Source organism: Dunckerocampus dactyliophorus, chromosome 9 (assembly GCF_027744805.1).
Source record: "Dunckerocampus dactyliophorus isolate RoL2022-P2 chromosome 9, RoL_Ddac_1.1, whole genome shotgun sequence".
In the NCBI taxonomy this organism is placed as follows: domain Eukaryota; kingdom Metazoa; phylum Chordata; class Actinopteri; order Syngnathiformes; family Syngnathidae; genus Dunckerocampus; species Dunckerocampus dactyliophorus.
The window spans coordinates 27,575,342-27,637,678 of record NC_072827.1 but is presented as its reverse complement, the minus strand read 5'-3'; the positions used below and the strand labels follow the sequence as shown (position 1 = coordinate 27,637,678).

The following is a 62,337-nucleotide window of genomic DNA, read 5'->3' as shown; positions in this document are numbered from 1 at the left end:
ACTCCGGCTCTCCCAAAGAACTATTCTCTCTGTTAAAATGTTATTTATTGGCAAGTATGGGAGGATGCCCATTTAGGTTGGAACAGGAAGAAGGTGATTTGTTTTTTCCTTAATGTGGAAGATGGCACAATGGGGGTAAGGCGTTCCCAAGGGACAATCCCAGTTATTTCTCTCCTTCAAATGAGTTCTGGTCATTCAGCTAATAGGAAACAACACGGGGCCTGAGAGATAGCGGCAATCACAGGAACAGAACTCAAAACGCTCTTTTCATTTTCCGCTCCTTGCGCTTTTTGGGAGCAGTTTGTTGACTTTACTTAAATGGCGCCTGGCTTACAGAGACACGCTTTGCTGCTTTTTATAGTCACTGTCCTTACGTGAGTGGCGAGCAGGGAGGGAAACGACACTATAATAACTACTGTGATGAATTCCAGCTCTCAGCAATTACATCCCAGACAGCGCTTGGCCAGCCACAATGACATTTAGACTGCTCTTCTTGTCCTCTCCCTCAAAGACTGAGGGGCACAGCCATCACAACTGATCAGGAAAACAAAGAACTTCTTTGGATCTTCTTAATGAGAACTGAATACTGTGCATTTGGAGAATTTCCTGATGGAGATAAACCGATATTCATGTTCAAGGTCGGTCACAGTCTAATGAGACAGAAACACTTTAACGTCTTTAGCTCGAAACTTTCAGTGTACTTTCTCCCGTCTCCAAAGTCAGACACATTCTCAGACTTTTCTGGAGGAAATAATGAATGTACTTAGAAATCATCTCTGCCAGATTCAAACTGTGGCTAGCATAAAACCTTAGTTAACTGTACAGGCAATGTTTGAAGTAACATTTTAACATTTGATTCAGTTCTGCAAGCGTAAAAAGAAGTTACCGTACAGGTATAAGGTGTTAAAAGGAACGACAGTTTGTCCTATATTCGGTGTTTAGATATTTATACAGTGGAAACTCAGCTAGCATTAGAGATCGAACGATGTGATTTTTTCACCACTACCAAGTTTTAGTAGTCGCCGTTAACCAATATTTGGAGCCGATAATCATTTGCAGTAAAAGTGGAAAATATTGGCGATAAAATGTTTCATATTAGGTGTAAAAAGTTTTATATAATTACATATATAAATACATATATAAATACAGATAAAAGGAAATAATTAATAACACAAATTATCATGGATTCCATATTACTATAGGTGAAAAAATAGTGCAATAATGTTCGTGTTTATGGTTAAGGAAGACTTAGTCCACCAATGCAATTCCAATTTGGAAGATATTTTTCATGACGCCCTTATTTTGTTTACCGTACACAATTAAGACAGTCTTGTTTGTACTATTCTGTCTGTAGCAAAGTCATCTCCTACAAACTTTGATTCTACAGTGGAGTGAAAAAGTGTTTGCCCCCTTCCTGATTTCTTTGTTGTCACACTTAAATGTTTCAGATCATCAAACAAATTTAAATATTAGTCAACGGCAACACAACTGAACACAAAATGCAGTTTTTAAATCAAACTTTTTATTATTATGAGAGAAAGAAATGATAAGTGTTTGTGATAACTTGCAATGAGTCTCTTACAGCGCTGTGGAGGAATTTTGGCCCGCTCATCTTTGCAGAATTGTTGTAATTCAGCCACATTGGAGGGTTTTCCAGCATGAAGCGCCTTTTTAAGGTCATTCCACAGCATCTCAATAGGTTTCAGGTCTGGACTTTGACTAGGCCACTCCAAAGGCTTCATTTTTTTCTTCTTCAGCCATTCAGAGGTGGACTTGCTGGTGTGTTTTGGATCGTTGTCGGGCCGGACGTTCTCCTTCAGGATTTTTTGGTAGACAGCAGAATTCATGGTTCCATTTATCACAGCAAGTCTTCCAGGTCCTGAAGCAGCAAAACAACCCCAGAACATCGCACTACCACCACCATATTTCACTGTTGGCATGATGTTCTTTTTCTCAAATGCGATGTTACTTTTACGCCAGATGTAATGGGACACACATTTTTCAAAAAGTTCAGCTTTTGTCTCATCAGACCACAGAGTATTTTCCCAAAGGTCTTGGGGATCATCAAGATGTTTTCTGGCAAAATTGAGATGAGCCTTAATGTTAATTTAGTTCAGCAGAGGTTTTCGTCTTGGAACTCTGCCATGCAGGCCGTTTTTGCCCAATGTCTTTCTTATGGTGGTGTCATAAACACTGACCTTAAGTGAGGCCTGCAGGTCTTTGGATGTTGTTGTGGGGTCTTTTGTGACCTCATGCATGAGTCTTTGCTGCGCTCTTGGGGTAATTTTGGTTTGCTGTTGCATGTTTTTTGCCATTTGTGCATAATGGCTGTCACTGTGGTTTGCTGCTTTAGAAGCTTTAGAAATGGCTTTACTATAACTGGAGAAATTTACTTCAGGTAACCCGGAGAAAACCCACACCCGCATGGGGAGTATATGCAGACTCCACACAAGCGGAGATTCGAGTCCAGGTCTTCCCAATCTCCTGACTCTGTGTGGCCAACATGCTAAACACTCAGCCACTGTGCGACCAGTTGTGTTGTCGTTGACTAGTATTTAAATTAGTTTGGTTGTCTGAAACATTTAAGTGTGACAAACGTGCAGAAATCAGGAAATCAAACACTTTTCCACACCACTCTATCTATTCATCATTTGTGAGGGAATTTCAGGTTTCCGATCCTGTTGTGTGTCAGTCATCCGTAAATTTGCTGCTCTTGCAAAGGAGAGTCTGTAAACAAGGCCTGTGTGGTGTGTTCAGGTGCTCCATTCACCTTAATGAGGACGCTTCATTGAGGCCTCAGTGGGCTTCATTAAGGACAAGCCTCTTCCGCGGCATCATTTGCACGGATATAAAGTATACCGTATTGTTACGTGTGCAGTCGTGGAGTGGTTTAATGACAAAATGAATCATTCCACTGTTATTGCTGTTGTTTTGCAGCGGAATATCCGCTGTACACGCCGCTATTGGTAGGGCAGGAGTGACATTCAAGGAACAGCATGCAAGGAGGGAGACGGGGAAAAAGAAATTCTGTTTGAAAGCATCCCACTGGGTGTCACACAGCGCAGGTGTGTGAATTAAACAGCCACTGAGTCCTTCCTACCTATTCTCAGCTCCGCAGAGTTCCATCTGTGGGACGCTCCACATCATTTATTGTCAAGATGAAAAGGGAAGTGTTGCGTGACTCACCATGAGGACGTCAACACTGCGGCCCATGTCCCTGCATGTCTGCAGTCTGCAGCCTTTCCCACCAGGAGATGTGGTCATCCATGTGGATGGCCGAGGTGCTGGTTGGCGTCACACAAACAAATTAAGCTTTAAATGACTTTTTTCTTATTTATTATATGCGATATTGACTGTATCTACCTGGGTTATGGTAGTGTTAGGGTGGGTTTATGGGGCAGAAGTGGAAAAAGAACACCATTTTGAAGTTTATTTGACATCACATGTTTATAGTTGCACAATTGAACATTATGTAATTAATTTCAGCAACTATTGACAGTCCGTTCATTTCCTGCGTTACAGAATGTGTAATAGTCAAGTGAATAGAGTTTGTAGATAGCTTATTCAGTCAATTAAGAACTAAATAAGGGCGTAAAAAAGGGGCCTAACGGTGATCTGGTGGTTAGCATGTTGGCTGCACAGACAGAAGATCCAGAAGATCTGGAAGTTCCAATCGCTGTCGGGCATTTCTGTGTGGGGTTTGCATGTTCTCCCCGTACGTGCGTGGGTTTTCTCCGGGTACTCCGGTTTCCTCCCACATTCCAAAAATACGCATGTTAGGTTAATTGGCGACTCCAGATTGTCCGAAGCTTTGAATATGAGTGTGAATGGTTGTTTGTCTATATGTGCCCTGCGATTGGCTGGCAACCAGTCCAGGGTGTACCCCGCCTCTCGCTCAAAGCCCCCTGTGATAGGCTCCAGCATACCCCCGAGACCCTAGTGAGAATAGAAAATGGATGGATATTTGGGAGTAAAAATTGACATTTACTCACATTACTGTAATGGCTGTTGTGTATTTTTACTTTTTTAAGCCGTTTGTTTTATTTGTACTTGTGCTTTTACTGAAAGGGACTGTTTGCAACCGTTAAGCGGTTGCCTCAAGGGCACTGACTTTCAAAGGTACTGCTAGACAAAACTAGAAGCTAACCTACGATCAAACTAAGCTATTTATTGTGTTTTTAAGGGCCAAATGTTGCTCTGCAAAAATTAAAGGTATCTTCTGGAAGTATAGGTAGGCAAACCAAATAAAGAGCATCGACAGACACTTATTTCATGCATTTTATTTTAATATATGATCATGAAAAGGAACAATTATTGTTTGATTTGGTAAAAAAGCACACACAGTGCAATAGAAAGTATGCACGTTAAGATAGTGAAAGTAATATTTATACTGTATTGTTTTGGCATTGTTGTCTTGACAGTGACTTGCAACACTGAATGGCAACATTGCAACACAAAAAAGCCTAATAATACCCCCCAGAAATGTATAATGAGCTCATGGTATAATATACATTTATGCATTTATGCTTTAGGTAAAAATGATATAATTCACATTTTAATTTGTATTTATTCTCATTAAATCTAGTGGAAAGTGGTAAACTCAGAATAATCTACAACTGACCAAATTCATTATGAAAAAGTGATGATTAGAAAGTCCCTATTAGTTTAGTAAATGACCGTTAACCGGTTCCTGGATCAATGAATAAGACAGCAGTACGCATGCGCACAGGAGCCACCTCCCTTCCCGACGCCAGCTCAGCTGACCACAGTAGGCAGCAGGCAACAGCAACAACTGATGATGATGGCAGACTCTGGAAGTCATGAAGAAGTGGCAGTAATCGGCAACACCGACATTACGCCCACAGAATCAGAGAACAACATCATCAACACGGTAGTAAAAGCGTTTATGTTCATTTCTGTGGCGCACATTTCAATTGCACTGCAATCAACTTAAAGCCCGTTAGCCCGTATAAGCTAGCAGTAAGCGGCTAAGCCAAAGATATATTTGCTGACACATTTTTAATGGCGAAACGGCTGTGTGCATTTGACGACACTTTTATAGTTATGGTTGTAAGCTATGAAGAACATGTTGCATTTGGCGGCGGCGACGCTCTATACTGTTGTAAACTTCAGTCGCCGTGCTAGCTTGTTAGCTAGCTTACACACTGAGCGGTTATTTACTGGAAATTCTCACGGCTCAACTGGATTGCAGTGATCTGTAGTATAAAATGATTTCTTCTGACTACATTTCTTTTTGGCAGAAATCGCGGATAAAGAGGAAGGGTTCTCGAGTCTTGTGACTTACCTATGCTTGACACAACTCTGTGAATAGACGATCTCTGTTAGCAGCTGCCTTTGCATCGTCTGTAACCCCTCATGGTCATACCTTATCATTTTATGTTTTCACTCATACGCTAAGTATGTATTGTCCTTGCAGATGGTGGAAAAGGGGACCTCGCTGTTGAAAAAAATAGAGATAAATGTAGCAGAGGCTGAGAAGAGAACCGGCAAGAACACAGTCAACATGCAGGAAACCTATACAGTCTACCTCATAGAAACACGGTAGGTCTTAGATAAGCAACATTGTTCAGCCGATCATATCTCAACAGTGACATTCTTGCTGTGTTGTGTGTTCAGAAGGGCCGCAATGTGTTCATGTTGTTGTCTGCAGGCCAGCTGAAACAGTGGCAGACGCGTCATCGCCCACCACACCTGACTGTCTGTGGAGAAGATACAGTGAGTTTGAGCTGCTCAGAACATACCTCCTGGTCACCTACCCTTACGTCATCATCCCTCCGCTACCGGAGAAAAGGGTGAGTGATACGCAGGTGGAAGGAGAAATGCTCATTAAATAAAATGTAGAGGTGTTATGATTGACTCAGTTGACGAGACGAGACGATACACGGTATTGGGTATTTTAACGTTACTGTTTTAACATTAATGTGCAGTTCCAATCTTGGCTTGTGCATTGCCACTTCCGTATTGCGTGTATTAGCATTCACGGTACCGATGCCGTAGTTCGCAGTCTGATAGACTTCTGGCTGTTCCCGGCTGCGAGACAGCATTTCGCTAAACGAGAAATATCGTCACGTTTTAGTCGTGAGATCTCATGACACCCCTAGTGAAATGACATTGTTTCAATATATGAGCGTGGGATACATTTGTAGGCGGAGTTTGTGTGGCACAAGCTGTCGGCAGACAACCTGGACCCGGACTTCGTCGAGCGGCGGCGAGTTGGCCTGGAAAACTTCCTGCTGCGTGTGATGTCACATCCTGTCCTTTGCAAAGACAAGATATTTTTTCTCTTTCTCACAGAGGTTTGTATCAGCGTGAAATGCTCAGCTCGCACCTTTTCATAGAAGCACATAGAAGCAAAGTCAAACTAGACAAAGTCTTTTATTACCTTACCTCGCACTAAAGCACACACGCTCATTCCACCTTTCAGTCACGGATGGTGTAGAGCTCAGGTATTCACTTTCAATTCTAAGCGGTCCAGAGACACAAAATCCTCCAATCTGATCAATCTGTACCTGGTCTGGTCTGGACTGGGACTGCGGTCCATCGGTTAGTGATCCCTGGTGTAGACTTCCTTTGCAGGCAGCGCAGGTTCAGTTCCACTCAGACAAAATGTCCTGAGACAATGGTTGTTGTTTGTTTACAACAACCATTTGCATACAGGCTCGTTATGAACAAGTTCGACTGTAATTTAAGTTGGTTTATTGTGTGAGTCGGAACTTTAAGTTGGTTTATTGTGTGAGTCGGAACTGATCTCGAAATAATACCTAAATTAACTACCAAGTAGACAGAACCCAAGAAGGACTTCTAAAATACGGTAATAAAAAGATTACATACAGTGGTACCACGTCAGTTTTTACGTATTCATTTGTTTTCAAAGTTCAGATGAAAGCTAAAAAGTATGAAAACCAAAGCAAATTTTCCCATAGGAAATTATGTAAATCCAATTAATCTGGTCTAGACACACAAAATATTAAAAAAAAAGATACATTTTGTAGAGAATAATTATGATTTTACATGCAGAAAGCAATACAGAATAATTATAAATGATGAATTAAATGGGTAAATGAACACTTATACCTCCTATTGAAGACTCTTGTTGGTGAAGATAGTGAGAGGGGAGGGGGTAGGGGAGAGCCTTTACGCCTTTACCCCTTTCATCCTGTTGTCATCATCGCAGCTCCGAATCCATATTTATCTGTTAGATATAGTAGATATATTAAAATATTAAACAACACAACACAATGAACAAAATACATCACCAGAGATGCTGATTATTTATAGACAAAATCCATCCTCCTTTCCAGATCACTACAGACTATTAGTGCAACAGTTTTGCACTAATCAACTAATCAAAGGATGGAAAACCTGTAAAGATACAAATCTGTAATCTGATTGGTTAAAGAAATAGCGCCGCTATGAACAGCACTCCTGATTCTGATGGCCCTGGGCAGATTAGATTGATATGGAAACACATAGAAGCTGGGCAAAAAAACTTACTGGAGGCTGTGCAGCCAAGAAACCTGCCAAGGAACAACGATGTTAGACTGTTGGGAATAAATTCATGCAATTTCATGGAACAAATGCTAGAATTTAAGTTGTAAATGTAGGTCAGTGCTTCTCGTAGTGTTTAAGCCAGCAGAGAAAGCATTGCTGGTCCTGATAGCCCACCACCTATATATTATAAGCCTGCATGAACATCCTGTTACCAATATAACCCCTTGTGGTTGTTTGTAGTATTGCAAATGCTTCTGTTTTTATCTGTCAATCAATTTTCCTTCAGGAGAAAGGATGGAGGGATGCAGTTTTGGAGACAGGTTTCCAAGACAAGGTACTACTGTGCTGTTCTGGAAACCTTAGTAAAGTTACTGCAAAGTGAAACTTTCTGTTTGTAAAAGTATCTGTCCTCCTCGTTAGGCTGATTCCAGGTTGAAGTCCCTGAGTGCCATGTTTAGAGTCAAGAACCCCGATAAGTAGGTGTACCTTCTTATCTTCCTCACTGCATTTTTAAAAAAATATACAAGGATACGTGTGTGAATATAGTACCGTGATTAACTTACTGGATTAGCCTTTTAATAAAGACAATTTCCTGGTTAAAAAGTCATTTCAGGTCAGGCGCTATTTATTAGGTGAACTGATCCGTTTTATTTTGAATACATTCGATTAAAATCATTTTTCCACAATCGTAAACTGCTGGCACACATTTTGCTGCATTTTCTAGGCGGTTTACAGCGCTGAAACAATACAGCGATGAACTGAATGCTGTCATCTCTCAGCTTCTCAGGGTGAGAGCGGTGAGTATTGGCCCACACACAAAGTCGAATCTACATGTATGTTAATCGCTCTTATGCAGCATTGCTATTGTTGTGCACTCTGAGGTGTTTGCTTTAGTGCAGAAGAGGTTGCTACAATATAATCTGTTATCAGACATTTACAACTGAGCAAACTCCACTCCTGTGCTCATTTTAGTAGTTGACTGTTTATTCCAGAGAGTCGCAGACAGACTGTATGGGGTCTACAAAGTCCATGGTAACTATGGTCGAGTTTTCAGGTGAGGAAGTCTTTGTGTGTATTTTTAGTTACGGCCACCAGAGGGTGCTACATTGACGCAAATCACATAAAGTACAAAGCTGCACTGGGTTATGTGTTGTGGTCATTTGATTAAACATACTGTAAATAGCAAGTCATATCTTGTGTCTCCAGTGAATGGAGCGCTATAGAAAAAGAGATGGGAGATGGGCTACAGAGTGCTGGTCACCACATGGACACGTAAGTAACGGGCGCCACCATTCTCAACTCAGTTATGGTCGCCTTCGCATGGGAAATAGCAAAAATGTGATACGTTTTGGTGTCTGTGGTCAGCTATGCTGCTTCAATTGATGACATTTTGGAGGAAGAAGAGCACTATGCAGACCAGCTGAAGGAATATCTCTTCTACACTGAAGCTGTCCGGTAAGTTGGTCACAAGATTACAATAAAAAAACAATGTCCTTTGTGTTGTACTTTTTCCTGAATCTACTTCTGATGTGCGCTATCAGCTTTTAAAACCATTATTTGGTGGAAATCATATTCAATGTCGTTTTTCTTCTGGATGACCAGCCCTTTACAGTCGTTAAAGATACCGGCTTTTGTTGGTTAATAAACCCCTTGGAGCCATTGTTTGTACATCTGAGCCGCCACTATTTTTTTAGTGATGTCAGAGTAGTGATGTCATGACATTTGGTAAGGACAAATCTACAGATAGTTTACCAAATCCAGCTTCATTCTTACTTCCAGGTGTGCACAAACTACAGTTAAATCTAAACTTAAAAAAAGAATAGATATAAAAGGTTATCGGTATCAGCTTTGAGATACAGGATGTTAACAGTATCGGTATCAGCTCGGGAAAAAAAATATCGTCCATCCCTACTAATAACTATTTGCATGTCAACTATGGCACAAATCTCAGCAGTAGGCTGTTTTTTCATTGAATATATGCTAATAACTGCTTAGCATATCTTGACCTGCATTGGATGGACTTGTGTGTTTAATAAACAAAAAATGAAGAATATCAAAGTGGCCCCTGCAGAAAAAGTCTGGACACCCGTGTCCTAGGCAAGCGAATTGAAATAGGCTTCATGTAGAAAAAATTAATATTTATTTCTCTAAATTCCAACAACATTCAAACGCATTTAGATTTTCTTACCAAATTCACAAAGCTTGACAAATGTTGAATATGTGATACGACACATGTAAAGTTGGCAGCCCAGCCCCTCAGCCAAACACGCCGTTGCTTGTCTTAAAGAAACATTAAACTAAATTAAAAGTAAAACATTAAACTAACTTAGTTTTCTTGTTAAAATTTGAGAATTGGCTAAGTTATCAGACAACAAAATCATTATAAACTTCAAATAGTATCTAATTCACTTCAGTTAGTTGCTGAGTGACCTGTCAAAACACCTCCGATGTTATTTGAAGTTCTATTTGAGGACTAAATAAACAACTGTGGCCATTTATTTGAAGAAATGTGGTGGAGGATGACCACAATGTGCGTTTTTTTGTCTTTTGTCTTAGGTCAGTGTGTAGGAAACATGAGCTGATCCAGTACGAGTTGGAAGTAGCAGCTCAGGATCTCGCTTATAAGAAGCAGCAGAAAGAGGAGCTGGCCACTGGGGTAACACGCCGCTTCATTCTGTTGCTACATTTATACAGCATCAGAATTGGGAGCTACTACTGTTAACTACTTTTGCTTTTGTTTGTGTGCCTCTTTAGATGGTGCGCGTTTTCTCCCTAAAGGGAATGACCAGTAAACTGTTTGGCCAGGAGAGCCAGGAGCAGAGGGAAAGCAGGCTGGCAGCCTTGGAGCAAAGCATCCAGGAAGGAGAGCAAATACTGAAAGAGAAGAACATGGAGTGCCAGTGAGCTTTCACCTCCAGTGTACATTCTTTTTAAAGTCAACAATAGACTTTTGCTTTAACAGGGCTAAGACCTATCATTTATACTGGGTGGTTGTTTATTGTCATACTAACTAGCTCAGGGGTGCGCACTTCTTCAGCCTGCAAGCTACTATTAAAAATATGTGCATACAGTGTTCCCTCATTTAACGCGGGGCTTAGGTTCCAAAAAATACCAGTGTTAACTGAAATCCGTGTAGTAGAAGTTGATTTTTTTTTTTTTCATTTTTAATATGTTTTTTCGTTCATTACATATTTTTTTGTTTATAGGATATGTCTTCGTTTATTATATATGTTTTAAGGCTGTAAAACCCCTCACCACACACTTTATACACTTTTCTCAGACATGAGAAAATACAGTATATAATATATACTATAATACAGTATATGTACATACTGTGTGTGTATATATATATATATATATATATATATATATATATAAGGCCTTAAAAGCGCGGATCACGCCTTGGTCCATGGGCTGAATCAGCGATGTAGTGTTTCCAAAATAAGTCTGTCTCAGCCGTATTAAAAACTTATATCCACCTTCCTGGATGATGGCTTTAAATTTGCTCATGTTTGCCTCTGCCACGGCATCCGCAGAGGTGGCCTCTCCGTGGTCTTGCTGCGGACAGTTAAAGCCCTTTTTGCATCCTTTTGCATCCTCGTATTATGCAAAAAACAATTCAGCCAAAGTCAAGGCAACATATTAAAAAGGTTTCACATTTTCCAATTAATCATGAAAGTTAGTTTAAGAAACGGAAGTGTAGAAAACATGCATTTCTATAGTGGAGTTCAGGATGTGAAGCAAAGCCATCATACAATTGATTTTTTTTCCACATAACTTGCCGCTACAAGTGAACGGGTAACTTTTGTTATAGATATAGGCATCTTACCGCTCAAGTTAGTTCATCCGTAAATGAAGATGAAAGTTGCATCCCTGTGTGTAGCGTGAGACGCCTGTTCACCACTTCATCTTTGCCGCGGGGCAGCAAGAGCGTATCAGAAGGGGGAGGTTAATGTCAGCTGACTGATGTCATTTGACATCTACAACGTGACGTTTATGCGATCAAACCAGACACTACCGTCGCCACTTTGCGATCGACGTAATGGGCACCCCTGAACTAACTTATAAATCAAGCCAAGTTCTTCATTCTGTGTTTGCCTGAACTGTTTCTGTTGATCTCCATCATCTGCTCTTGTCTTCAGAGAGTTTGTACAAACAGCCTGGGAAGATATCGAGCGTTTTAAGGAGCAGAAGGACAGAGATCTGCGTGAGGCACTCATCAGTTATGCCATCATGCAAATTAGCATGTGTAAGAAGGTAGGCGTGGCTGGGAGTGTTAATCAGTAGTTTGTTGCCTAGTCACACAGAGTATTGGCTATATCTACACGACTGCTTGAGATCCAATACAAGAGCTTAATCCGAAAATGTGAATAATAATGCTCGTAAAATGTACGTATTTGGAAAATAAAAACATGGCAATGATAACTACCTTGACTAGGACTAATACCCCCATAGAGATCCAATCAGCAATCACAAGGTCAGTTCATAGATGACATCGTTCATTCACAGATACCAAAGAACTTCACTGGTAGCCAAAACAGCGTAAAATGAATTATAATACTGTATGTCAGTTTGCTGGGATAGGCTGCAGCTCAGATTACCGGTAGAGTGAATTCATTAGTGATGTCCCCATCCTGTATTGATATCTGATGTAAGGCCAATATCAGCAAACAATATTGGATTATATCGTCCTGCATTTCAAATCTCTGATATCAGCACTCAGATACAAGCAGTCGATTCCAGACACTGACCCAGTGTGTCCATCCAGCAGCGACGATCATGACAACAGTGTTTGGTAGCATGCTAACAAAGTAGCAAGGAGCGACAATGATGTCAGCTGTGTGGTAGTAATAAGACGTTGCAGCTGGCCGCAGTACTACAGTATATACAAGAATATGCCCCCCTCCAATTTGAAATACTATTGACAAACTGATAATGTCTATTTATTTATCTCTACTGTACACACTGAACCCGAAACTGAAACCAGCAAAATGCAACAAAATGGAGAGCAGAGAAGCATACAAGCGTATTCAAGAGTCAAACTGCATGCTGAGTATGACAAATTCATACATGTTGGCAGATCTGCGCCAATATTGAACGTCCTCCCTGCCTCTTAGGCCCCCCTATTTGATAATATATAAATATAAATACCGCCCCACTATTTGAAAAGGACTGCACTACATTGTGGATAAAGCTACACCCCACATGCATGAAGAAGCAAGCGTCAAGTTTTATCTTATCTACTGTTGCTGCCTATTGTTCTCTGTTTAGTGATATCACTTGACCAAGCTTTTTCTAAGATTACAAAATAACTAAAAAAAGCATGTGTGAGTTGTGCTTATCTAATATTCCAAACTACAAAATAAATATGATTTGTGTTGATATCAAATCAATGTCGGTATTGATATTCAAGGCTGAAATATTGATATCGGATTGGAAGTGGAAAAGTTGTGTCGGGACACCCCTAGAATTAATTATCAAAATATTTGGGGAAAAGATAAACGTCTTACGCCTGTCCTTGTCTGTAATTGAGTAAACCCTGGGCACTATATGTGGAAATATGCCACCTCTTGTATTGGATCTCATTAGGTTTAGCAGGTGTTCAGTACCTAATGTGACCAGTGTGTGTTCATCTTGTTTTTTTGCTGGTTCCACTGCTTTTCTTCAAATTTCTCTTGTTCTGTCACTGCCTCAGGGAATCCAGGTGTGGTCCAATGCCAAGGAGTGTTTCAACAAAATGTGAGCCACTCTGATGCCAATCACAGGTCCCCCCACTTTCCACTCAAAAAAAAACAAAACAAAAAAAAAACAGACGATGATCCGATGGAATGTTCAGACTGGTTCCAGACTGGTCAGTTTATACATTGCAGCCTTATGGAGGTGGACCGTGACGGCACAAATACTTGGACTTGACTGTGTTTGACATGCTAATTGAAAGCTAATAACGCACAATTTTTGTGAAAGCTTGAATCATTCAATGATTGATCTTCAGTTCTCAATCAAATCTTGTCAGCATGATGCAGAATCACATCCTGCTTGGTTGTACGGCTAACTGCATACGCCCCACATACGGTACTAGTAACATGTGACTCTTCATCCCTCCTGACCCATAAATAACACAATGAATATTTGGAAAGATGAAACAAATGTTCGTTGTAGATAACAGACTGTGGAATGTTATTTTCTTGCACGTGATGCCTCAGAAGTTCCATTTGGGGTTTTCACATAATAAACTGCAGTTGAGTCGAATAAGTAAACACTTGAAAAGAAATACTGATTTTTGTTGCTCAACACCTGTCATTACATTGGCTCAGATAAGAAGGAGTAAAAGTAAAGGACTTTTAATAACATGCAAATAAAAAGCAGTGAGAGAATGTTGGACAATGAAAAAAGTGTCCCATCCATCAAATGCCCAACTGTACAGCACATGGTAACAAATCAAATCTGAAGCAGCAAACCCATTTTGAAGCTCAACGTATTATTTAAAATCGGTTTGTTCAATGGGAGGCATTTTTATGTTGTTGTTATCCTTCTCGTAAAACACTAATAAACATTTTTGCTGAAAACCCCCCCAAAACTAAACACCTCCTTGTGTTCTCCATTCTGAATAATGCACTTGGGTAAGCTGGTAGTTAAAGATCCATAATCTGCAAAATGGTCAGATTTATGGTCTGATACACTGCTGATATTTCCAATCACGTTGGTTTTTGCATCGTAAGATACGTACAGTTGCATTTTACATGCAGTGAATGGAATAAAGGCTTTGAAACCTTGAGTATCTTTGAAGAGGAGTGGACAGACCTCCACCAAAGCCAAACTACCCTAAACATGTTTGTTTGAAAACAAAACAGAAAAATATATGTTTGTAATGGTGCACAATTGCAATCATACTTATTAGTTTATTCATATTTTGTTATTACGATATTGGCGTCAAGTGTTCCCGTCACATCCAGCAGAGGGAACTGTGCTTAAGAAAACAGCTTGCTCTTGGTGTTATCGACGTGATAATGTGAATTACCCCCACCTACAGTACTGGATTGGAACTGCACCATTGGGCGCTACCCAAATTTCCAGTGAAACAAGTACCTGTAATATTAATTTTTCACTGCCGCTTGCCCTCACTAGGGTCGTGGGTATGCTGGAGCCTATCCCAGCTGACTTTGGGCGAGAGGCAGGTTACACCCGGTCGCCAGCCAACCGCAGACAAGTAATATTTAGGATTTTTAAAAATATCTATTGGACCGGGCAGCACGTGTGCAGTGGTTACGCCAGGGGTGTACAAATTGCCGCCCGCAGCTTGTGTTTTATTGGCCGGATGTAAAAAATTAAACCAAAAATGGGAAAAATAAAGCAAGACAACACAAAGCTTTGTCTTTAAAAAAATATATACGTTTTATTTAGCTTTCATACAGAATTTAAAAATAGATTAAAATGTTGAAGTGGAAAAAGTGTGGACACCCCTGGGTTATGCTATCATTAGCGTCATAAATCAGTTGTACTGTAATTTTGTAAAATTTATGGCGAAGTGTTTTTGTTAGGTTTTTTTTTTTTTTTGTAATTCCAACTCTTCAAAAGTCACATTTCTTCTGGGAGTCCTGCTCATGCCTTTCCAGATAGACGTCTCTCAGGTCTGGCGGCTCTGGTAGCCTGGTCAACTTTACCCATGAACCTGCAGCATTTCTCTTATACAGGTTTTGGAATGTGTGCCATTTTTATTTTGCATGGTTGTGCTTATGTGGAAGCGTTTGGTGCCCCCTGTCGGTCAGACGCAGTTAAACACTCCAAAACTGCAGACAAAAGTGTTGAGAAAGGAAAAGGACGACATAATAATTGAGGAAATGGTGCATTTTCTCAGCTACTACTACTATTCTGTTCCTTTTATTCCCATTTTCATACTATAAGGGTTTATTAAAGCAGACTAAACGTTCAGGTAATGTCTTGAGTGCAAAAAAAGCCGGTTCTAGCTGCAGAACCTAGTTCTGTCTCCCTTTCCATGTGTCTGCTTTTTTTAGGGAGGGGAATGAAGGACACGCCCACCTTAATAAAGCCCGGACCTTCTCTTTTCCAAGCCAGACAAAAGAAGGAGAGGACGGCGAGCAGCGTCAGACATCGGAGCACCTTGGAGACCGCGCACACACTCCGAACACAGCCGAACCTTTGCACGCTGCCTTTATTGTCCAGGAGTCAGAAGCCCGGTGCACACGCACGCAGCGTTACAATGATGTCATACCTGTGGATTCTGCTCTTGGGAAGCTTGTTGGCCGGATGTGCAAAAACACAAGGTAATCATTCATTTCCTTCCAAAAAGAATCTATGACATGCCTGCTTCTATGCCCACCCATGACACTGTGTGTGTGTGCCACCCTGTTTACATGTTCACCTTCGCCTAATGTGGTAGACTACTAGCAAGCTCCTCATCTTCTTCAGTGTAATGACAATAATGATGATGGCCCTAATTTTACAAGGGTGCACAATTTTTGGGCCTCAAGGGGTGTGGTGGCCCCTTTGTCTTTAAGCTCATTTCAGTGAAAGTATTTGGACGCCGCTTTGTTATTAATTCTTCTTAACTCCATACATCATCTCAATGCGTTTGATCTACATGGCAAGAATTTAGGAACTGCACCCTTTTTATGCAGACTACCTCAATTTTGGACAAAGTGATATAATTGTAAAAAAAATGTAACCATCAGTGGGAGTCAATGACTGCCTGAAGCCTTGAGCATCTTTCAAAAATCTCTAGACACACACTCACTGGCCAATTCATTAGGTACACTTGAGCTGTCTAATGAGGTCCGATACAGGGGCTGTTTAAATATTCAGCCATTACTTGGATAACAATGTCAGTTTTCATCATTAACGCGTCGCTGAATTGGACATAGAGGCATGTTTGATTTCATTTTCTCAAGCTGCTGCACATTAGCATGGCAGTTTTTAAAAGTTTTCTTTATTGTTCTCAAGCTGCTGTGGCCCCCTCCCCCCGAATTAGTTGGCACCCCTACTGGAGGTGCGCCTAAGCTTAGCAACATACATAACTCATGTAAGCCAGTGGTTCCCAACTGATGTGCCTGCGGGACCCACCATCACCCCTTCAATGACCCACATTTTTCGAGTCAAACTTCTCAAAAGTATTTTATTTCAAGAGAATGTTTGCAACACAACATGAGCTGCAGCGGTGAGACGCCGTCGCTCTCTCTCTTCTCCAGCAGATATCCGCAGCTGTGTGCCGGCCGGACGGCACGTGAAGTCCCCGCTCCACGTCCTTCCCCTCCCGCTCAGGCTTGACAAAGTCGCCCTTAAAGATGGCACGCACTTCGTGGCGGCGTAGCAGGCGAATAGCACACACAAGAACGCGAGGTGCATTCACGGACATCGGGTCATTACATTATTTTTTCTTCGCCCAGGCAAAGACCCGTGACCCACCAGTTGAGAATCACTCATGCAAGCTACTGAGCCTCCTTAGCATCTGTTGGTGCACCATAGCAGGTTTAAAAAGCATGTTTTCTTGATTATTCTCAAGCTGCTGCACCTTCTTTGAATCCCTTGTGTTGCAGGTGTGAAAAAAACGTGTTTTCTTTATTTTTCACAAGCTGCTACATCTCCCTACCACCTCGAACCTCAGACAAAGTGCAACATAGCCTATTAGTTTAATAGCTTAATTGTTTGATGACCGCCGACGGAGGCACGTTTTTGTGTAGCAAGCTTAAAAAAATGCTTTCTTTACTTTTCTTAAGCTGCTGTGACTTCCCTGAATCCTTTAATGCACGGTTTAAAACCATTTTTTTCTTTACTTTTGTCAAGCTGCTGTGCCTTCACTGTAGCATGTTGGAGAAAACAAACCCGCCCTGACTCCCTGGGCGCTCCCCTTTGGAGGCACAACTTAGCGAAACGGATCTAAAAACATCTTAACTTGACTTTTCTCAAGCTGCTGTGCTTCTCCTGAATCCTCTGACACCCTCCACTGGAGGCACACCTTAGTCTTGCAGGTTTAAAAAACAAAAACCCTGTTTTCTTTATTCTTCTCAAGCTGCTGCACCTCCGCTGAATCCTTTGGTGCCCCCTACAGGTGTGCCTTCTTTGCGCTGGCATACTTGATGAATGGCCAGTGATTGTAGGGACTGACGTACTGCAGAGTCAGCATGATTGACAACCAGCTTGGGGGATGGATGTGGGCCAGTGTGGCTCTACTGGTTTCCTTTAGCGTTAACCGACACAACTAGAGGGGAAGTACACAAACACACATACTTTTTTGAAGCAAGAGAAGCGCGTGCGCTTGCTGGTCCGCGTGCACGTGTGTACCTCATTAGTTAGCTTCATACCAGGCTCTGTAAAGTGCGGATAAACGTGACGTTTTTAGGGAGTTTCTCTGTAATCAGAGCTGACCTCCAGCTGTAGACAACAACTTTCTCGACCCTAAGGCCCCATCAGCATCAACATGTGTGTTACGTATGTGTGAGGGGGTGGAGCATGTACAACACATAGGTCATGTACGTGTGCACACGACTTCTTCACAGGGAACGTCTAGCAGAGGCTGATAAATGGCTGTATGATGCGTGCCAGGTGTTTGTGTGTGCGTAGGCTTGTCTGTTTACACATTTCAACCGCCCTCACATTAATCAGCCTTTCCTGCTGGGGCAAACAGCACTTTCTGTCCCACAAACACACAATAGAAATATACCTCACAGAACAATGTCATATCACCTGACAAGTACACACATTATGAGGCATACTGTTACCGGCACGGTGTAGTTTCTGGTTCAGGTACACACACACACACACACACACACACACACACACACACACACCCACACACATATTATTTCCACTAGAGATGTACACATCAGAAACTATTCTTTAAGTAGAATAATACTACAATACACTTACTTTAGTGTGCTGTTGACCAAAAATAGAATCACGGTGGAAGCTAAATTTGAAAAGGTTGTACAAAAAGACAAGATTTGGGGTAAAATAGGCCTCTAGCATAATAATAATGATAAATAATAAAAAAATAAATAATAATAAATAATAAAAAATCTAAAGATTCAGGAACCATTTTGATATTGGTATTGAATTTTGTAAACAGGCTGAAACAAACTCATAGATATTCTCCAAAGTTATCCATCCATCCGTTTTCTATGCCGCTTATCCTCACTAGGGTCGTGGGGGCATGCTGGAGCCTAACCCAGCTGAGTTCAGGCGAGAGGCGGGGTACACCCTGGACTGGTGGCCAGCCAATCGCAGGGCACATATAGACAAACAAGCATTCACACTCACATTCATACCTATGGACAATTTAGAGTCTCCAATTAACCTAACATGTTTTTGGAATGTGGGAGGAAACCGGAGTAAACCCACGCACGCACGGGGAGAACATGCAAACTCCACACAGAAATGAGATTCGAACCCAGGTCTTCCCGATCTTCTGACTGTGTGGCCAACATGCTAACCATTCAGCTACCGTGCGGCCCGCTACAAAGTTATAGTTAAAGAAAAAAATAGCCTCCATGTCAACATCGTCTTAAGATCTAGAATGCTCGTAAACTCTCACAAAGTGTCTTAAATACGATTTTGAAAATAATTTATTTATTTATTTTAAACCCTGAAGCGTATTGAGGTAGTGGGGCGATTTACAATATCGCCAAGCTAATATACGACGAGAGACAACAGAGGCCGAAATCATAGAAAATATGTGAAAATGGTAATAAAACGGGAACCAAAGCATAGAATAAATGATTCATTCTTAAGAACTACGTTTATGATGGGGCAACATTTCGACAGACAAGCGTTTCATGCAGACATCACCTCAAATGAAGTATCAAGTGAAGTATCGATATTTTCATTTGAGAATCCATTCCTGAGCATGAAGAGCTGGTATGGGCAGTATCGGTATTTCAGTATCGAGCCACACATCACTACTCATCACAACACAGTATCAGTGAGTGTTATCATTGTGTTATTGTTGTGAACATGTCACTTTCTCTGCTTTGCTGTGAGGTCACGGCAGCATGTGCTTGAATCTGCTTCCTGGAACGTGTTCAGGTCGTGACATCACAGCCAAGATGGTTCATCGGTTCAGAAAGCTCCTTCACTCCCGTTTCATAGTTGTTTCTTTATCCATGATAGCGGTACGACGCAAATGTTACTCACAACAAAGTGAGTACGTTCGTTTTGCTATCGTTTTTTAGGCCTCATGAGCACTTTAAGGTTCCATTCTTTTGGAAAATAACCACCATGTTCCTTGGGAACCTCATAAGTGATCATGGCAAGATGAAACAGTCCATCAACAATTGGGATATCACAATAGTGGTGCCTGCATCAACAGCAGTGAAGTGTCATGTACGGTACATACACTTTATTCGCCACAAAGCATGTAGAAGTTATGCGTATTCAATGAAATGGAACCATAATAATAACCTGCTTGATCGTATAGAAGATAAGCACAACCAAATGCAAATATGCCGCTAAACAACAAAAAAACCCGTTATTTTTTAAAAATAATGTCAAGAAATGAACATCTGCTCATTTGTCATGGCTCTGTTGTCCACGTACAAGCACAACAACCCAGCTTTTACAAGGAGCAGCCTGAGCAGCTACTGTATAGTGGAAGTCACTTGCTGAAGTCAAGGGTTAACCATTTGGCAGCTTGACACTACATGTGGATTTGGGCTCATAGGCTTGCGTGCGACCACATTGGAACGACACGGATGACTCAGAAGCCTGGAGGGAAAGCTGTGGCAGGGAAACAAGGGAAAGCGAGACAGTGCGAGACAAAGGCAAAGAAAGGGAAGTTGTGCGAGTGAGATGTGCGACAATGTGAGACACAAAGCGGCAGAGTCATGTTTTCATGAATACCGAAATGAAGGAGAACGTGTTAAACCCTTTTCCTTTAAGGCCTGCCCTGTACTTTGGTGTGTATGTTGGCAGCACTCGTGGAGAGGGAAATATAATTGGACCCTTTTTATAGAGGAGCTGGTTAGCAGAGGAAGCGATAAACGCCAACAAAATGTTCGACTAAGTGACGACCCTTTTTACGAGGGAGTGTCACATCATCAAAATCATTAGGCAGTTAATTCACTCTACTTGATCTTGTTATGTTTAATTATGTGCTGTTTTTTCAGAAAATGTTATAAAATGATTCAATCTGTTCCAGAGTCAAACTGTCGCCTTCATCAAACATTTAGTAGCAGGCAGTGTTTTAAGTAACATTTCAATTTAAGTGTAAGAATAAGTTAACCACTGCTGATATTCATTGGTGAAAACAACAACACACTCTTTCAACAACCTCCTCAAATAAATATAATTAGGGATGCGTGATTTTTTTTTTGCCAAGCCGATACCGATACAGATGCGAAATTGTGCTGAAATGTAAAATGAAGGGAGGAAGAGTTTGAGTGACTTAAAGAATACTAGCATTGCTAATGTTAAAATGTAACACCTAGCATAATACTGCTAAGTGTTGATATATGTGTCTAACCATGAGAATAGCAAAAAAATGTTAGTACGCTAACATGCTAGTGTTAGCATATTAGCAATGCTGAGAAATGTGGAAGTAGTAGCTGGTAACTGCTTTTTACAGAAAAAAAAGTGGAATTTGGGGGGAAAATTTTGAATTTTTGTTTAACAGAATGAGTGTGTTTTAGGAAGAATGTCCTGAATGGTTGATTGGTTTGATGTTTGATGACGCTTTGAATGGATTGAGAAGTGTGGAAGTATTTAGGAGTCTTTAGATCAAAGGCATTTTGCCTTCCAGAAAAAAAATGTAGGAATTTTGGTGAAAAGTATGAATTTTGGGAAAAAAATGTAATTTTTGTTCAGTATAGATGTTGAAAGCCTGAATGTCAACATCAGTTTGATGTTGGAATGGCTTGAATCGGTTGAGAAATGTGGCAGTAGTAGCAGGTAACTAGTTTTAGCGAAAAGGATGAATTTGGGGAAATTTGGGAATTTTTGTTCAGTATAAATATTGGGTGTCGAACAGTTTGATGTTGGAATGGCTTGATTCGGTTTGGAAATTGAATCGGCCGTCCATTGGAAGAAGCCCATTGAAACAAAGCAGCATTAGGACAAATTTAAAATTTGCAAAAATGTTGAATTTTTTGTACTGTGGCTCATAGCATGATTGTCCTGACTTTGTTGAATGGTTTGATGTTGGAATGAAGTGAATCGGATGAGAAATGTGGAATTAGTAGCATCTTCATGAAGGTAACGAGAATTTTGCGAAATTTTGATTTTTTTTTAATTTGAAAAATAGAATTTATGTCCTCAACGTGTTGAACAGTTTGATGTTGGAATGGCTTGAATCGGTTGAGAAATGTGGGCAGTGAAACTTTTCTTCAAAAAAGAAAAATTTGGGTTTGGGAAAATTTGGAAAAAGTGGGAATTTTTTGAATGTCTAAAATAATGAATTTTGAAGTGCTTAGTTAGTGGAACGTTTTCATAATTGGATTATTTTGAATTCGCTGAAAAATGTAGGAACTTGAAAATGTTTGAAAAATTGACATTTTTAGAATTTTGGGAAATGCGGAAATTTTAGAAACATGGAGAAAAGAGAGCACACGTTGCGCGAATAAGTGGAAGATTTTTGTGTTGAAATATTTGGAATAAGTTGAAAAATGTGGCCTGCGGAAGCGGCCGAAAAACGAGACGGAATAAAAAGAAGAAGAGGAATTGGTGCAGAATTTTGAAGGCATTCACACAATAAGAACTTAATAAAAATGGTTTGGAATAGAGTTCTTGGGCAGAGGGACAAGTATGGTCAAAAAGACCAAATCCATTCCTCTGACAAATGTGAAAAAAGTTGCCTTTATGCATTGTTTGTTAGTTAGCGAGCTACTCAGATCTTGGAAACAGACAAGCAGGACTAGTCCCAGCAATACAGATGGGTATTTGACTGAATTCCTAAAAATGAACAATCACTGACTGAAATTTTTAGGAAGAAAAATAAATGATTCACTTCCAGAGTCAAACCTGAACATCAACATGAACTGTACAGGCAATGTTTACCTTGAAACAACAAAACGCTGATTGAGGTTGGGATGGCAAATGTAATTATACAAGTGTCAAAATAAGTTCACCTTGGTGATAGTAAGATGTTAAAACAATAAAACAATCCTTAGACACGCTCAATTTTCATGACTTTGGTGTTATAAATGTTGTTTGCAGCATTATGATTGATTTTATTTTAGCGTTTGATGTCGTGCAAGTGTAAAAAGAAGCTAACCACCGTCATATTAAGACATTACAACAATAAACCTTTTGAGGATAGTCGGGATTTTACCCACGTTTGCTTTCTAGCATTTTTAACATATCATTTCATACAAGCCTCAAAATAAGTTAACCACTAATCGAACTAGCAGGTGTTCTTTTGTTCTATTTTTAGATCATTCCGATGATGTTGCGGTGTTGTTTTGCTTTCGTAATGATCGTACGCATATTAAAAGCCTCATGGCGCTTACATAAATGACTTGGCGCTCGTGTTTACGTTAGACTTGGCTCTGTGCCTGCAAGGTGGAACCCAAAACCAGGCTGTTCTTATCACATCTACTCAGCGTCCGTATGTCTCCTATTTGGCGCCGGTGCATTTTCGATGTGTTTGTGCACATTAAGTCGCTTTGTTTATGCAGATTTTTTGTTTCTGTTTGATCCTGGAAGGTATGTTTGTGTGTGTGCGTGTGTGCGTGTGTGTGTGTGTGCGTGAAGCGGGCCAAGTTGTCACGTTGGGAGAATTGATGTTGTGTTCATGGCGTGCTGCCTTCAGGGTTTAACTGATGGCAAACACTGCAGTACGGCACAGCAAAAACAAAACAAAAACGATTGAAGCGTGAGCCAATGCACGTATGTCAATGAAGACAGTAACGGCACTTTGTCATTGTATTCAGTTTGTCCCGTAGTCACACTCTAAAGCAGGGGTGTCCAAACTTTTTCCAGCGAGGGCCACATCCTGAAAAATGAAAGGATGCAGGGGCCACTTTGATATGTTGTAAACCAACACACAGGTATGCTAAGAAGCTACTGTATATGTAGCTCAAGAAAAAAATGCACTTCACCTTTGTAATGTAAGTGAAATGCTACTAAAAATAAAGTTTTTTTTGTAATAATACGAGTTTATTCTTTTAAAAATGCAACTTTTTTTCTTCATTCGATTGTTATTTTTGACTTTATTCCCGTAAAATTACAGCTGTTTTTTTCCATTTCTTCTGGTTTTTTAAAATTTATTTTTCAACGATCTCATTTCAGCTTTCCTCTTGTAAATTTTCTCTTTCTCTCTTTTAACAAGAATTTTTTTTTCAACATTGTTGCTAAAATTATATTTTTCCTCATTTTAGAAGTTTATTCCCATAAAATTGCAACTTTTCCCTCTTTAGAAAACCATTTTTTTTAGTCTTAATATTTTGACTTTACTTTTTGGGATCATTTTCAAAATATTTCAATTTTCTTCTCCTAATATTTTGACTTTATTACCATATTATAAATTTTCATCCAACCGAAGTTTCCAGAAATTACAACTTTATTCATTGTTTTTGACATAAATTAAAAAAAAAACTTTTTTCTTTAATATTTCAACTTCATGCTACTAAAATGACATTTTTGATGACGTTTTTTTCTCTTAAGTTTCCTTGTTACATTGCATTTTTAGACTGTGCTGCGGGTCGATTAAAATCACAGCCGCGGGCCGCAAATGGACCCCGGGCCGCATGTTGGACACCCCTGCTCTAAAGTAACCTTTGTTTGGTACGCCTGCTGTTGCAAACAGGCCCCCCCCCACACCTGCTGGATGCGGACTTTGCCGTCTCAGCTCCTCACATGCAGAAGGGGAATGTCACGGCGCTGTCTCAAAGACGCACGCAAGCACACAAACAAGCACGCGCACTTATCATTTTCTCATTAGTGCAGAGTTGCAATGCCAGCGAGCAAGTCGAGACGTTTTTTTTTCTCCCCCCCCTCCCCTTTTCTGCTGGCTGTCGAGGCAGGTCCGATGTGATTGATGTCATCCCGTTGTTGCTGGAGCGGGAAGTAATTAGGACAGGGTGGAGCGCTATCCGTGTGAGCTTCATCATGCTGGAATACCTTTTAGCTTTAAGGCACACGTTTCTAAATAAGACATGGAGGACAAGTACAAGGTTTAATTACACAAAAACCAACAAGTCTTATTCTTGGGGAGGGGGGAGTTGGAAAATATATACAATGGAAAGTTGTTCGTCCTCGTGGAGATAATGGAAATAAAAATAATCTGTTCTTGGGTCAAACTGTCGCCATCATAAACCTTTACTAACTGGACTGGCAATGTTTCAACTAACGTTGGAAAGTTCTTAGCTGTCATAAGTAAAAATAAGTTGACCACTGTTATAGTGTATATATATTTAAAAACAATAAAACTCACTCAGGCTTTATGTTAATTATGAAAGATCATTATTACATACGTGTATATATCAGTGGTGTCAATGTAAAGCATTAATTGCGATAATTAACTACAGTTATATTTAGTGTGTTATTTTTTTATTGCGTTAGTCTAATTTTTCTGTGAGTTGCCTTTTTATAAAATCAGTTTTTATGCATTGGTCTTCTTGTGCTTGAGTCGTTGGGGTGGAAAACAATGGTCAGTCACACCCTGAAATAGACATTGATTGGCCTTTATTGGCTTGTTTAGCATCAGCTGGTAGGCACCTATTGGAGTTGGGAGGGCAAGGTGATGAGCGGTGAGTAAAGGGGGAGGAGACGTCAAAATAGAGGAGCATGCGAATATGACCCAGTGGCGAGTGCAGCCACAGCTAACATTAGCAGAGAAGCCGTAAGGCAAGTCTGAGCAGAGCAGGCTGACGACAGGCTGACGAACGTTCTTGCCAAGTGGAAAGCAATGAGCTGCAGGCCAGAAGACGAGGGGTTAACAGGGGTGTTGCAAACTGCGTCCAACCACCCATCATACAAGCCACTGCGCTGGATGACAGTGACAACCAAAATCTGTAAATCTGTACTGTACATCGGCGAAAAGAAAAAACAATTTAAGATTACGGTGAAGGATTCGCCCAACTGTGTTGCTGACCTCAGCTGGTTGACTGTTCAATCCTTGTATTGCTCGGAAAGTCGTTCGTACTGTTTTTTTTATGCGTTAACTTCAACGCTGATGTTTTTCACCAGGTTGCTAACGGTGTTCCTAAATGTAGGACCAATAGGATGAGGAATTCTCTGCTGGCCCTTGGGGGTAATAAAGTTTACCTTGACCTTGACCAGATTACAGATGTGTCTCGCGCTTGTCATTTTTGAACATTCTTACTCTCACAGAAGTGTAAAAAGAAGTTATCCATTGTAAAAAACAAGAACTCTCTCAGTCTTAAAAGTAATAAAGAAGACAGAGTCATCAACAGGAACAAGTGTTCCTCATGCATCTCAATTTAGGTCGTTTTTACTTCTCATACAAGTGTAAAACGAAGTTCCCCTCTTTTCAGATGACGAGGCCCCAATGGAGGACGCTACAGCCCCCGCAACCTTAATGCCTGATGGAGAGGTGCAAGGAGAACTAGAGACTGATGGAGCATCAGAGGATACAGCAGAGGTGAGCTGGCTGCCTCCATAAAACACACGAGTACTACGAGTCCCAGAATGCACTGCAGCTTTGTTAAGAGGCTTGCCTTCCTGTGATATAAGACATAGTTCAGTTCATGTCCATCCATCCATTCTTCCTCTATACCGCTTCTTCCTCAGTAGGGTCGCGGGGGCATGCTGGAGCTGCTGATTTCGGGCGACAGGCGGGGTACACCCTGGACTGGTCGCCAGCCAATCGCAGGGCACATATAGACAAACAACCATTCACACTCACATTCATACCTATGGACAATTTAGAGTCGCCAATTAACCTCACCTGCATGTTTTTGGAATGTGGGAGGAAGGGAGGAAGCTGGAGTACCTGGAGAATGTGGAGAATCGAACCCAGGTCTTCCCGATCTCGAGGCTGTTACCGTGTTGGCCAACGTGCTAACCACTAGACCACCGTGCAGCCCTCAGTTCATGTCAATGAAGTTAAATAGGTTATTTCATGATATCGCGTGGAATGCAGGTGTGTTATTATGTCACTGTGTATTATTATTATCGCTTTGTGTTCAAGAAGGTTAGCTTAGACAGGCTAGTTTGATTAGCTAACGTTAGCCTGGCCAGTGTGTCTGCTAGCTCAAATTCATGAGAGTCAAGTGGAAAAGCATATCAGCGCGGGGTTAGAAAGACAAGTCTATATATTATGTACAATGTTTGTTCTCTTTTTGTGTCAAAACTTTAGCTCACACAGGCTAGTTATGTTAGCTTCTGCAGTAGCTCGTTGATGAAAGCTAGCTTGCTTTTCTGCAGGTGAATGCTTTGTAACAAATTCCTCTTGAATTGACTTTGCTTTGATTTAATTTTCAACCCCAAAACAATCCTTAAATATGTTTACATACATTAGCACTCACGTATTACTCTAGTATGTTGTGTTCTGATGTCTCGGGTGAGATCCTTTATTGTAGAAGTATTTCATGAAACTTTCTGCTATATTTGATCCAGAAAACTCTACCTGAGCCGACTGAAGCTGCAGCCCATGAACAAGTGACTCCTGCTGAGGGAGAAGCAGAACCGGAGGCTCCTTCAGAGGCAGACCCAGAGCCAGGGGTTCCTGCTGAGGCGGACCCAGAACTAGAGGCTCCTGCAGAAGGAGAAACCGAACCAGAAGCTGCTGCAGAAGACGAACCAGAATCTCCTGCAGTAAGAGAGGCAGAAACTGCTGCAGAAGGAGAAGGAGAAGCAGCAGCTCCTACAGAAGGAGAAGCAGAAGCTCCTACAGAAGGAGAAGCAGAAGCGCCTGCTGCTGAGTCGGAAGCTGCTACAACAACACAGGGTGAGCGTAGACGTTCACAGATCATTTAATATCAATGTGCCAATCCCTGCCTTGTTCCTTCTTATCAATGGAGGTTAATCAAACCTGCTCCTTCCACGTCTTCTCTCTTGAAGGACCTCCAGCTGATCCAGATGTGAAAGATCCGGAAGCTGAGCCACACGTTCCCAATGTGGATGAGCAGCCTTCTGCCAGTACTGATGCACCACCTGCACACGAGGAGGTCAGTGGAAAGACGTCAGCATAAATTCCACTGAAAATACATTGTGATGTTGTTATTCTGGTTTGATAATTGCACACTTGCGATGGAATGCAAATGACAGAGCCCCACATGGCTTGACATGGATGAGTCCCTATGCTAAATGACACATTGACAGGGTGGATCTGAAGTGGAGGCCACAGCAGGAACGGCTACAGCTGTGCAGCATGAAAAGGATGAGTCGGCTGATGTGGGCCTCGAGGAAGAGGCGGTGGCAAACATTGACACAGAATTAGAGGTCCCTACAGGTAACAATAAGTACACGCTATTCTTCTGTTTACATAGGAATCCAAATCTTTCAGAGTGTTTGGAATTTAGTACGATTTTGCACAAAAAGAAGCACAGTGTACATGAACGTGTATAAATAAGCATAAATAAACACCATACTGTAAACAGACAAGGTGGCTATAATTACCTTCACTATTCCTGTCACAACCATGTGTTGTGAAAGGCGTCTGCAACACAGCGTACACGCAGCCTGCGCAGCAGATGCGGCATCTGTAAGGCTGAAGTTCAAAGAGAAGGTGCTGCTGTTTGCAGGGAAAAGCTACTAAACATTTCAACTTTGACCCAAAAAGAATGACACAGATGTTGATGCACAGCAGCACGCAGCATAGGCAAATTGTATACAGTGGAACCTTGGTTTTTGTTTAAAAAGTAATAATAAATCGCTGAAATTGTTCTCAGTTATTGTTATTGTACGGCCAAATGGTGTCTGTTTGCCCCGGAATCAAGTGACTCAGGCTCGGTGAAGACTGGATAGTGATTATTTTGGAGTATGCTGTAGACTGATTTTTGCCAGGGATTCCATTCATCATCTTTATTGCGTGGGTGGTTCATTTGCTCATAGAATGCGCACAGAACGATGAACAACTTTGTATCTGTCTCCTTTCTTCCTCCTATAAAGTATTGTGTGCCCTGAGCTGATGAGGCGTCCAAGCGCACACTGTTCTGTATGTTTCTGCGTTTTAGGCTTTCAGGCAGTCTGTGCTTTTTCATTGAGCGAGGCTGCAAAATAAGCTACCACGGGGCCAAAAAAACCCTTCTAAGTACCAGAAATTTGATGAAGAAGGTGAGAAACACTGTTGAATTCAAGAAATAACTTGTAGAAAAGTACAAAGGTAGTGTTTTCTGCATAATTATTGCATTATTCTCCATATATTCTCCATTAAATGTGCTCTGTGTTAATATTTTTGAGTGTCTGGGGCGGATTAATTGGATTTACACCAGTTCTTATGGGAAAAAGTATTCGGTTTTCACAAAAACTGAGGTACCACTGTACACAGTAACCATACCAACTTAAAAATACGCCAGTCAGAAAGGTTGCAGTAATGCAAAGTCAAGTCTTACAATATTTTACAAATATGAGTAAAAATATGAACAAATAAAATAGAAATAAATATACATTATAAAGTAGATTTATTTATAATACATGTATATATTTTTTGTAAACGTATTGTTCAGCATCCATGCTATTGTAGCTATAGCAGCTATAAAAAAAGCGCTATATAAATGTGATATATTGTTGTTATTACTATATGTATTATTTTAGTTAATTGTTTATATTCACATGAGGCAACATCATAAATCGTATTTATTAATATGATTATTAAAATTCATATTTGCAAATAAAACATAATACCAATAAATGCCTGGTCCTCTCTCTCGTAAAATACAGTAACAGGCTCCTTTGGTCACCATATGAGGAAATAAAACATTTTTTCAGCCACTAAATCCATCTTTATGAACGTAATGATAATTTCATGTTCATGGAATGTTAAGCTGTTTATATTTTTTTCTTTTTGGAGTCTTTCTATTTGTGGGAAAATGGTCGAGTTCAAACATAATATCGAGCGTTTCGTTGTAGGATTTCCTCGAACTTGATGTTGCCAATATAACTTTCCTGTTTGTTCTTGCCAACAGTTAAAGCGGCACCCCCTGCTCCAGAAGTTCACTCAGGTAAATTTTAATCTGTTTTTAAGAACCTAAAAAAACGCTGACCAGCTTCAAACTAACAATATCTAATGTCTTTTAGAGATATTTCTGAAAGAGGACTTTATACTGCACTACTCCCAGAACGCCATATAGAGTTTGACCTGAGGAATGTCTGAGTGGTATAATCAGTCTTTTTGACAAATGCGCTAGTTTTGTGCAATCTCTTAGCACATATTGGACGGCAACTCCCTGTTTTCTCAGCATATTAATGTGGAACATGTTTTTTTTTTTTGCTGCAACACAAATTACCTTGACGTGTTATGAGAAGGGATTCACTTACTTTACCTTCTTGATCGGGGGTGGTTACGATTTAAGCAAGAAACCTCCCAAATGACCTCAGTGGGATTCAACCACAGTGGAGATATCACCCTGCGTTTTGTCTCATATAGTCTGACTTACTAGGTTTTTTTTTTTAATTCACTCCCTTGATCTCACTTGAGCCATTCATCTGTTAAATATTAGCATGTCAAGCAATGTGCTTTCCAACATCTTTCGTGATGGACATCTTCCTTTTTTGTCGCACAAGAATACAGCGTCCTCCTATTTTCCCGTAGGAATTCACTGAGTGTTTCATCATGCCGTCTTTGTGAAATGTACAAGCACTGTTTGAAGTAACGTTTTAACGTTCTCAACTGTTGTACAAGTGTAAAAGTAAGTGAACCGTTCCTTTCCTCTTTGCTATCAGTGGTAATCTTCTGTGGGGGTGTCACAAAAAAAAACAGCAAAAAAGAACCAAAAATCACACATGGCATTAAATCCAATTTTATTGACATTTTTTAATACAAAACAAAAGAAAACAAACAAAGTGCCAACATGGGGGATGGATTGCAAGTCGCTCAGTTCCAGTGTTCATTATATGTTTTGTCGCTGTTTGGATGTAAACATTGTCCATTTTGTCCATTTGTTATCAAACTGGGTCTCCTGTAGCCGTAGGCGGTGCGTCAGCCTTTCCATCACGTAAATTTCCTTTACTATCGCAGTCCACTGTTGCTGTGTAGGGGTATCCTCCCTTCCCCATTTCCTTGTAATAGCCTTTTTGCCCACTACCAACAGAATCTTCACCAGATATCTGTCCTTCCCCTGTACATTCTCTGCATTTAGATTTCCCAAATATATAATCGTGCAAGGCAAAGGGATCGGATATCCAAGCACTTCCTTTTGTACACCTGCCAACATTTCCCAAATTGCAATATCTTATCACATTTCCAAAAGATATGCGAATGATCTGCATCCACAGATCCACACCCCCTCCAACGAAGCTGATCTATGTAATTGCTTGCCCTTAACACTTGGTGTGACAAAAAAACCTATGATATTCTTCCAGGAGAACTCCATCCAGGTCTGCGAACTGGTGGATGTATAGTGTGTCTTCAACATGCTTAACCACTCTTCTTTGCAGTTTTATAGTTAAATTCTATTTCCCATTTCTTTTTTATATACTCAATGGAGTTCCTATTGGCTGCCAATGCTCTCTATAGTTCAGAAATAAAATTTAAATGATAGTCCCTGAGTTGCAGGTACCTATGAAAGTCAAGCTTATCGAGGTTACACTCTTCTTTTAAGTTTTGGAAACTCTCCAGCTGCCCCCCCTTCAACAGTAAACGCAAGTTATCCCCCTTTTGAATCCTTTATCATATTTAATTGGTTTAAAGCAGGGGTGTCCAAACTTTTTCCAGCGAGGGCCACATCCTGAAAAATGAAAGGATGCAGGGGCCACTTTGATATTTTGTAAACCAACACAGAGATATGCTAAGAAGCTATATGTAGCTCAAGAAAAAAACTGCATTTCACCTTTGTAATATAGGTGAAATGCAACTTCTTCATTCCATTATGAATAATATTTTGACTTTATTCCTGTAAAATTACAGCTGTTTTTTTCCATTTCTGCTGATTTTTTTTACATTTTCTAACTGTTTCATTTCAGCTTTCCTCTTTTTAATGTTCTTCTCGTAATTATAACTTTATATCTTTTAAAACAATACTGTGTTTTTTTTCTTTAGTTCAACATTGTTACTAAAATGATTTTTTCCCTCATTTTGCAAGTTTATTCTCATAAAATTGCAACTTTTTCTCATTAGAAAACTATTTTTTGTCGTAATATTTTGACTTTACGCTGGTAAAATTTCTGTTATTGATTTTTTTTGTATAGCTTACTAAATATTTCAACTTCTTTTCTTCTCCTGATATTTTGACTTTATTCCCATGTTATAAATTTACCCCCTTCTTCCAAAAATAACAACTTTATTAATTGTTTTTGACTTTAAAAAAAATGTAACTTTTTTCTTTAATATTTCAACTTCATGCTACTAAAGACATTTTTTCCTCATACTGTTACTTTATTCTTGTGAAATTATGGCTTTTTTTTCCTTTTGATTGATTTCCCCATTTTTGCTGCTGTTATTTTTTTTGTCAAGTTTCCTTGTTAAATTACATTTGTAGACTGTGCGGCGGGCCGATAAAATCACAGCCGATGGCCGCAAATGGCCCCCGGGCTGCACTTTGGACACCCCTGCTTTAAAACTACTACCGTATGCTATCAAATTTTTCTTTTTTAAGTTTGACGGACTTTAACTCGTGAGACTGGGACTATCATTCTCCAGCTCATATCTATGAAGAAAGATGTTTTACATACAGGTCTGATTTACAATCAGGATTTAAATATATTATAAAGCATAATATATTATAAACCATAAATAATTTGCTGATCCTGCCTTGACCTGCCCTGTGCAACGCTGCAGTCATTGTATAAATCTTTCAGGGTTTTCCCCAAAGAGCACAGAGCTAGCCTATAATGTGTCATTGCTGTCAGATAATATCCGAAAATCCATGTCATCACTGGTTCACATGATCACTGTCAACGCCCTTTGCTGCTATTGTATGAGGTTTGTTATTGACGACAGCCTTGCGAAGCATTGACTTACGGCCATGGGGGAATGACACCAAGATGGGGAGTTACCGTGGAGATGAGACGCCATGTTGCGGGGGGAACATCTGGACAATATCCCACTTGGGCGGAGATGGATGAAAAGTGACCCGCGGGGAGGAATGTTTCTCTCACCAATTTGGCTTGTGTTTTGTCAGATGGAGGATTTAACTTGGAGGATGCTCTGTCCAAAGGCGACGCACAGGACACGCCACGGCAATCAGGGCGGAGCCGCAGTGCGGGATCAGGGGGTTAGTGAGCTAAAACGTTGGGATGAACACAGCACATGTGATGATTTTCGGAAGTGGCATACAGTATGTTGTTTGTGGAACACCAATAACGGGTTTACAGTCGTCCCTCGCTACATCTTGGTTTTAACATCACTCTTTCACTCTCATTTTTGGAAATTAATTAATTAATAAATGACCACTGTTTCGTGGTTGACTATGGACCATTATTAGTCAAAAAATATTGAAAGACAAGTCATATGTTGTATTCTAGTCACTAGGCGTCGGTCATGTTACATTGATGAGACATGACATGACAGTAGATTGGATTACACTGCATGGAAGTAGTTTTTGGCTTCTTACTTTGTCCTTCTTCCTCACTCTGCTTGAAATCCTTTCTTAAGTTTAGAATAAACACATTTGAGGCTAACTAGTTAGCTCGGTAGCATACTATGCTTAAGGAGGCGGCCGTCTCTTGTGTCCCTTCAGCGATCCCGTAGCCTGCATTACAGTTGAGTAATGTGTTGTAAACAAAGTAAAATAATACGAGTGCAATGGTGACTATAGGGGTGTTATTCCATGTCTACAGGGCTCTAATAATGGTAAAAATTGTATTTAGGAAGTCATAAACGGGTTTTCTATGCTCGAACTACAAACATTTAATAAATATTCCATTTATTAATATTGAATCCTGCTTTGCGGAAATTCTGGAACCAATTAACTGCAATAAACGAGGGATGACTGTATTACTGAGTTTCCGGTACAGGTTACACTCTCAGAAAAAGTACACAATTATGCCTCAAACAAGGGCTGCGCAACCTTCAGCATGGGGGCCATTCTAGCCCCAGTTCTTATTGGCCTGTTTTGGATTTACTTTATTTCCTATGCCTCAGTTTTCGTGCCGAGGTACCGCCGTACACTAAGTTCATTGAGAAAAAAATTGAGTATGAAAACTGGCCTGAAGTGAATCTGAAATTATATTGGGCCTCAAAGTTTGTAGCGTGTAAACACCGTGAGTTATTTTTCTTGTATCTAACTAGCTTCCCACACAGAGCGTGTAATTCCCATGCTGGAAAACTTTAATCACGATGTTTTGGACAACATTGTATGAACAAGGGAGCGTTTCCTTTTATTCTCGACCTGAAAGCTGAGTAATTGAGGTCGGTATAATCTTTACAATTGAGCGAAAAGCTCTCCTCCTGTGAACTCTGCTATTTGTGGCTTTGTTGGGCAAGCCGAAGCAGGTACAAGGGAGTCATGATGACACACGTATACACAGGGAGGCAGCTCACAAGATTGTTTACATTTACTTCAAATATAAATGCTTCTCTCACTTGAACTTCAAGCATGATTACTTCAGCCTCCTTTAATCTCTTGCCTTTTTTCCCCTCCGTAGCGCATGTTGCTGAAGCCACAGGAGAAGGTAAGCAAATCGTCATCATATTACTGTGTAAACTAAAGTATTGGGCCACACCTGTCAATCACCAAATCAATATAAACAGAAGCACCTAGCAATGCAGTATATTTTTTGAGCGTTACAAAAAGTCTCCTAGATACAAAGGAACCTTGAAGATCACATTAATAATAATTCACATTTCACAATATGCCGTAGGAAATAATGCAAATACCATTAATCAGTTCCAGGGTCAAGCTGTCACCATTATAAAACCTTTATTAACTACACAGACTGTGTTTTAGGTAACAGTTTAAAACTTTATAACCGTCTTACAAGCGTAAAAAGAAGTAATTGCAAAATCACGACAACGCCTCATCTTAACTTGAATGAAGGAAATCCCGAAGGAGTGACTTTTTAACACTTTGTGACAAGTGTAAAAAGAGGTCAACTATTAGTGAAGGAAAACAAAACAGTCCGTGTTAATTTTAGCGGCAAATTAAGGAAGTGTAATGCTAAGGTGATTTGTGTAACAGATTTTTTTACATGATTCTGAGTGGAGTTTGCATGTTCTTCCTGTGTGTGTTCTACGCGCCCTCCCACATTCCAAAAATATGCATGTTAGGTTAATTGGAGTCTCTAAATTGGCCGTAGGTATGAATGTGACTGTGAATGCTTGATGTGTGTGATGCTACATGTGTCCTGCGATTGGCTGGCAACCAGTCCAGGGTGTACCCCGGCTCTCGTCCAAAGTCAGCTGGAATAGGCTCCAGCATACTCCCATGACCCTGAGGACAAGCGGCATAGAAAATAAATGAATTTTGCATCTTTTTAAATGGCACATAAGTGTAAAAAGAAGTTAGCCACTGTAAAACGTAACAAACAACAAAACACTCCGCCGGTCTTAACTTTCATACCAAGTGATGACAAGCATGGTGGATTCTTACTACTTTTGACAACAAGTTGTCTTCACCTCTTCTCACTGAAAATCTAGAAAAAGCACAAGACGTGTGTAGACGTAGTCCTTTGACGTACACTGACCCATGTTTTCCCAAGGTATGTGGTGCGATTAGTATTCCAAAAACGCATCATGAATAGGGCATCCTAAAAGCTTCTCTCGATGTCATGCACAGTATGTTCTTTCCAGAATGTTTGTCCACACTGAGAAGACAAATGTCCCCCATGAAAAAACACTGCAGACAAAGCAAAGCACTGTAGTTAGAGTGAGGAAGGGGGGAACAGTGGGGAAAACTGGAGACAGGAGAAGGAAGGATTTGGCTGGTGGGAAAAAAGTAAGGAAGTGGCTTGTCTGCAAGGACAGGATGGAGGAAAAGAGGCAAAAGACACGTATAGTTTATACTTAAACACACAGGATATAACGGGCATATCCTCCACAAAGCAAACAGGATACAGGAAGAGGCTTTTTCTCTCTCCCTTAACTTGTTTACCAAATATTAACTTTAATTTACTATACATTTTTGAATGCAACCATTACTGCAAATAACGCTTCTACATCATCATAACATTGGAAAACACTGAAGTATTATATATTTTACATATATTTGTTATATATTATTAATATAATTGCCATAGACTGCTTAAAATGACTCCACTTCCTGTAATGGTAAGTGAAACATCTTAAATTAAAGCGGAACGTTTACACGCCAATGACACATTGTTTTATTTCAAATCCACTGTGATGGTTTCATAAAAACTTTAAATCCTAAAACACGCATGTTCAACTATGTCTCGGCCTAACTGTATATCAGTGGCAGGTGGTGCATTTGGTATCTGGGCCTTCAGTTGGGACTGACCCTGCCAGAATTTAATCGGCAGACATTGTGAGGGCCAGTATTGTTAAAAAAATAAAATAAAATAAAATATTAACAATATACATTCCCGTACTTTGCCCTGGCATCCTGACTGGGATTTGAACCCGGTGCTTACCCACTGCGCCAGCCAGCCGCAAAAATCTAACATACACAGACACGCAATGGAAGCAGTGCAGCCAATGAGGATAATTGACTGTTGGAAAGAAATACATACAATTCCATGTATGTTTCAATTTCATGGAACAGATACTCGATTATAGGTTGTAAATGCAGGTCAGTGATTCTGATAGAGAAGGAATTGCTGGCCCTGACTGCACACCACTGCTGTTTATGCATTTTACCTTAATGCAGCTTAATACTGTTCAGTCAGCGTGTACTTTTTTCCCTATGTTCATGCCATGCCTCTGTCTAAGTCTCTGTTCTTTTTCTCCCCATTTACAGATGCCGAAGGGGAAGGTGAGTTCTCTTTAACTACCTGTGTACTTCCTGTTAGACCTGCAGCACCAACATTTTTAGACAGCATGACATCAGCCTTAAGCAACTTTCCAAATGTGACGTGTCCGTCTAATGTTTAATGTATCGTAATCATCACAAGGCCTAAGTCAAATAACTGACATTAAAAGTGCTCATTTGAAGAAATCATGAATGTATATGATAAATCGTCTAACCTGTGTCTGGTACATAGTGGTATTATCATGCGTCACAACATTAGGTACATCTGCCCAATCAAAACGACAGTACAGAAACTGTGGTGTGGTACACGCATGTACACGTCTGCACCCTCCTCCTCTTTCTTATACTGACTCATCCGGATGAATCATTTCTCTTCTGACTCATCACGTCTCCCATTTTTAAATGGACTTCCTCTCATCCCTTCTTTCATTCACTCCGCTACCCTTTACTCCCTCGCCTGCCCTGTCACAACCCTACATCCTTCCATCTCGCCGTCGGCTATTGTGGCGGCACAACATCCTGCCATTCTGTCTGCATGTCAACTGGACCCGCTGGAAAGGTGAAAAAACAGGGAGGAAGCCAGCATTCAAAATGTTGCATGGTATGAGACAGCATGCAAATTATTCACATCTGTGTTGTTCTAGTAACCAGGTTGCAGGTGCAGACTTTAGTCGCCACTCTGAATGTTTTTATGTCTTATAATTGCTAGTTAACTGAGATAATTAGGGCATGAAGCTGCGATAAAGTCAAGCACACACACACACACACACACACACACATTGTACAGTTTGATGGAACTTTGCTGCCGAGATGACATTTTCACAGCTAGCAGTCACACCGGAATTTTTACACGACAACCTCACTCCGCAATAAACCGAGACATATTAGGCATGTTTTGAATAGTTGGAAAAAGTTGGACACCTCTTTGCAAATAGTGTATTTTAGTGGTTTTTTAAATGGAAAATAACAGACAGAACAGTCTCTGTGTGATATGATACATGTACATATTTGTATCCAAGAAAAGTTGATTACACTGTAGCTCATACATTATATACAGTAAATACTCTGGAGCCTCTAAAGTTGAAGACAGTTATTTGTCATAGACTTCAACATTTCAAAACAAATGTTCCCATATGTGAATTAAGCTCAGCTGTCACATTCATAAAACCTTTATTAACTGTACAAGCAATATTTTAAGTAACATTCTTTATATCATGGAACAAAACTAACTAAGTAAAACTACTCACCCTTCCTATTAGGATGTAATGCAGAAAATAAATGGATGGAGGGCTGCTATTTTGATACATTTTGTACAGGAAGATGCTAAAAACCAATTCAATGTAGTTCAATATTGAAGAAATATCAGTATTATTAGTGTACAGTAATACGGCAATGAGACCTTGAGTTTGCGACTCGGACTCGAGTCCCTCTTAAATAGAACACAGAGAGACTTTAGACTGACTTTGACTCGTCCACAAAAGACTTCACACTCGACTCGGTGTCGTGTTTTGGGACTCGTGAACAATCATTAAGTTTTCTTTATTCCTTTCATTGGGGAAACTCTGAAACTTTTGACGAGCTTAATGTCATTTCCTCCTTTTTGACACAATGCTTTTGACTGGGTGAGGTGTAACATTTTCTATATTTTTTTGTTATTACGATCCGACTGAGTCTGGGGACAAGATATACTGTAACTACAGTATACTGTATGTACTGTACATGTTGGAAGAATACAGTTTCTTATGAAGGAAACAATTCATTATATGTTTTCGTCATATTGCATTGCAGTACCCTGTTTAAATGGATCATATAACAAACAACTAATCGGTACTGATACTTAATGCTAATAGATAAAGGAGGCATAATAATACAATAGATGCCTTTGAATTTCTTAGATACAGCTATGCACTATTTTTAGTAGACCGAATAGCAACGGATGATAGAAGGCTCATTAAAACAAGAAGAGACATGAGAGATTTATTTTTTTAGAGACTTGAGACTTGGCTGAGTCTCACACCACAAAGACTCGAGGCTTACCTTGGAGTCATGACCAAAGACTTGAGACTTAATTTGGATTTGCAAAAAAAAAAAGACTTGTGAACATCTCTGGTGTAACATGTAATAACATATCTTATAAATAATTAATTTCATCTTTAGAATATGCCGTGGGCCAGTAAAAAGTGAGCTGAAGGCTGGAAATGGCACTTTGGACACTGCTGGTGTAGTGGGGAGGGATCAGGAAGGTGTTTGCACAGCAATACTGCCACTTAGTGGTGGTTTACAGGTACTGACGGAGTTAAGTGTGGTGTAGTTGACTGTAAAAATGCCAAAGAAAAACACTTGTGCTCACTGAGCTGAAGCCGACATGTCACGTGATGTCACTTTTGACTTGTTCTCCTGCATGATGAGAAGAAGCTCCAATATTAATTGTTTGCTTGATGCGTTTTTTATTTTTGTATTTTTCTTTAGAAACCAACTCAGGTTCCTTGGCGGCAATCTTGTGTGCACTGGGTGTGGCCATTGTGGGAGCAGCCACTGGATATTATACCTACCAGAAGAAGAAACTGTGCTTCAAGAATATGCAAGGTAAGCGTAACATGGCGACACTGTCCTGTGCTGTAGCATCAGGTAATCATATTTATATACAAGTATAACAGCGGTTTATTTGTTCTCAAAAAATGTTGACAATAATATCTTTGAGCGTCAATTTGTGGGGCAATAAACATTTCAAAATGCACCTGCATTGTTTTGTGACTGGGTTAAAAACCAGGTTTGACTGTCACTGAGATATGGTAAATGTCCCTGGTTGAAATTGGGCAAGACAAATAGAATATCCTCATCTTCAACACGTCTGCATGTGTCAGCTCCACATCAGAAAAGTCAGCTATATAAATTGTCAATACACACACAAACCTTGCATCCTAACACTGTCAATTCAGCACTGTTGTTATTTACAGTCAATAATTCAGGCAGGGGCATAACGTGGGTTCAAGTTGCAAGTCAAATACTTGCTCTGTCCACAGCACCTGTAGCCCTCCACTAGTCCATCACTGAGCCCTTTTTAGTCTTACATAAAGACTGTGTACTAATTATGAAGCGCTTGGTTCACTGAGACATGGTTCCAACACTGTATCTATATTTCATAATAAAATAAAGGTTAATTAAGTAAAATAAAATAAATATGTAAAATGCAATTTTAAAAAATAGGACCATTCCTATTATTTCCTTGACTTGTTTTCTTCTTGATCAAGATTATATTATTAATACATTATATTAATTTTAAAACACTATAATATATTGTGAATTAATTGTAGCATATAATTACTATCTACATATTTTATATATATATGTCAAAACAAAATAAAGATTAATGAAGTAAAATTATTACATAAAAAAAATAGGACCACTGCTACTATTGTCATTATCCCTTTTTGTCCTCATCAATAGTATATTGTTAATACATTATATTTGTTTTAAAATAATACAATATGTTGTGAAATAATGATATTCCATATTATTATTTTCATATTACAATGGTAGGATTGTCAGGCTGTGATTGAACAATACACCTGCCATGTATTGATGAATATGCAAATACTCTACGTGAGTGTATCCTAATGAGAAGGGATCTTATTGACTCAGCATTGTGTGAAATGTGAAGTGACATGACACAATGTCTGGCTCTTCAGAGGAGGATCCAGAGGCCGCACGCAAAGCTGACACAGCGGAGGCTCAATCAGATCCTCAGGGTATGACAAACGTACAGAATGCCTATTTAATATTTATACAATAAATAATACAACTTATATTGTTTTGCAGTCCTTAGCAACCTACTGAACTCCTCATAGAGCGGCCACGATCATGTGACTGGACCTGGACCAAGCACAGTCAAGCAAAGTGGCGATCTCACTGTAGGCTCTATCCACTGTGGAGCTGCATTACTGTGAGGCCCCAAAGTGGGGCTGTGTGTGCGTGTGTGTGCGTGCGTGTGTGTGTGTGGGTGAGGGTAAAGTGAAAAGAAACTTGTGAGGTTAACAACAATCGGCCAGACTTTATACTTTAATTAACAGCAGTTTACCTAAATGTTATTTTAGAAATGAATGAATGATATATTTTGGACTCCCTTCTATTTGTAGGAACTTTTCTTTTTTAACTGTTGTCTTTTTTTATACTTATTCTGCCATTGTATCTATCTATGTGACAGGGTTGATCTATTTCAAACCAGCCACCATATCCACAATCAACTCCACTGATTAAAGCAATGTTAAAAAGCAATGTAGTTAGTTACCAGCTCCCTTAACAAACGTCAATACCAACGCAACCCAAAATACCCAAAACAACGGCATGCAAAGCACACTGCCACAATGCCCAAGTTGACGGGCATCTGTAAAGCACCAACAACTGAGCGGAGCACAATTAGTTAGTAGATGGACAACAGGGTGCCTTTGACAAACTGCAATAGATTAGGATGGGGCTGATTGTAGCGTCCTGTGTCCTAAATACAATCATTTTCAAACCTAACTTGAGCTACCTGTATGTTTAAAAGCAAAATAAATACATTTTTAGTTCCTAGTTTTTGGTCTGCTGGGAGGATCACTCTGCAACATTTTGTAAACCCCTGGGGGGTGTACTGCGAAGCCAGTTTAGTGGGTTCGTGAGGTCTGTTGAGTCTAAAGCCTGACTTGCCTGTACTACGACGGTGTCTCTCTTTTAAAGAGGCTATACCAGCGTGGTAACTTCGGCTAAACTCAACCAGGTTATGTCCAGACTTTCAGCTTTAAATTTGCTACGAAAGCGCCGCTCTTTCACCGTGTAACTCATTCGGAAATGACGCCACCATTTATTGAGAATTCGGTGGACATGGGAGCAAGAATAATTCGGGCAGCACTACAACGGGAGCGGCTACTTCAAGATCATTCGATTTTAAGACGAGGGAATACTCTAGATTTGCTCACTTTTTGAGCCGAGCATTAGGAGTAAACCGCAAAATGAAATATTAATTAGGCCAATGTTAGCAGACGTATATGTCACAGCAGTCCTTGTGCGAGTGCTCAGCCCGTTAGTCTTCTTATATTACAATATATGCTGGTGGAGTAATCACTGCAAGGCATTAATCAACTGTGCAGTAATTCAGTGCAGTAAAATACGAAAACGAGACAGTTGCTGCTCCAGTTTATTTATTTTTTAACTGGATAATGGTTAATATGTCAACGTTGCACAATGTTGAGCGTTCATAAATTAAACCAAGGTATAGTTAGTATAATAATCAGTAATTTGCAGTATAGGCCCCTGGTGTACTTTTATGTTCAGTGGTCCACTAATGTGATGAATGTGTTGTTTTTTATCAGTAAATACAACACATCAGGGTTTTCCAAACCTTTCCAATATTGGAATAATAGGAATTTGGTTCCTCCCCAAGACCCAAACTTACTCAAATAAATAATAAATCAAGAAAATGTACCGTGTTTTGCCACATTAACACATAATCTCCATAACGTCAATGAACACGAACACAAAAAACATCCATTAGTTACAACAAACAAGAATGTAAATGTTGTGCCTTTTTTACGATCAATAAGACAATTTAAAGTATTGTTATTGCCGATAGAAAACATGAATAAAGTTGGAAAACCCTGTTGAACAAAAGTATTGGGACAGAATCCAATTGTATGCTTTCGTTGGTCCGTAAAGCAATGATTGGATAAGATTGGCGTGAACCTTTGGGATGACCTAGAATGACAAACAAAACGTTTCCCAGGAAAGTGGTCACTGTTAAAATTGTAGATGTAGTAGCCTAGTGTCCCAATACTTTTGCTCACATGGTTGTATTTTTATTTTTTTTTTAGATTTTTACTTTTTTTTTTATAGTGCTTTTCAAGTCACCCAAAGCGCTTCATCATGAAGTGAACCCGTTATTCATTCACTCCTCAGTCACACACTGGTAGTGGTAAGCTACATCTGTCTCCACAGCTGCCCTGGGGTAGTCTGACGGTAATGTGGCTGCCAATTATTCACATTCATACACCAGTGTGTGGGAGATAAGTCCAAATAGTGTTTCGGCAATGTGTCACTGTGACATTTTGTAAATAATTTTAATGCAAAGATACAAATATAGTTGTTTCATTTATCTGTATTTTATTTTACTCCTTAAGAACAAGATGTTTCCTGAGATGAGCGCGTGATGAAAGCTCACCCAACGTATTTGACATGTTGTGATATACATCCGTGTCGTTGTGATGCAGCCATTAGTTCATGAGAGTGCCTTTCATTGTCCCAGCCTGGCTTGTCTGATGTAAACACACCACTGAATGTCAACAACATAAAGCCAACAATTATACATAGAAACTAACTAGCCACAGAATTATTGGTGCGCCGGCATCATTTAGTGTCATGCAATGGATTCATCCTTTAGTGCAGCGGTTTTTATTTAAAGCGTGGGACACAGCAGCTTGAGAAAAATGAAGAAACACACTTTTTTTTTTTTTTTTTTTACACCTGTTAAGCTAACTTCAGTTGTTTAAGGAAACATTATTAAAAATAAAATACAATCTGAAAATCATGTTTTAGTTTATTAGGAGAGGAAAAAAAAAAACCTCCAGGAAATACCAACCAGAGAATTAATGAACAAGGGCGCGTATCAACAGGGTTTCAATTTGTCGTATTGAAAGCACCCTTGTTCAGAATGCGCAGCAAAGACTTACACTGGGACCTCCAAAACTCAACGCAATCAAGACGCTGGTTGACTTGCTCTAATTCCCAAACAAATTTGCCCATAGAAAATAATATGAAGTGAATTAATCTGTTCCAGTGTCAAATCCCTGCCACAATAAAATCGTACAGGCAATGTTTTAGGTAACATTTAAAAAACAAGTGAACTACATAAAATGAAACAAAAATAAAGCAGGACTACTCACCCTTTGAAGTAATATCATGAAGAGGGAAGGAGGTTGCAGAGTAATACGGACCCCTAGTTGTGGTTAATAGGTATTGCTGGGATTGGCATGGCATGAATTTGTGTATGAATTGATATCTCGTTAAATCTTTTGCTCATATTGTACTGAGCCTTCCCGATGCCCCTTCCTGTTCGATGATTCACTTATCCTTTTTGCCCTTACTGTTACTTTTCTATAGTGGCATCACACACAAAACATACAAGGAAATATTGCTTGAACCTAAAATTGTCCTACTATTCAAACTAGAGTTAGTGGGGTTTGTTATTTTAGCGTTGAATGCATCTTTTTGCATAACACAGGTGTGGACATAACAGCATACCCACCTCAACAATAGCTGTGAGAGTGTGTGGTGGCTCACACTTTAAAAACCCCTGCTTTGGCAGATGCAGGTGTACCTAATGTTGTGGCCTATGAGAGCACCAATATTGTTCTTGATGATGGTATTGAGTGTACACCTTCAAGTCTTTACAGTCGTCAATGCGTGCCTCTTTATTGGAGCAAGCCAGCTGTTTATTGTCTTTGCTACCGTAATATCACATTAGTCTTTTTTTAAAAAATATGTATACTGTATATATATATGTATGTGTGTGTGTATGTGTGACTCCTGTACATTCTCTGTAATGATTGTCCTTGAATAACTTGTGATTGATATTGTAGGAAAAACTGCCTCAGAAGAGGGCGGATCAACATTTTTTTCCCTGTACTGTAGCACAGAATATTAACATCTGAATGTCTTTTTTTCTGTTGCCTTACACTTGCTGTGTTCCCTTTAAAGCTGCTTCATGGTTACTGAGGGAGTTCATGGAGCGTCTTGTCATTTATTAAGCCGCAAACATGACAGGGGCTGCCGCTCGCAGTCTTGCCGCGATTATCTGCAATGCCGCCTATGAATGAATGAAATCAGATGAACTACATAAGCATGTACAGTTATAGTGCCGCCGCTTGTTCTGAACTCCTGTTTCCGTGCCAGTGTCGTATTGAGCAGATTCATGTTGTGAATGTAGCTCAAGTTCCCATTGGTGGCGTCGTGTTGTATTTCTTTACACAGCCAACGACTTCAGAGTGAATCAGCAGCGCCTCTGCTGGTTGCAGTAGTGCACGCTATTTTTCCTCATTAAGACACAATTAATCAATTATCAACCTAATTCTTAATGATCAGTTCCCATCACATCTCCTCTCTGCCTTCTGGATTATTAATGCAGCAGAAACAAAGATTGTATTTTAGAACAAGCAGATATTTTGCAAATTGAGGGACACATTTGATACATCATTTTATATAGATATGCTGTGTTGTCATGTTTTTTCATGCCATCAGTCACTTCAGTTGTTGTGTTGTCATGTTTTAAGGGATGAATTAAACATGCGGGCTGTCTGTATAAATCACTGCGTGCAGCAGCGTGTGCTTATGTCAGTCACTTTTCTCAGCGCCACCCTGTGCGGTGTTGGTAACGTTGTAAAATGCAAGAAGGAAGACAAAAAATGACAGCATTTGACGTGTCAGGTATTTATAAGAGGAAACTCTTGTTAGCTGTGTGACTGATTGATGGGGACAGCTCAATAAAGTCCTTCAAAGTGACATGCTATGCTTTTTTCTTTTCTTTTAACATTCTTGCAATTTGACCCAAAGCTGTCACAGGCCGCCAATGCACTGTCAGCTCCCGCAGCACACTAAGGGCATAGTGGGGCTCCATCCATGAATCATATGCATATTATTTCTTTATTTATTGGGGACAATGCATATTACTAAACATCTGCAATCAATACAGATGTAAATATACCAGATTATAGTAAAACTGCTAGTTTTCATCCGTAGTCCCCTGGCAGCTAACAAAGAAATAACAGTGAACAATGTAAAAACAATAAACAATAAATGACAAAAATAAACACAGAACATGAAAAGGCTAACAAAAAAAGTGGTCACAGACTTGGTTTTGTTTCATCCACTTTTTAAGATTGGTTTTGAAGATTGTATATGTCTGAGAAGCTCTTATTGTTAATTGTTATTTTATTTTATTCTTATTGCTAATGGTAGGCTGTTCCCATATTTTGCTCCTTTTATTGACAGCCAAATTAGCCAATTACGTCATCTAGCGACTTCAAGGACAGCCAATAGCTACTTTTCTTACACAGGAGTCCACAACAGTGACGCAGACGGCGCCTAAAACAAAACAGGCAGCTAAAACCATATCGATAGACTCCACACCGAGTGGGTGTGTCCACTGCGGCGATACGTCAACGTCGCCGCCATATTGAATGAGTCAAGGCTGCGCTGTAAATGAACACAGATAAACGTTTTTGGTGCCTAACTGTTTTACAAGTATATTAGTGCATGTGGGAATGTATAAAGTAGAAGAATTAACTTACATTTGTAGAAAGGCGCTTTATGAAAGTAAGTAGATTTACTTGTATTCATTTACAGTGCAGCCTTGACACATCAAACATGGCGGCGACGTTGACGTACGGCTCAGTGCACCAAACAATCTTTTTCCTGTATTGGATGTGGGGTGCTCTAGAGTAGACCTTTGCTATGTTTGGTTAGGTACACGACAAACGGGCATTACCTGTATCTAATAGCTTGTTTTTGCTCTCGCACTGAATCAGAACACCGTGTATTATTAAAATCAACCAGAGCTTTGTGTTTGTTTAAGGCGAGACCAAATTTAATTCATTTGCTTGCGATACAGTAAAAAGGAGGCTGGCGAGGCAGTCGGCTACTTCTGCTCTTGAGTTTGAAGATATGCGGTAAGTTCGGCACTCAATAGATTAAATTTATTGTGCTTTTAGTTCATAACATTACATTGACACGCTTTCTAAATCGCCGTAAAGACAACTAACTGCACCGAAACTAATGCACGTTTACGGTTTTCGCTCAGCAACGAGTGAACGCATGGGACTAAAGTCCGGTTGGTTAAATATTACACCACTGTCTGCTGTCATGTTGTCACTGTCACCACTGTCTCAAACCTGATGGCTTTGTGCCAAAGTTTATTTTTAACTCTAAATTAAGTTTGAGTAAATGAATGCCTGTGCACGGCAAAATACTGCGACTGTGGTTTTTGTGTGGCCTGCTGTAACAAATATCGAATACTTTACCTTATCAAAATAGTCCACAAAATTGTTGATAATCAGTAGGATACAACAGGCATAGATAGTCAACAGGTGGCCCTATCGTTTTTGAAGAGTCCATGATGTACTGAACCACCTGTTACATTTCAAATCAAGGCACTCCCTCCTGGAACCTTGTCTTCTCCTGCTCCTGCTCCTGGCGCTATGGAGTGACGTCAGGGGGGAGGACAGGAGGCCCAACTTCGTCCTCATCATGGTGGACGACATGGGAATTGGGGATGTGGGTTGCTACGGTAATGACACCATCAGGTCAGTCGACAAACAAGTGACCCATTCATGGGTAAGTTGTTCACGACCCTCTATTTGTCCCTATGTGCCTCTGCAGGACCCCCAACATAGACAGGCTGGCCTCTGAAGGGGTGAAGCTGACGCAGCACATCGCAGCCAGTCCTGTGTGCACGCCAAGCCGTACCGCCTTCATGACAGGACGCTACGCTATCCGTTCAGGTGTCTGAATGAAGACTTTTTGTTTTTTCACTGCAAGTACCCTTTGTTGATGTTTGCGTCTTTTTAGGGATGGCAGGATCTGGCCCGCCACATGTGCTGCTCTTCCTCGGTGGTTCAGGCGGACTGCCACCCAGTGAGACCACCTTTGCTAAGAGGCTGCAGCAACAAGGGTACACCACTGGCTTAGTTGGTGAGGGGATCATTCTTTTTTCTTCTGCAGATTCTTTAGTGTTCCTCAAAGTGTGACCCATGAGCAACCCTAGTGGTGTGCGAGTTTGTTGGAATGTCACAAATAGGCATGGGCCGGTACCGGTTTCAAGGTATACCACGGTATGAAAAAGTCACGGTTTCAAAACTGCTAAAATAGTCCGTCATACCGTCCTACGGTACGACAGAAAGTGGAGGTCTAGCGCGGCCACTAGGTGGAAATACTCTGTCATGTCCTTTGGTATTCCTCGCAGTTCGAGCTGGGTTCCGATGTGCTGAAACCACAGGCATGAGCTGTGTTGCCAAAAGTCGGCAACATAACCGTCGCGGCATAGCTAGCGGTGACAAGATGTGTGCCCTCCTGGAAGTTTTGCATCCCGTAGCGTGGGGGATGATTTAGTGTGTATTTGGTGGTGTTGCGTTTTCTTCTTCTTGTGGGTAGCCGGAGTCGAGTGACCACCGGCTTTGAAGCGCATTACCGCACCCACCGTGCGTAGTGTGGCCCGGTGTTACGAACTTTATACGACAACTGGATCGGCCCGATCTCGTGGCGGAAGATGATATTATCCGATCTTCAAAATACAGTGGCGCGGCAGCTGATCCCGATCCTGGAGATCGTATTGGCACATTCCTAGTAATCATAATACCGTGAGACTGATATTTTTGCCCGGCCTATGCCTAATCACAGATTAAAACCAGGCAGTGGCTAGCTGGCAGATAAAATAGCATTTTGTGGAAATTTGTTGACATGACATTGTTTTGTAGGCTGAAAATTTGGTTTGTTGCGTGCATGTAGTGTTTTACACTGACATCGCCATCTACTTGCCGGGCAGGCATAGTGTTATTAATCTCTTTAACAGAACAGAACAGTGTGAGCAGGGACAGTTTTTTCATTGTCCCATAAACATCCCCTTACTCTTGATGTCTTTGCAGGTAAATGGCACCTCGGCGTCAACTGTGAACACAGAGGAGATCACTGCCACCACCCTAATCACCACGGCTTCAGCTTCTTCTACGGCATGCCTTTCACCTTGGTCAACGACTGTGTTCCAGGAATGGGAACACATGTCATGGCTCCCCTTCAGCAGACATTCAAAAATCTGTCCATGTTGCTCGGAATTGGACTCCTCACACTGGTAAGGCTGACTATGTGTCTGTAAAGCTGGGGCAAGGAAAAATATTTGTTAGCTACCTTTTTCACTGCACGCTCGCCTCGGTTTTCCACTTCAACATAATGCTGCGTGTAGCTAAAAAAAAAAAAAAAACACCCCGCATTGAACATATCAATCCAAATGGGATAGACTAGCAAACAAGAACAATTAACTCCTCTGTTCCATTCCATCCTGTTTTTACTCTGATACATTCTACTATAGTCGCCACAGAAGCAAGAAACATTGGCTTTAACAGCTGTGGCTGTTGGGAACCATGTGATGTTATTTTTATCAACTCCATGCTTGCAGCAGCTTTATCTCGCTCTGCACTCTGGGCCGCCTCTGGACAAATTGGGGCCCTATCCAGAATTTTATTTGGAGACATTCCCTCCACTCTCTCATTACAAAGTGACACAAACAGGGGCGCCACCAGGACTTTTGAGCCCGATGGGGGGACTCATTATCTAAGTGATCCATTAAAGGGTGAGTGGGTGAAATCTGCCATTTTAATCTCTTATTCCGCTGCGTTCTGTCAAACATTGTGGCGGCCAGCGTAGTGTCAGATTACTTTTTTTTTTCTTTCTTGCCTCGGGCTGACTATGTGCCTCAAGGTAGCGATGCGCATCCTTTCTGCATTTGCAGATCATGCGACTTGCGTAACGCATAGCGCGTGTACATTCCGCGTGTAGGGAGAGGTGGCTCTGTCTGCATGGCCGTTGAAATGTTGGTTGCACTACTCAGCTGCCTGTGTGAAACCCAGCAAAGACACAGCAACAGGATATGCTAATGTTAGCATGTGTGTTTATTTCTGCCTTTTGCCATTTCAGATGTTTTCTGGCAAAATTGAGACGAGCCTTAATGTTCTTTTTGTTCAGCGGTGGTTTTGGTCTTGGAACTTTGCCATGCAGGCCGTTTTTGCCCAGTGTCTTTCTTATGGTGGAGTCATGAACACTGACCTTTAATTGAGGCAAGTGAGGCCTGCAGTTCTTTGGATGTTGTTGTGGGGTCTTTTGTGACCTCTTGACAGTTGCCATGTCTTGTGAGAGAAACAGGGGATTAGCTCTCTGAAAACAAGCCAAAAACAAAAGGGAACTTGGGAGCAAGCAACTTTACAAAAAAACAACAGGAAACTTGCATCTTTACAAAAAGTCCAAAGTCGCTTTTAATAAATGAATTTGGCATGGCTGGCTGAGATGGTTTGTTTGTATGTGACTCACAGGTCAACCGGAAAAGACAAACCTTTACCCGTGCTGAAAAAAGTATAAGCGGCATTTCGCATTTCGAGAGGCACACACCACATGGCTGATTATCGCAGTGGAGTGCATAAAAACAGAGATGTCACGCTGAGGTGTGAAAACCGGACAAACCAGATTATTTCAGTAATTGACTAATTTGCTCTATGGAAACATACTAACTGTGCTGTTATTAATTGAACAATTTTTATTATTGTACAGTAATTGTACTTTGCAGTGGTTGAGTACCGCACTGCATCATACTGAGAGCAGTTACGAATGTGCAAAGTGTGTATTTCTATCAATACAGTTTATTTTTATGTTATATTTGGGCTGAAATAGAATGTTAATTAACTGTCTTTAAAATCACCATGAAACATGTCATTACATCCTGTGTGTATTTTCAGGTATTTATTCGTGCTTGCGGCTTTTTTGACATCAGCCTACGGCTGTTGGCCGCACTCTTCTCATTTGGCATCCTGGTGACTGCGGTGTGGTACGTGCCCTTTCACTTCCTGCGCCGTTGGAACTGCATCATCATGAGGGACCAGGAGGTGGTGCAGCAGCCGATGACGATGGAGACCTTGCCCTTTAGGATGCTGACAGAAGCGCAGCAGTTTGTGAAGAGGTTAGAATGCATGCAGAACACGAGAGACAGCAAAAAGAGTGACAGCACTAAGTCAACCCATAAGAAATAAGATGAATTTGGTCCCTATCATGGTCTGTTGGAGATTTTTGGGAACACAAGCCGGTCCGTGGGTCCAAAAAGGTTGGGGATCACTGAAGTAAAAGACTCGCTGTATCTGCTTCTTTCCAGGAATGCTCATCAGCCGTTCCTTCTGTTTTTCTCACTGCTACATATCCACACCCCGCTCTTCAACACTCCTGCCTTTTCTGGCAAAAGCCGCCATGGTCGCTATGGTGATAACATGGAAGAGTTGGACTGGATTGTCGGTGAGGGTGCCTCGACAAAACAGCACAATACAGAGAGAGACATTCCAATTTCAAATTTCAACGCCATGGAAGTTGCACTATGACTAACACGGCTCTCAAGGCACATAAAAACATCTCACAAAATGTCACAAGAGCTCAGTTCAGCTTGCTGTAACATTTGTTATGTGTTATGTATGTGTGTGCGTACAGTTCGTATGGGAAACATGTAAACAAATTGGAGGTTGACCAGCATCCCAGAATAAACTGTTTGAAGTTTGACAGTGCAGTGGAACCCAACCACATCCATTTTTCCCATAAGAAATAATATAAATCCAATTAATCTGTTCTAGAAAGCCAAAAATGTTAACACAAAACATGTATTTGTAGTTTTACAATTAGTTTTACATGCAGAAAAGAATTCTAAATGCATATAAATGATGGCATGAAAGAGGTAAATTAACATTCTTGACGTAATCGTTCCCAACGTAATCGTTCCCAAAGACATGACATGGAAGCGACACCTTCCTCTTCAACACCACCTTCTTGTTTTGCCATGAGTTATTTCTTGAACTCAATAGTGTTTCTCTCCTCAATAACCCATAATGGAGCCAAAGAATGCATCAGCATTTTGATCAAGAACGTGAGAAACACTATTTAATTCAAGAAATAACTCCTGACCAAACAGGAACGTAGTGTTGAAGAGGAAGGTGTTGACCTCACTGCCACACTGCGTCTTTGGGAACAGTCACGTCTTCCACCTTAAATTCATCATTCATATGCATTTAGAATTGTTTTATGCATGTAAAACTATCAAAATGTGTTTTTTGTTAATATTTTTGAGAGTCAACCGCTGATGACATCATAGACGGGCGACGGGCGACTTCCAGTTCCAGTTGCCATTTTGTTAGCAAGCTAAGTATGCTAACAGTTGGGTAAAATTTTGAAATACATCTTTCAACTTTAGTCAAAAACACGCTAATCGGGGCGCACGCTAAGCCATGTTGCACTATATATCAAAAGTAATAATACAGCGTGTGTTGCCGCCTCTGTGCTTCTTAGGTGAACTAATACAGACTGTGGATTCACTGGGCATGGCCAACAACACTCTAATATACTTGACGTCAGACCACGGTGGACACCTGGAAAACTCTCACCCTCTGATTGGCCAGGGAGGAGGATGGAACGGCATCTATCGAGGTATTCAGCATCTTCATTGACCATACACTGTGCCATTTTTGGCAGCCAATTGGTCCTGTAGTCTTGCAGAATTCACATATCACAATCAGTAAACACAGTATCTTACAAAAGTGAGTACACCCCTCACATTTCAGAAAGCATTTTTATTACAGTGCATATTTTCCAGGAACAATGGCTACAGAAATGAAGCTTGGATATTTTAGAGTCGTTAATGTACGTAAGTTTCACTGGCTGTGTGAGTCATTTTCAATGGATACTAAATTGATACTGTTATGCAAGATATACAATGACTACTCCAAAGTATATCCGAGTTTCATTTCTAAAGTACTGCCCCTTGAGAAGTTATAATAAAAGTTTTTTTTGTAACTAACTTGAATGACCTTTTGATAAATTGCATTGCACCCATTTTGTGTGTTGTTGCTTTAAAAATAAAATCTTCATGTTCCCTAATCTTTCGTTTGTGATGTTAAGGTGGGAAAGCAATGGGGGGCTGGGAAGGCGGCATCAGAGTTCCTGGTATTTTCCGCTGGCCCAGCAGACTGGCAGCTGGAAGAGTGGTGGACGAGCCCACCAGCCTCATGGATCTGTACCCCACACTGAAATATCTAGCCCAAGACACCCAATCAGACAGGTATGTCGCAACAAGGGAATCTGTACAAATACTGTCAATAAAATGCGAATGAAAAGGTCCGCTGTTTTCAGACACGTAGACGGTCACAACCTTATGCCGCTGTTGGAGGGCAAGGTGGATCGTTCGGAGCATGAGTTCATGTTCCATTACTGTGGCAGCTACCTGAACGCAGCACGCTGGCACCCACCTGGCAGTAAGTAACTGAAGCCCACAGCAAAACTGAATTACTTGTAGAAGATGTTTTAGATGAATGAGTTAGGTTAAGCAGTTTGTATTTGAAAGTGAAAGAGATGTGAATGCAATAGATGCTTTGTCATTTCCCACAGGTCCTTCCATCTTCAAGCTGCACTTTTTCACCCCAAACTTTTCCCCCCCGGGAGCTATTGGTTGCTACGACACCAACCTATGCCAGTGTCACGGAGATGGCGTGACGCACCACGACCCACCGTTGCTCTACGACCTCTTCCACGACCCCTCGGAGTCGCGCCCACTGAGCCCCGATACGGAGCCGCGCTACGCAGAGGTCCTCCATCAGACAGCCAAAGCCATTGAGAAACATCAACGCTCCAAACAGGACGTTCCGAACCAGATGACCTGGGAGAAGATTCTGTGGAGACCGTGGCTCCAACCTTGTTGTGGAACATTCCCGTTCTGTGGCTGCAAAGAAGACACCACACCAAGTTAGTCCAAAACAGAACTTTCATTGGTTGAATTTCATTTAAAAAGGTATTCTTGGGCTCCGACCATCTTACTTCTGGACATACTTGCATAAATACCAACGACAGTATGCTCTGCATTCTCACAAAAAACGTACTGATGGTGGTTCGTAGAGTCAGAACAGGGTTGGGTAAGACAGCGTTCCAGTATGCTGCACTCTTTGCAAAATGACAGTTTTTTACCTCGAAATGTTTCGTTGGGAGAATTTAAAGTTATTTTAGAGGAATGTGTGTTTGTCCAGTGTAACTTTAAATTGTTCAAACTGTTTGATAATTGTAATGTAATTTTTTTTATTGTATGTTGAGAAAGTCTTGCCAGAAACTTTGTGTTATACTTTCGTCTTGTAAAAGAGATTTAAATCTCAATGACGTTTACCTGGTTCAAAAAATGGTAACTAAAATAAGATTTAGATGCTTGCATTGCCTTTTGCATCCACTGAGAAGGTGTTTTGACCAGTTGGATGGAACACAGATGGACTGTTTTTGCGCCTACTGGGACATCCTGGGGTTTTAATGGTGTCATCTTACCGCGTAGGACCGTACCCGCTAGCGAACCAGCTTTCATTCTCATTGACGGGCATGTGACTGTAGGAAAACTAACCATGCCTTCAGGCACTTTCTGATTAAAATTGAGCGCAGTGACACCCAGCCCACAAGACATCTAAACAGGATTATGCAAATGTAATGATAAACTGAGAGAAGCCTTTACTTGTCACTTATCAGAGGTGCAAGCGAAATCGTGCAATCACCCGTCCGTACATATACTAGGGCCCTAAGAAATCTGTTTTATCTTTTCCCAAATTCTGTTTTTTTTTTTTTTTTTTATTTTAACCTTTTCCACTTATTTTAGGTGGAAAATTTTAACCTATTCAGGTTAGTGAATAAATTGTCCATGAATGAAATGCAAAAATCCTTACATTTATTGATGACACCATTGACATCATTGGCCCATTTTGTCCAGGAATTCAGAAACGGATGTACTGTAGCTTGGCTAACTTTTCTAATGGGATGTCAGCCTCAGCACAATCTTTAAAATCTTGAGCAAACTGTAATGCCGTGCTTGTGATTAAGGAAGATGTAGTCAGACATGTGATTCCAAACACGTTATAAATGTAACATATTTTTATGTGACAAAGAGAGCTGTTACCGTATTTTGAAGGCTGGGTGTGTGTATGTGTGTGTGCGCGCGTGCTGAGCATGGCATTGACGGTTGATACGAGCTAGGTGCAAAAATAAATGTGCCTCTCGTCTTTTTTCACGCAGAACCTCAGAACACATCGTCAGTGGGCATTGTAAAATTATCCTTACATTACAAAATGATCCTTACGTTAAAGCAGCAAAACACAACACAGTGAAAATATGCTCATCCAGCCTGAGTCATACACACACACACACACACACACACACACACACACACACACACACGCAGACACACACAGCTGCAGTAGCATGATCTGCTAAACTAAGCTAACCCCTCTAGCTTCCATTCACGCTCTGTAACAGAGGACTTTCCAAGGTTTTTCGCCAGTTTTGACACGTTTAGCAGTGTTTGTGATGGGATTCTGCCATGATTTTGTGGCCCGTCGGGGAGATACATCCCCACACAAACTTTCCCTCTTCTCACGATGACATCATTTCATTCACATGTCACTTTCCGAAAAATTATGCGTTTACCAGTAGATTCCGTTTTTGTTGGACAATTCCGCGATCCCGCAGAAATCATAGGGCCCTATTTACAACATACCATACAATATGACAGGGTGGTAGACAGGACAGGATGACTGGGCGATAAAAGGGAAAGAGGAAAGGGGAAAAAAGCAACTTCAAAATATGCTCCTATGGCGGAGTACAGTGTGGGACTGGCAAACAAAATCTTGGCAAAATAGGCACAGGGAGGGGGTGTGTGTAGCATATGTGCATGTGTGTGAGTGTCCTTGGATGCATGTGTGTGTAGGCCTGGAGAAGTCCCTCCGTCTAGTGGACAATGTTGCTGCCTCAGTCCGCAGGATGTCATCGCAGTAACAGCAGTTATGAAGACGACCGTGAACGGGCCCCAGACAGAGTCAGCAAACAACAGGTGTCTGTGAACGGGGCAAAATGCAGATGAATTAGATTGTTTCAGTTAGTCCAAGTAGCCAGATTCCAATAGACTCTGCTACTGTGTTTGTCCATTCTGGGCTCTCGATCGATCCATCTGCCTTTGCAAAGCCGAAAGCTTCTCCAAGATGTTTTCCTTGTTGTGATTCAGTCACAGTCAGCGCGCTAATGGCTTTACCCACCACATCAATCATTGGACTGCTGTCTCTGACTTCCGAATGCTGCGATTAGACCAGGGCAGTGCCTAATCCAATCAGCAACAGACCTGTCATGATAGTTCTGAATAGGTACATGTCCTCAATGGAAGGAATTGCCAGGCACATGACCTTCTACTTCCCCCAACTTGCATGTTGTCATACTTCCATGCTCTTGAAGTTGCCAGACTAAGGAAAGCGTGATAAAGCACGTGTAAAACAGTTTTTGAGTGTGTGTGTGTCTCTGCAAAAGCGTGTATGGAAGTGGAGCGTAAGCTACAGCCTGACTGCACCCCACAGCATTTGGGCGCAGTCCTAGTTCTGTAAACTACTGACTGTCCTTGAGCACTTCATTTTTTGTAAGTTGTCAATATTTATTTTTCTCACACCCTGTTTTCATTTCACTTAGTTAGTGGGTGTATTTGCAAACTTTTATTTGTAATGTTAATCACAATTATATTTTGGGAGATTATTTGCTTGAAGAGAATGATATTTGAGTGATGAATAGTTTACCTTACTAATGTCGAGGTCCAGTTTGTGTTGAGCTGTTTAAAAAAAAAAAGAATGTTTAATGAACCAAAATTTGCATAAAGCAAACATATTATTCAATCTCATGTTGATAGGCGTATTAACAACTTTAAAATGATCTTTCAAAGGTACGCTTGTAGATAAAACCTTCCATCTATCTGCGGATAAAAACTTGGGATTAATCACGATTTAAATATTTTAATCAAATGTCAGCCCTAAAGCGCCCCAAAAATCTAAGGGAGTGGCTTTCCTCATCCTTGCATTATAATCAATATTTCAGAATAATTCCCACTAAAAGAGTATACTTTTCAGTATATTTGTGGATGCATACATTTTAATTAATTATTCTGATCCAAATCTTATGAAATAAGTTCTACCAGCTGTGGTTTCCTTGATGAAAACGAGTTATTTCTTTAACAACAACAACAAAAAGAACAGAACTATAACAACGAGCTAGTCATTTGAACGGCTCTTGAAGACAAGAACCATGAATCCCATCTTTACACTAAATTGACTGTATACTGTAAGTCAAATGTTTGGACGTACTTACTCACTGCTAGAAATGCGGTGTGTCCAAACTATTATTATTATTTTATTAACATCTTATTAGGATTATTAGCATAATGTTTCCTCAGACAGCAAGAAAATGCAGTTTAGGACTGAAAAAAGATTGTAATGTAGTCTGTGCGCCACTAGAGGGCAGAGTCATACCGTGCATGGTCAAGTTGTTGGCCTGGGTTTGTAAGGGTGGGGTGAAACGCGACCACTGGGATAGTTGACTGTTATTATTGTTAAAGATGGAGGGTTACATATAGTATTGGATATGACCTTGCTGGTTCATTTCAGGTCTCAGTTCTCATGATTCTTCAAAGCGTATTTCAAGGTTAACCTATTGATTTTCATATTTTATGAACATCACACAATGTCGAAGGCAAAAGGTCAAAGTTCAAATCTATTACTATTACTCTATGACTATTGCTTTTGCTCGACGACCATGGTAACCTATTTGTTTGTTGTGTACTTACCAGTTTTTTCTACACTGCTTTTAAGAGGTAACTGAACCCAGCTCTTTATGATCTGCACAAATGTGGCTCTTTAGAAGCACATTTTATAGTATGATGCAAATGAATGGCGTTAGTGACAGAGGGAGCAGCTCCATCAGATGGAGCTTCATATTTCATACAGAGCAGTGATTTAATTGTTTGTGTTTGTATAGTGCCCTGCGATTGGCTGGCAACCAGTCCAGGGTGTACCCCGCCTCTCGCCCAAAGCCAGCTGGGATAGGCTCCAGCCTACCCCCGCGACCCTAATGAGGACAAGCAGTCTGTTTTCTTCCCTTCTGGGCGGTTTGTAAGTAAACAAAAAACATGGCTGACAATGTAGATAAGCATTGGTCAATTCATTGCAGTCGATTGTGGGGAAAACTTGTAACCACCGATTGTGCTCTATGAATTTTGCCTAGCAACATGTGGCCAGGCAAGTACGAGATGCAAAATGAATTCATTTTTGCTGCTTCTCCTGAATAAATAACATTTAATTTCAGTTGTGTGGGTTTATGACTCACTATCGCAATATCGCGGTTCAATTATTGGTCCCTCGCTATATTGCGTTTTTCATAAATGATCGTAGTTTCGTTGTAGGCTATGCTCTCTTATTAGTCAAAACATATTGAAATACAAGTTATATGTAGTATTGTGTTCACTGGGCTGAAGTAATGACGCAAAACATTGAGACATTACCTTACCTTACCTTACATTACCTTAACACCGCATGAAGTCAGCCATGGCATGTCTGACTTGAAAAAAGTTCTACTCCCATTCCGTGTGGAAGTGGTAAGTTTTTGGTTTAAGTTTAGAAGAAACAAATTCGAGGCTAACTGGCTAGCTCGCAAGCTAGCGGCCGTCTCCAGTCCCTGCAGCATAATAGTGACAATGTGGTGTAAACAACAAATAATAGGAGTGTAAAGATAACTACACGCGTATTATTTCATGTCTGCAGGGCTCTAATAATGTTTAAACCGTGAATAGAAAGTCCTAAACAGGTTTTCTGTGCTCTAACTACAAAATTATTTCATTTATTAACATTGAATCCTATATCATGGAAATTCATTTAACGCGGTCGGGTCTGCAACCGATTAATCGCTATAAACGAGGGATGACTGTAGTGTATAGTTATAACTGAGAAATTAAGATTAAGACAGCACTGTGAGTTAAGAAGATGGAAAATGAAAGCATAATGGCTCACAGATGAGTAGCTGGTCATTTCCAGCAGACAATACCGTGTAACGGAACAAGGAATTGTGTGTCTCACTCGCTTGGTTGAGACTGTGTTCCACTGTAGTAGGTGTCTTAATTTTAGTTTGCTGCAAAAACTCTAAATATTAAATCATCACAGTTTCAGATGGATAAATTCATGTTCAAAGCACCCTTATGTAGTCCAGACCCAAGAAATTACAGTTCCTATACGTAATGTAAATTTAAGAAATAAAACTGTTAATATTATCTAAAAATGAAACCAACTGGTTGTTCATTATTAAGTGAGGTGTCTTATTTTCTCTTGTGTATTTATACTTGCTCTTTAACCAAGCAAAAATGCTTTATCCGTTTACTTGATTAGTAGAATTTTTCAGTATAATCCTAGACTGCTAAAATACTCGATACGTGCAGCCGATATAATACTGGACCTGAAAACGTTCCTGTGTGGACAGCCCCTGTCGGACTATATGCACCGTGGATATTTTGCATGAAGTTTTATTTGACTTTTAAGGTAGATTTTTACAAAAAAATGTGTGTTGAATTCCACAAATTGTGCATTATTTTGGGAACTTTGGGGGTCCTGAAGTTTTTGTATTGAAGTGATTTTACCTGACACATGCTACTACTATTTCCACATTCCTTGTTTCAGCATCACTTTAACTTTATGACGTGACTGGAATTTGCTCTTCATTTGGCTCTTTCAGGAAGTCCACGGCAGAAGGACTCAGGTAGAGTGAATATAGTCCCAGTGGGCCTATAAGGACACCTTGTGGCACTCCATACTGTATCTTCACCAATAAAAGACTGTGAACCTCTCCATCCTCAGCGTCATCATTCATCATCATCAGCACTTGGCCTGTCTCCCTCCAGCAGTGGCTGTCAAAGCATCAAAGTTGGCTGCAGCAGAAGCCAATAATTGCTCTCCTTCTCCCAAGACTGATCTCCTTCCTCCTCCATCTTCTCCAAACTGCACCCTTCATCTCCTTCTATTCTTCCCGCTCCTCCTCCTGCTGCGCCTGCGGATATTCCGCTTGCATCTGCAAGTAAGTCGGGAAACGTCACGTACATCATTACTGTAATCGTTGCAGTAGCTGTCATAGTATTTACTTCTCAGGCCCACCCCACCCCCTTTCCAGCAGAGAGACGTGCCTGCAATCCACTTCAAGTTCATTACAGTAGCTCCTCTGTTGTATCTGTGAACAGTAAATCATGCAGTCGACCAGAACTAATAACATTCGCCTGTGCATCAAAGTTAATGATGGCTGGTGGGATAGAATGTGAGAATGTTGCTGGTTGTTTGTCATGTCATCAGGCACATGGAAGCAAAACATGCAAGCTCTGGATGCACACGTGTCTGTGCACAAACGCACGCAGAGTATATCATGTTTAGAGTGGATCAGGCAGGTCTCAGCGAAAGGTCAGTGTTGCAGGAGAAACCATAAAGCCCTAACACTCCCTTTGACATGCGCAAACAGAGATCGGGAAAGAAAAGCAGAATATTAAACGGCGGCTAGAAATAGCTGCATAAAAAATGCGAGACGTTGGGATTAGATAGCTCCAGGGAAACAGCCCACACCTGGTGTGCACCTTAAGTATTATCGCTAGTATGGGCTTATTTCAAGTAACAATAACAGAGTGGTATGAATGCTTTACCAGCTACAAAAATAAACTAAAGTAATAGTTGTCTGACTGTGTAATAGAGAGATGCCTGGCAGAATGAAAAAGTATGTCATTCATTTCAATGTTATTTTTAAAGCTAATTTCAGGCCACCTTTGCTTGCTTGGTACATGAAATAAAAGAAAATATTATTTATAATACATTTTATTATTTCTAATATTGATGTATTCTTTAATCCAGAACAAGTGAGCTCCAAACCCTATTTACACATCATTTATTTCCATTTCTTTCCCAATCAGAAACTGATAATATGAGACCATCTTATCTCCCATCGTCCTATTGTTTGTTATTTTCTAACATGCTCATAACCATTACAAGACAGCAATAGACGCATACAAAAATAAATATACTAGTACAGTACTGCTCAGGGAAAGGACTATTCATGCTAAAACTACAAGTCCCATAATGCATTGCGCCACGGCTGGTGTTTTTGCACCCAGAAGCGTGCCTCCCTCCCTACCCTTAGTGATGGCGTCACATTTGTTAGCTGGCGCGATACAAGTTGAAGAGGTCGTGTCACTACACAAACCATTGCAGGCTCAAAACACGTGCATAATATTTACACACCAATAGTACAGTATATGAGTTGTTTCTTTAAAAACACTTGCTCGTTCAAGCTACCTAGCATAGTTAGATAGTTGCTAGCCAAGGAGCTAACTGTTGTCCAGCTGTGTCATGTCTGTCCACTGTGTAAAATGCTGACCATCAGTGATGAGTAGATGAGGCCTCGTGAAGAATTGCGGCACATTACCCAAACTCAAGGCAGAAGGTGCAGGTTCGGTCCTAACCCTGGACAGCTTCTTTATAAACATGAGGAGGTTCATAATGGGGGGTGTGAGAGGCCAGTCTGAAGCTGAACCTTTGTCCCAGTCCCCCCCAGATTTCAGGAAACATACTGATTCATTGACTACAGTGGTGTGGTGTGAAAAAGTGTTTGAAAACACACCAGCAAGTCCACCTCTGAATGGGTGAAGAAAATCCAAATGAAGATGGCCTAGTCAAAGCCCTGACCTGAATCCTATTGAGATGCTGTGGCATGACTTTAAAAAGGCAGTTCATGCTGGAAAACCCTCCAGTGTGGCTGAATTACAACAATTCTGCAAAGATGAGTGAGCCTCTTCATTCCTCCGCCAGCTTTAATTTGACACCTAATATTATTATTACAGTTGTCCCTCATTTATCGCAGTCAATTGTGATAGGTGAATATCCGCAAAGTACCATTCAATATTAATAAATAGAATATTTTCGTAGTTAGAGCATAGAAAACCTGTGTGTGACCTTCTACCGTTATTTGAACCCTGTAGACATGAAATTTACACCACATTGCGCAACTGTAATGCGGGATCACTGAAGGGATCAAGAGACAACCGCGGCTTTAAACAAGTCATTCTACCAAGCTAATTAGTTAGCCTTCAATTTATTGTAAACTTAAGAAAGGGTTTCAAACAGAGTGAGGGACAAGGACACCACTTCCACACAGAAATTTTTTTTCACTGTATCGTGTCGGACATGCCATGGCTGACTGCAGTGTGGAGGTAAAGTAACATTACTAACACGTAGTGACCAGAGTACTACATATAACTTGTCTTTCAATATGTTTTGAGTAATAGTCCAGTCAACCACAAAACAGTGATCATTTAGTAATTTTTGAAGAACAACAATAGAGTGAGGGAGCGATGTTGAAACTGCGATGTAGTTATTATTATTATTACTACTATTATTATTGTGGCTGTCATTTTTGCAGATTTGCCTACATGTAGCCGATGCATTTTTCGGCAGCCAAGTTTTTCCAACCCATCTTGCTCAAGTTTTAGACATGTGCTTGTCGGTTCCCTCAAGGTATGTTTGTGTTGATTGTTACAGTTACAGTGGGTGTTTTGTAGAGCACACTGAGCAGTGTGAGAAATAGCCATCCATCCACCCAAAGTTCATCCGCCTTATGGAGTCCGACTTTGAGGTTTAATAAAGGGAGCCATGTCTTTTTGTGTGCAGCTTGTACAAACGTGCACATTTTTCATGACTATTTTTTTTTTACACGCTTTTTGATGCGCTACAATCACTTTTTATTACACACACATACACACTAGCCTCTGCTGGTGTAAACATTTTCCTTTTGTCGGTGACAGGAAGTGTTTAGTGAGGTGGAGTTTGATGTGGAACAGATAGCTTCATAAGCAAGCTAATGGGACAATTACTTTTAAACTCCTCTCAGTACACACACACACACACACACACACACACACACACACTGTGCTTCGCTTATCTCCTGGTTCTTGTGTTGTTTTTTTTATCTGACAGAATTTGTTTGGCCTGGAGTGCTTAAAGCGCTCTGGGTGCACCACTTTTTTACCTTAACTTTGCTTTGACTCAAAGAAGGCCTACTATTGCAAATTGCTGAATGACTTTCCGTTATTGGGAGTACAGTCAGAGCAGCAATTTGTAATTTGGGAAAATTGCAGCTTTTCATCAAGCAAACCACTCCTACATTGGACATCTGATCCTAGACACACACACACACACAAGCTGTATTGCATCCCACCCTGCAG

At 40.5% G+C, this 62,337-nt stretch overlaps 3 protein-coding genes across 9 annotated transcripts; all 3 read left to right on the top strand.

Moving 5' to 3' along the window:
* Window positions 1–4,704: 4,704 nt before the first annotated feature.
* On the top strand, window positions 4,705–14,099 carry snx4 (sorting nexin 4). 3 transcript variants are annotated; one of them, XM_054788344.1, is made up of 15 exons: window positions 4,742–4,891; window positions 5,262–5,362; window positions 5,438–5,562; window positions 5,672–5,813; window positions 6,168–6,317; window positions 7,799–7,846; window positions 7,933–7,988; window positions 8,237–8,309; window positions 8,505–8,566; window positions 8,719–8,784; window positions 8,878–8,967; window positions 10,069–10,168; window positions 10,267–10,412; window positions 11,655–11,769; window positions 13,208–14,099. In XM_054788344.1, exons 3-15 carry the CDS (start codon window positions 5,438–5,440, stop codon window positions 13,253–13,255), a joined length of 1,221 nt encoding a protein of 406 aa, XP_054644319.1. In that variant the 5' UTR covers window positions 4,742–4,891; window positions 5,262–5,362; the 3' UTR covers window positions 13,256–14,099. The 3 variants fall into 3 exon arrangements, with proteins under 3 accessions (XP_054644320.1, XP_054644318.1, XP_054644319.1); XM_054788343.1 differs by lacking the exon at window positions 5,262–5,362 and having other exon boundaries at window positions 4,726–4,891; window positions 13,208–14,098; XM_054788345.1 differs by lacking the exons at window positions 5,262–5,362; window positions 13,208–14,099 and having other exon boundaries at window positions 4,705–4,891; window positions 10,267–10,431.
* A 1,280-nt stretch (window positions 14,100–15,379) lies between these two features.
* si:ch211-39i22.1 (skin secretory protein xP2) lies at window positions 15,380–42,935 on the top strand. 3 transcript variants are annotated; one of them, XM_054787751.1, is made up of 13 exons: window positions 15,380–15,794; window positions 25,953–26,059; window positions 27,037–27,367; window positions 27,481–27,587; window positions 27,742–27,871; window positions 29,547–29,582; window positions 32,700–32,792; window positions 34,165–34,191; window positions 36,435–36,449; window positions 37,006–37,047; window positions 38,916–39,032; window positions 40,136–40,195; window positions 40,266–42,935. In XM_054787751.1, the coding sequence occupies exons 1-13, from the start codon at window positions 15,506–15,508 to the stop codon at window positions 40,292–40,294; spliced, it is 1,383 nt and encodes a 460-aa protein (XP_054643726.1). In that variant the 5' UTR covers window positions 15,380–15,505; the 3' UTR covers window positions 40,295–42,935. The 3 variants fall into 3 exon arrangements, with proteins under 3 accessions (XP_054643726.1, XP_054643727.1, XP_054643728.1); XM_054787752.1 differs by lacking the exon at window positions 37,006–37,047 and having other exon boundaries at window positions 15,385–15,794; XM_054787753.1 differs by lacking the exons at window positions 15,380–15,794; window positions 25,953–26,059 and adding an exon at window positions 26,186–26,560.
* Window positions 42,936–45,654: 2,719 nt separating this feature from the next.
* On the top strand, window positions 45,655–59,196 carry arsh (arylsulfatase H). Of its 3 annotated transcripts, XM_054788194.1 has the most exons (13): window positions 45,655–46,141; window positions 46,622–46,774; window positions 46,851–46,972; window positions 47,040–47,162; window positions 48,113–48,315; window positions 49,970–50,190; window positions 50,380–50,516; window positions 51,555–51,692; window positions 52,164–52,323; window positions 52,395–52,516; window positions 52,650–53,003; window positions 58,818–58,841; window positions 58,940–59,195. In XM_054788194.1, exons 1-13 carry the CDS (start codon window positions 46,137–46,139, stop codon window positions 59,158–59,160), a joined length of 1,983 nt encoding a protein of 660 aa, XP_054644169.1. In that variant the 5' UTR covers window positions 45,655–46,136; the 3' UTR covers window positions 59,161–59,195. The 3 variants fall into 3 exon arrangements, with proteins under 3 accessions (XP_054644169.1, XP_054644170.1, XP_054644171.1); XM_054788195.1 differs by lacking the exon at window positions 58,818–58,841 and having other exon boundaries at window positions 58,940–59,194; XM_054788196.1 differs by lacking the exon at window positions 45,655–46,141 and having other exon boundaries at window positions 46,621–46,758; window positions 58,940–59,196.
* The last annotated feature ends 3,141 nt before the right edge of the window (window positions 59,197–62,337 follow it).

What these genes read in the sequence shown, in the direction of transcription:
- arsh (XM_054788194.1), top strand. An exon ending in GAATTGGACTCCTCACACTG is followed by an intron (nt 48,316 to 49,969) that starts GTAAGGCTGACT and finishes GTGTATTTTCAG; the next exon opens with GTATTTATTCGTGCTTGCGG. An exon ending in GCGCAGCAGTTTGTGAAGAG is followed by an intron (nt 50,191 to 50,379) that starts GTTAGAATGCAT and finishes GCTTCTTTCCAG; the next exon opens with GAATGCTCATCAGCCGTTCC.
- si:ch211-39i22.1 (XM_054787751.1), top strand. Translation starts at nt 15,506, where the DNA reads ATGTGTCTGCTTTTTTTAGGGAGGGGAATGAAGGACACGCCCACCTTA. An exon ending in CACCACCTGCACACGAGGAG is followed by an intron (nt 27,588 to 27,741) that starts GTCAGTGGAAAG and finishes ACACATTGACAG; the next exon opens with GGTGGATCTGAAGTGGAGGC. An exon ending in GGCTCAATCAGATCCTCAGG is followed by an intron (nt 40,196 to 40,265) that starts GTATGACAAACG and finishes ATTGTTTTGCAG; the next exon opens with TCCTTAGCAACCTACTGAAC.
- snx4 (XM_054788343.1), top strand. Translation starts at nt 4,796, where the DNA reads ATGATGATGGCAGACTCTGGAAGTCATGAAGAAGTGGCAGTAATCGGC. An exon ending in GTCTACCTCATAGAAACACG is followed by an intron (nt 5,563 to 5,671) that starts GTAGGTCTTAGA and finishes TGTTGTCTGCAG; the next exon opens with GCCAGCTGAAACAGTGGCAG. An exon ending in TTTTTCTCTTTCTCACAGAG is followed by an intron (nt 6,318 to 7,798) that starts GTTTGTATCAGC and finishes ATTTTCCTTCAG; the next exon opens with GAGAAAGGATGGAGGGATGC.